General features: G+C 41.1%; 1 protein-coding gene across 2 annotated transcripts; it reads right to left on the bottom strand.

Annotated features, from left to right (window-relative positions):
* Window positions 1-19871: 19871 nt before the first annotated feature.
* Window positions 19872-59633, bottom strand: Slc17a6 (solute carrier family 17 member 6). Of its 2 annotated transcripts, XM_038313853.1 has the most exons (13): window positions 59548-59633; window positions 57857-57859; window positions 56732-56984; window positions 55250-55368; window positions 37785-37899; window positions 36667-36754; window positions 35498-35584; window positions 32041-32183; window positions 27472-27621; window positions 22960-23092; window positions 21559-21669; window positions 21065-21192; window positions 19872-20207 (listed from the first exon to the last, which is right to left on the bottom strand). In XM_038313853.1, exons 1-13 carry the CDS (start codon window positions 59631-59633, stop codon window positions 19872-19874), a joined length of 1752 nt encoding a protein of 583 aa, XP_038169781.1. The 2 variants fall into 2 exon arrangements, with proteins under 2 accessions (XP_038169781.1, XP_038169782.1); XM_038313854.1 differs by lacking the exon at window positions 57857-57859.
* Between the last annotated feature and the right edge of the window lie 12456 nt (window positions 59634-72089).

Below are 72089 nucleotides of genomic sequence, written 5' to 3' on the forward strand. Positions count from 1 at the left end.
ATTTCTCCCTAATGAGCAGTTAGGGAGAACACTAAGAAACAAAATCTTCTCTTTCTGAGGCATCTGGATGTTTTTCATTTTAGCTTTGTTTGTTTAGAAAAGACAAGATAACCCATGAGATAAAGGTCTAATCACGAGATTTCTCTTGAGTATGACTTTACGAGAAATATCATTCACAGCAAGTGGACTTGAAAAGTGGATGAACTTTAAATCATCCATCTTAATCAAACCTTTAAGAAGAGGATCTTCAGCATTTAAACGGAACATATCACTGAGGTTGTACACTTATTAAAAGGTCACGCTGAGATGAATTCTATGAGAGAGGAAGCAATGACATAAGAAAGGAGTAAGCATTTATTCCTCAGGGAAGCAGCAGGCTGAAGGCGTTTCTCGGTGAGAGCCAAAGCTGATGAATATAAGGAAAGTAATCCAGTTCTTATAAATGTCCATGTTAGCAGAAGTGCAAAGGGAAGATTCTAGCAGATTCTATGCCCAACCCCTCCAACTGAAGACCTTCTGAGAGACCCATCTGTAGCAGCCTGAATCTTCCTGTTTGGTCTGGCAATACCTCCTCTACAGGCAACTGCTTCTCACTGGGCAGGAGGTCTGGAGCAGGAAGCAGAGGCTTGGGAGCCATGGTCCTGGTGTGGGAAATCTCTAACACCATGAGTGGAAATCGGGGTTCCCTCCATCACTGTGTCTCTTTCAGACATTTGTCACAGAGGTTGAAAGCTGACAGACATCACTAATGAAAAAAAAGTTTGTTAAGAGAATCCATGAAGTGGGAAATTAGGAAAAGTGCTCAAGAAAGTGTTAAAATAGTGAGTCAAACACTAAAATAGGGCCAGGATAGACAGGACAAAACCCCAAAGCGGGGTTAGTTCTCCATTCCAAGACTATTGAGCATCTGCCGTGGCATCCTTTAGGCACAGCTGGGCAACTTACACAATGGAAAGAGCAAACCCTAAGCTGTCAGACAAACAACCCATGCTGCATCCATTTCTGTGAGAGCTAGGTTTATCTGGGGGAGGGCCAACACCAAAAGAAAATGTACAGAGTGATCTAGCTCAACTAGAGTAATGATTGGATATAAAGCTGGCAAGAACAGCAGAGATTCTGAGGGACAGGTTGGGAAATGCTACCACAAAAGGGCTCAGAGAAGTGAAAGGGATACAAGATAGGATAATGGTGGGTGGAAACATGTACAGGCTATTGTATGCATGCAACAAATTATTAAAAATAAATTTTAAAAAGCATTTAACAGAAAGAAAATTTAAAAATTGAATAAGTTTATAGATGTTGAGTCATCTTGATCATGAAGAATTGACAAAAATATGAGCTCTATGAATATTTATTTAACATTATTTTCATACAGGGCCCTCATTAAAGAGGTATAGCAATCCTCTGAAGTAACTTGCTTTTTAATTCATTGGAGTATTTCCTACAGAAGATGCATAAGTATACCAAAGTCAAATTATAGATTTCCTTTTATTTCTTTTATTTTTTAATTTTTCTTTCTTCCTTCCTTCCTTCCTTCCTTTCTTTCTTTCTTTCTTTCTTTCTTCCTTTTTTGTTTGTTTGTTTTTTCCCCTAGTAAAAGTTTCTCTATGTATCCTTGGCTATCTTGGAACTTGTTCTGTAGACCATGCTGTATTCAAACTTATAGAGATCTACCTACCTCTGTCTTCTGAGTGCTGAAATTAAAGGTATGAGCTGCCACTGCCTGGATTAAGTTTTTTTTTTTTTACATTTATGCATTAATTGCATACATGTGCATGCAAACTATGCACAAGTGGGAGCCAGAGGACAACTAGTGGGAGTCAGTCCTCTTCTTCCACCATGTGGGCTATGGGCATCCACCCGAGGTAGACAGGCTTGGCAGGCAGTGCCTTAACTAGCTGAGCCATTGCTGGGTCTCCTTTGCTTTCCTAAGTAAAAAACCCAACAACAACAACAAAAACCTCCACCCACCCAACCCCCACCTTATCAAAACAAAAAGGATTCAGTAAAGCAAGATATTTTAAAAACCTTGCTATTTCAGTGCCCATTAAGTTTAAAAATTTTATATGCATGTTTTGCTTATGTGGATGTATGTGTAACACATGTGTGCCTGGTACCCTCAGAAGTCAAAAGAGGACATCAGATCACCTGGAACTAGAGTTACAGATAAATGAGAGCTGCCATATGGGTCTGGAAACTAAATCCCAGTCTTCTAAAAGAGCATCCAGCATCATTAACTGCTGAATCATGTTACCTGCCCAAAATTTTCTTCCTGTACAGATTCTGGATGATCCCAAAGTAACTCATAATCTCTTATGACGTACACATTGATAGGACTGGTAGAAGTTTATGAAATTTTCAGGACAATTCATCTTTTTCTCTTTTATTGTCATCAATGAATGCTTATCTGAAGTTTCAGTATAATATAAAATGAATTTATGGTGTGGGACAATTGTATTCTGTCAATTATATTTTAAATAAATGCTGATTGTTCAGTAGCCAAGCAGGAAGCACAGGTGGGACAACAAGACAGGAAGTAGAGGCAGGTCAAGGAGAACAGGAGTATTCTGGGAAGAAGGAAGCTTTTAATGTAGTTGTGAGCCTGCCACAGAAGAAGCAAGATATGACTACCCTGCTGAAAAAGGCCATATGTGAGCCATGTGGCTAGCATATACGAGAGTAATGGGCTAATGTAAGTTATAAGAGTTAATAAGAAGCCTGAGATACTGGGCCAATCAGTTTATAACTAATGTAGACCTCTGTGTGATTTTGGGGGGACTTAATGATTGCGGGGACTGGGCAGGACAGAAAACCCCAGCAACAAATGTAAATATTTAATGACTTAAAGATTTAGTGACATGAAAATTTTTAGGAAAGTTAAATATATATGCCTGTGAGCAATGATCTCAAAACAACTAATTCCCCAAACTTTACAGTGTTTTGATGTTGCTGTTGTTGTTTAATGATCCTGATGAGGTGCATAATTACTTCTACAGTTTAAATAGTTCTCTTGCAGGTATTAGGAGTGAATTCAAAATACATTGTGTAACTACTCGTTTTTGATTCCTGGCCACCACCAACACATAAGAAAATTGCTGCTTATGATAAACAATGGTGTATTCCGATTCACAGTACGATTCCCCAGGTTGGATAATAGTTTGAAAAATCAACACAAAAATTAGCCAGTTTTACAAACAGAAAGAGATCTGGCCACTTCTTGGGTTCTATGCCTTTTATTCTATTGATTGGCATAGGCTTTGTCTAGTGGGTACTTACTTATCTCCTGTCCAGTCCATAAAAACTCAAAAGGGGGAGGGTGGTGAAGGGTTCAAGGCCTGCATTGTTTGACATGAGAAACTGAGTATGTGCACGTATTTTCAGCTTTCTTCAATAACGTAACTTTGTTTCCTGTTTTAGATAGACTCAACCTTTACTGATGCAAAGGTAGAATGCAATGCTTGTCGTCTGTCCCCATCAGGCCTGGGTTCTGATCTGGGACTCATGGATCTGAGAAGACAGGTGGGCAGGAATATGAACAGACTCCTGTTCTTTTATTTTAAATACAGGGATGATGGTGGAGAGAAAGGGCTGGCTGTGGGAAAGGGTGTGTCCTGTATGAGCAGCAACACCCCAAGAGAAGGGGCTCCATAGAGTGTCTTTGTCAAGCATATAACTCTGGTGGATCAACACTGATTTATTTTGTAATTCCCCAACTGAGTCTCTGAAGAGCAGCTTTCAGGGACTGTGGATACAGTGTATGGTAGAATGCCTGCCTAGCAAGTATAAATAAGCAGGTTGGGGGTGTTTGTCTTCTGGAACATGGCATTTTCAAAAGAAAACATTACCATCTAACATTGTGATTTCCATGCCTTAGAGGGTTTCATCTGAAATCTTACCAGGCTGCTACTTTCCATCCTTAGGACACCCAGACACACCCTTGGATCTGGCTAAGAAGGCCTTGCCTGCAGTCTTTAGGGTCTCTCTGATTTAGGTTCATTTAGTTTTCTAAGGTTTAGGATTTATAAGCATGTTAATTGTTTCCAAGTCCATGTTTATGTTGGATGAGTACAGAAGTACCTTATCTCCTCTCTCTCTCTCTCTCTCTCTCTCTCTCTCTCTCTCTCTCTCTCTCTCTCTCTCTCTCTCCTCTTTTATTGAAAATAGATTCTTTCCTCATACAATATATCTTGATTTCACTTTCTCCTCCCTCTATTGCCATCTCCTCTCCAGATCCACTCACTCTCTGTCTCTCATTAGAAGAGAATAGGCTTTTGCACGATGACTTCTATTACACAGTACCCAGTCATTTTGTGACCCTTTTGTGGTAAGCCATTTCTCATTTAGAGGGTCTATTTTACTTTTATGTATGTGTATCTGTTTATGTATGGGAATGACTGTGCCAGTGCCCGCAGGGCTGGATTGCAGGCGGTTGTGGGTCACCCAGTGTGAGCGTTGGAAACTGAAATCCAGTCCTTGCCAAGAGCAGAGGCATAGTTAACTGCCGAGCCATCTCACCAGCCCTGCACCTTTGCCAGATTCTTGGAAAACCACATAGTGGGTCATTTCCTGCTGCAGGTTCAGACACGAAAACCAGAAATGGAAGTGTCACAAAAGCTGTGGAGCTTAAGTGGTAAAAACTCTCTGATGTGCTAACGCAAATCTGCAAGGATGCTGGGTAGAAGTGCATATTTGAATAGTGTTTCTTATACAAGAGTTTCATTTTCAAGTTTGGATTTAGATGCATGTTAGTTTCTTTCCTGTTGCTGTGAGAAAATACTCTGACAGAGAAACAGCTTTTATTTGGGAGGAAAGCTTTTATTTGCGCTTACAGTTCCAGAAGGAAAGAGTCCAGTATAGCTGGGAATAGAAGGCACGGTGGTGAGTATGAAAAGCTGGCGTTGACCCGGCAAGGGAAGACGGCTATTGGAGTTCAAAGCCCAGCTCTGTCTCCTAAAGTGAAGGAACAGCTTAAGACCAAGAGTTCAGACAGGAGCTGATGGGGAGTGTTTCACATTCAAGCCAAAAATGGTACACCTCTGAAACACTTACAGTCTTGTGTGACACTAGAAGCTTCTTCAGGACTACTTTTTCATGAGAGAAACAGTGATTTAGGTCATTGACATAAACACACTGTAAAATCCAAGCATTGATTTCTGCCTTCCTCCAAACAACCTCCAACAGCATCAGAAAAAGTCTTTTTCCAGAAATAACTCCTGTTTCTGAATAAACTAGGAAGCCGTGGACTTACAGTTATGGAACACTATGCAGTGTGGCTTAAATAAGTATGGCATGTTGCACTTAGCAAATGAGGAAAGTTGAGGAGGCACATAAACTGGACAGGGATGGCGTTAGATCTTAATACTAGTCCCATTGATGGGCTCCAACATCTACAAATGAGCTTCTTTCAAAAGTGTGCTGATAATAGCTACAAGGTAGCTTATAATAACTTCTAGGGAAAACTGTCTCCTCTCTGGATTGGCCGCTTTTGTGTGTCAACTTGACAGAAACTAGAGTCATCAGAGGAAGGAGGCTCAGTTGAGGAAATGCCTACCTGAGATCCAGTTGTAAAGCATTTCCTCAGTTAGTGATCATGAGGGAGGGGGGTGCAGCCCATGGTGGGTGGTGCCATCCCTGGGATGCTAGTTCTGGGTTCTATAAGAAGGTGAACTGAGCAAGCCATGGGAACCAAGCCAGTAAGCTGCTCTCCTTCATGGCCTCTGCATTATCTCCTGCCTCTGGGGGTCCTGCACTGTTTGAGTTCCTGTTCTGAGTTCCTTCTGTGATGAACAGCAATCCTGAAGTGCCTAATAAACCCTTTCCTTCCCAAATTGCTTTTTGGTCAAGGTGTTTCACGGCAGCAATAGAAACTTAACCAAGACACTCTCTGACAATCAGCAAGAAGAACAACTTTTGTTTGACAAAGGAAAGTTAGTTGCTAGTTTTACATTGATTGGTGCAGACTAGAATGGTATCCTATTCTTAAGAGAATCAAAGCATGTCAACCAAGGCTACAAAGTGAAGTATTCATAATTAAGAACAACAGTTTCATACTAATTGGGAACCTTCCTGGAGTTGGAAGGACCACATTCACTTTTTCAGCTCCCATACAAGGAAGAGGGACAAAGAGCAAGATACACAGTCAGGTGTCAGGTCTGCCTACTACCATCCCATCTACCTTCTTCTTGTCTCCATGACTGGTTCCTTTCTTATGTCTCAGCTGTGCTGAGTCCTAGACTTTCATCCTTTTTCTATAAATACCCTGGCATGTCTCTCTATCTCCCATGACCCTAAGTGTTATCAACTGGAATATGATTCTCAAAATAATTTCCATGTCCTTAATCTCATCACCAAGATTCAGGCTCATTTAGCCAGTTTGTTAAGCAACATATTCACTTCTATGTCTGATAAGCAAATATCCCTTAGTAAGTACAACTTATCCCCACATTTGTATCCCACCCCTGTATTCTTTATTAACAGTAGTGTCACCCCCACAGATTCCAAAATCAAAGAGTTTACTCCTGATTCCTTTTCCTCCATTGCCTCACAATAAAATGTATCATGAAACTTGGTCAGCATTTTCTTCAAAGAATTTCATAACTTGCAGGTATTTCATGGATTTTTGTTGTTGTTGTTGCTGGCTTGTTTGTTTTTGTTTGTTTGGTTTTTTTTTTTTTGGAGAGGAGTACGATTTCCTTGGACCAAAAACTAAAGAAGATCGTCTTTTGTGTCTATTCCTGCTTCACTTGTATTCTCTTCCCCGGGAGAACCTTAAGTGAGTTTTTACCCTGAAATTTAAGCCATTTATCAATTTGGTCTGTTCAAAAGTTGCCAATGGTCTCCCCCAAACCTTGAAAATTCAAACAGTTTTTGACTTTCTCCACACTCTTCTAGGCGTGATTCATCCCGCATTCACTTCCTACCCGGTTTCACTAATTCAACTGAGTTTTATTCTTGAAAGGCTCTTCCTACTGCTACTGGCTCAGCTGGCTCTTTCTTCCTTGAAATGTCACCCATGCTATTAGTCAGGTTCTCTAGAGGAAGGGCATAAATGATTGGATTACATGGTCAGAGCCTGCAGGGTCTCACAGTAACCATCTACACCTTAGAAAGCCAAGAAAAACAAACAGTGCTTGGAGAATTCAAGCCTCAGAACAAGAGGGACCAATGCTACAGCCTCAGAATGGAGGTGTGGGCTCCTCAACAGTCACTGGTGATAGGTCTCAAATGGGGCAGGAGGAGGTAGGGAGGGGTGCAGCAACTGGCTAACTGAGGTGCTTATGTACCATATCAAATAGAATTGGCCTCAAGTTCTTCAAGCATCCCTCAGTCCCTACCTGTTACAGGTATGATTGACATACCCCACCCCCTACTCTGAAATTTCCAGCCCAGGAGCTGGGCTGCCCTCCCCTCTCGGCTCTTCTTTACATATCCCAGCCATTTTGGCTCCCCTTCCTGTTCTCCCCATCTTTTTTTTCTGCCTTTTTGCCTTTTTTACCCTTTACTATCCTGGCCTCCTCTTGGATCCTGGCTCTCCTCCCTCCCTTCCTCCGTACATGGCCTGATTCAGGGTCATGTTCTCTGTCGGCTCACCCGGATGTCTCTGCCTCTGGCTTTGCTGTCTCTCATATCTACAATAAGCTTTCTCCTCCACCATACCTAGGAACAGTCATGTATTCCCGTTTTATCTCTTTTTTTTCATTCATCTGATATGGACCATGTTGAAAGGCTGAAAACTTGGAGTGTGCTGTCCATCATTCTATCCATGATGGAGGCATGTATCCCCTAAATTACTGTCCCACATGCCAAGTCTCTCTGGGAGCCCTCACAAACTCAGACAGTGTTTCACTAATCCCAGCCCTGGGCTCAGGACTAGCTAACACTCCCTCTTATGGGAGTGTCTGTTTCCCAACCAGATCCTCTTAACTCTGTGTGTTTGCCTGTCACACTGGCTCATCCCTCACAGCCTCTGCCTTTCCTGGGGACGTGGCCTCCACCTCTTTCTCGAGAGGTGGTGCATTTTCGTGCAATGATGGACTGAAAGGAAGAGACTAAACACCAGCCTTCTTGCTTCAAGCTGGGACTACATGGTGAAACTCATTTTTTTAGAGCTACTGGCGATGATACCAGCCTAAAAAGACCTGCATCAGGGACCAAATGCCTCCATTTGCCTTCATTTTTCCTTGTTAACTTTCCCTGAGAGCATCCCTCAACTCATTCAAAACTCACCTTGGGTTCTACTTACCCCAATTAAGAATCCTGTCAGGGGTTAGAGAGATGGCTCAGAGAGTAAGAGCACCACTTGTTGCTCTTGCAGAGGACCCAGATTTGATTCCTAGCCCATGACAGCTCACAACCTTCTATAATTCCCATTCCAAAGGATCTGGGATAAGAACTGAGAACGAGGGTCATGCTCACGCTCTCTGGGACCTGGAGGGAACCGACAGAGCTATCAGGGCTTGGAGCTCCCCTGGACCCTTGAGGAAGAAGTTTAAGTGTAGCCGTGGAGAGCTGGTTCCTCCGCAGGATAGTCAGGGTGTCAGGAGGTGTGACACTAGACTTCAGCTTTGAAATCACTGTGCATAGATTTGATTTAATAAGAGGTAAAACAGTCTTCAGGATGCCCACTTTAAATATGACCATGCTCCACAGGGTGTGTGGGCAACACAAAAACGGACTTGGTATTTTTTTCTTTCTTCTTTTTTTCTAGGAGGAGGTCTCAAGGGTGATGGTGGGGTACACCTGGGAGGACTGGGAAGCAAGAGTGATTAGGGTATATTACATGAAATTTAATCAATTTAATGCTATGTTGGATTAAAAAAACATGAAAAGGTTCTGTTTGTGCTGTACATGTTAAGGTTTCTGTTCGTAGTTAAAGAATAAGTTCCTGTTTGTCCTGTGTTAAGTAAGTCCTTGTAAATTAAGGTGTTTATTTGCAATTAAGAATAAGTTCCTTAGCTAGGCAGTTATGGCCCATGCACACCTCTAATCCCAGCACTCAGGAGGCAAAGACAGGAGGATCTCTGTGAGTTCTAGGCCAGCCTGGTCTACAAAGTGAATTCCAGGACAGCCAGGGCTGTTACACAGAGAAACCATGTCTCAAAAAACCAAAAGGACTGTCTCGAAAAACAAACAAACAAACAAACAAAAAAAAAACCAAAAGGAAAAGAAAGGATTAAGTTCTTGTTTCTTAGATCTGTTATACACTGTGAAACATGTTTCTCAATTGACACTAAACTTGTGACCCCATTCACATGGTGCATAGCCTTACCCTTGTTCCTTTCCTGTAGCTGTATCTTTCTAACAGTGTAAGCAACCTCGCCCATGTGAACACCTTATCCCTCCTATAAAAGGGACTTCAAAAGGCCGGCAGGGACTGCTTTCTCAGATCTAGACTTAGGACAAGATAGTCCCAGGTGCACCCCAAAATACAGCTTGCTTTTATTGGACAGTAGTGCATTTGGTCTTTTCTTCTTGCAATTCTCGGGTTTAACAGTGCGAGGCATGCAGATGATATACTTACACACATGCAGGCAACACAGTCATACACATAAAATAGTAAATAAAAACATCTTAAGATTGTTCTCCGAAGGCTCCATCACAAACCTGCTCTAACCGGGTCCTTAGTCCTCTGTCCAGTTTTATGCTATAATTTCTTGCATTTTGGTTCTAATAGGCCATTACGGAATTATCTTCTTTAATTCCCTTTTTAAAAATTTTGTCTTCTAGACTTCAGACAAACTCCCCAGAGTGCACACCCACTTACGTTTGTCCACAGACAGAATAGAGTAGACTGGGGAGCAGTTTTAGACTGACAGGAAGTTTCCAAGCCTTCTCTCTGTATGTGGTTTTCTCAGAATTGCTTCCTCAGTGGGGAGGTTTTATTCTTAATAAGGCAACCAATAAGAGGAGCAGGTGACCCACACCCCAGGGAGTTAGCCCTGAATCTCACCATTAAAATCTGAATGACATTTGTAAGAGATGCCTGAAGGAAGCCTAACAATGGAGCCCTTAAAATAATCAACCAAGAGATTTCCAAGTGCTGACCAGAGGAAGGAATTGTCCTTGAGGCACTGGTTCAGCTTGTGCTAAGTTTTTTTTTTTTTTTCCATTAGGTGCCAATAAAAAAAAGATGGCAAATGTCATACAAGTAACTCACTTTGGGGTCTCTGGGGGGAAATAATTAAAAGTCAGTACATAGCACACATGGCCATGATCTACTAGGACCAAGGAGCTGGATGCTACTTCATCTGAGTATGGGTTTTCCTCATGGCTACACCCTCCACCAAGGCTTCTTTTGTGCAGTACACTTGGCTTCTGTAAACCTTTGAGTCTGCAATCCCCATAGAAAAAGGTGGGAGTTGCTTATACAACTGGATGCTTTTGCTTAAAACTGTTTTCCTTAGTTACAGTTGCTATGATAAAACACCATGGCTAAGAGCAACTTGGGGAGGAAAGGGTTTATTTTACTCACAGTTCCATATAACAGTTCATTTTTAAAAATAGTAAGGGCATGAACTCGTGCAAGGTAGGAACTGGAGGCAGGAGCTGATGTAGAGGCCATGGAGGGATGCTGCTTACTGACGTGCTCATGGCTTACTCAACCTGCTTTCTGACAGAACCCAGGACCACCAGCCCAAGGATAGCACCACTCTCAGTGGCCTGGGCCCTCTGCCATCAATCACTAATTTTAAAAGTTTCCCTCTAGGCTTGGCTATAGTTGATACTAGAACTGAAGTTTGCTCCTTTCAGATAACTCTAGCTTGTGCCAAGTTGACATGAAACTTGCCAGTCCACCTTTGTAAGAACTTTAGCTTGTCTCAAGCTCTGCTGTAACTGAAGATTATCTCAAATATCCCCCATACGTGTGTGCAAAGTGAGCCCTATGCAAAAGCCAAGAAGGCAGAACCCCATGTAGAACTCTGTGAGCTGAACGGTGTGGCCTGGAATAAAGTGGCTTTAGTCAGAAGGCCGGTTATCCTCATTCAACTTCATCTGCCTCTTTGTACCACCCTGGCCACTGGTCCTATGTAGAAACTGTGCTGGTGGGTGAAGACAACAAAGCCCAGAGCATCATGGGAGACTAGCTGAGTACCTGTTGCGACTTTAAACAGTGGAGCAGGCAGTGGCGCATGAATAGATCAGCTCTCTGGCAACTATCAGGGCAGAGGCACAGAGAATGATGAATTGTGGTTTGACTTGATTTCCAATTTTCTACACTTTGCTGATCTCATATAGGGGTGTGTATGTATGATTGTTTATTTCTTAAATAAAGCAACACTCCAAATAACAACCGCAACATCGGTAATATCCAAAGTTGCTAATCACACTAAATGGCTTCCTTGAATTCTTTAAGTACATTAAGTATAGTAACAATCACTGAATCTTGGAAAGCAGGCTCTTGAGTAATTTGGGATTCGGGTCATAGTTCCAAGATTTGTTTCATGCTTTGTCTGCCACGCTCATCTTATTGCTTGCCCTTTGATACAGAATTTCTGCCAACTGATCCTTGAGGGAATCCACAGCATGCTTTTCAGGCTAGGCATCTCTGTGATGTCCTCCTTTCTATGTGGCATCTGCGTTCACTTGCCATTGCTGACTGGCACTCCACATGCCCTGTTCTGGCATTTGAATGGTGGGGTCAGATGGTCACATTCCTTCACATCTTGAATGCAGTCCTGGAAGACCAATGTCTATATTTAGCCAAGTCTGACTGTTTTGGCCAACAATCTCTTTGTCCTTAATAAAGGGAAGTGAAAGAACGACATTATGAGCAGATGCTTTGTGATTGGCGAGATGTCTCAGTAGGTAATAATGCATTGTTCTTTCAGAGGACTGGAGTACACATGTGGGGGGCTTAAAACTGCTTATACCTCCAGCTCCATGGGGTCCAGTGCCCTCTTTTGGTCACTTGGACTTGTATTCATGTACCCACACAAATACACATATTTTGAAATGAAAATTTTAAAAATATATTTTTTTAAAAAGTAGCTATAATTTGACTAATGTATGATGATGATGATGATGATGATGATAATGATCTTAAAACTGAGAACCTGGTTATCTCTGAGACCAGAGGGAAGTTGTTATAAGTTAAATGTGTTAAACTATGTCTTCCAGAAATTCTTATGTTGAAGAATTACTGCTTCAGAATGGAGATGATGGTCAATTGCAGAAAATAATTGCTGATATGAGGTCATAGTAGTTGTTAGAGATCATAATCAAATATAATTTGCATCTCTATGAAAGGAAAGCCATGTGTAGAGACAGAAACACTCACAGGGAGAATTCTGCATCAAGACTAGAGTTATTGGGGCTGAGGAGATGGCTCAGTAGTTAAAAGATTTGCCATGAACATGAAAGAATCAGAGTTCAGGCCACCAGAAACCTCATAAATGCTGGGTGGGCTTTGCAGCCTACCTCTAATTCCAGCCACAGATGGCAGAATCAGGGAATTCCCCAGAGCAACTGACTAACATAACTAGCTTTATGTTGATTGGGAAATCCTACCTCAATGAATAAAGTGGAAGAGTGACCCAGAATGACTCTTGAGATCAAACTTAGGCCTTTGCATGCATATGTACAGAGGTGCACACACAGAGAAAGCATGAACACACACACACACACACACACACACACACACACAGGTGAAAAAAGGGTTGGAGGTCCACTACTTCAAGCAAAGAAACTGCTAGAAGGTAGGATCCAGGCCTAGAACAGAGCCTTCCCTTGAACTTGCTAATACCTCCATTCCAAAGCGTGCTGTCCACAACTACAAGCCAGCTGTCTGCTGTTCTGAGAGATCTAATTTGTGGTGCATTGGGAGTTGTAGGAAACCCACATAATGACCATCAGGGTTATGGATTTTGAATCATACATTACTTCATTCTTGTCAATTGTGAATTATTTTTTGGTTGGAAAGTAGGAAGAGACATAGATGTAATTTCTGCCTTCACAACTTTGCTGATCAACATAGCTACTTGAAATTTGTCTTGGGGTTCATGTAATGATGGTAAAACTCAAATGCAAACCTCGTATTTGCAATTGTGCTATATTTGGTTCTAGTTACAGCCAGGGCAGATTTCTAAAAAGTATAGCAAGAAGAGGGAGAGGGGGTGTTGAGCTTGTGAGCTTTCTGTGGTGTGTGGAGTTTTCATATATGCATCTATCCTGATCATAAGGAGCCACACCCTCTCCAGAGGAAAGAAAGCAATCAGCTGAGAAAGCGTGACACACCTGGGAGGAACCACACTAGACACCATATGCTCTCTTCTTTTCTTGGTTGTTTTTTAAAAATAAACAAAAACAACTACAAAACTTGCTCATAGCCTGTGTATAGCACTCTCCCAGATCTGACCATCTCAGCCCTATTTAATACTATTTTAACATATTTTAATTATAAATCCTACACTTAAGGGAATGCCTGACAGGCTCATCCTGTCCAGCTTACCTGCTCCCAAGAGCATTTGTACTGAGATTGTTCTTCAAACATACTGGAGTTCCCACACTTACACCATGGGTTCCTTGCTCTCTCCCTGTACTCCGTCTATGAGGTTTTCAAGGACTTGCCCCACCATCAAATTCAGCTCTGCACTGTCTCTGTATCTTCCTAAGGCCTGTTCAGGGACACAAATTCACTGTGCAGGTAGCCATGCTGGCCCTGCGCGTTCTGAATAGGTTAATCTGGCTGCACATCCTTCCTTTCATGAGTGTTTGTTGAACCCCTGGTCTATATCTGGCCTCAGATGTGGTACCACTGACAAACTGTATCTTTTGCATGCTAGTGGGAGATAAAGCTCATTGGTTGCTGTTGTAAAGAGAATAGAAAAGGTAGAAAGTGCATAACCACATGGCTGTTTCAGAAATGTTAATAGCTGTCCAAGGTGTGAAGAGTTTGCTGTCCAAGTATAAGATTGCTAGTTTGCAAAGCTCCTTCTGCTTGCTCTGGCAGATCCTATTAACTTAACTGTGTGTAGTTTCTTCTATATTAGACTTCTTAATAGCTGAGAACACATCTCATTCATTCTCCCTTTCATATTTCCAATGCAAATCTAGACAGCAATGCTCCAAGGGAAGGACGGTAAGAATAAATGAAAAGCACAAATATGTGCAAGTTTTCTACATTAAAGCTTAGTAGGTCTGACTTTTCTCCCAATTAAATAATCCCCACCACCACCACACACCCATACTTTGTGTAGTTTTAACATTGGGAAGGTTAAAATGCACACCAATCCTTTCTACCCTGTGTCTTTTGCATCTGACTAACACTCTCTTGCTGTTACTCCCCACCAGGCTAATTTGCTCACGTGGAGGGGAATGGTGCCTATCACATCTGCAAGTTACTTTCTCGAGCATTCTCTTCCCTCTTCTCCCTTCAAGTCCCCATGTCCTTCCTGTTCCCTTTACGTTTAATAGAACACAAGAAGTTCTACCTCTCACAGTTATCTGTGACTTGTCATTAAAATGCACCTCTGTGGCGTGAGCGATCCCATCCCACTGTAAGACCTCAGTTAGCTACCGGCTTCGTGAGTTCTACAATGCAATGCTGTGGAACAATAAACGATTTCCTCAGCAGAACTGGAAATAAGAACCCCACAAAAGAGCCAGGCAGGACAAAAAGGACCTTCTCTGTGTTAACTACCTTTCCAGAGATGAAACAAAGGTGGCTAATGTTTTTAAGGTAAAGGTATGCAGGCAGAAAACAAGCATCAACCTCTCAGGGAATTCTGAGAATAATTTTAACAGTCAACTCGAGGACCTCAGTAATTTACCAGAAAGGCCAAAATAAAATCAGAAAACATTGGAGATGAGAATAATTTATAAACCATCTTGAAACGTTTTTAGGTGCCATTAAGACCGTCCAGCTCTTTTATAGTGCAAGCTGGGCCACTCAAGACCAAGCAACCGGGCCTGGCTTATACTGGAGTCTGTAAAACAAGAAGCGTACTTAGGCTCAAACCCAAACTGTTTTCATTTCCTCTGTTAATCCATTGCAATTAGAACTGAGCCGTTGTGTTTTTACATTGGTGATGATGGGCTAATTTGATTTGTTGTTTTATTACGAGACAAGTCTCACTATGTAGCCCCTGTTGGCCTGGAACTCAAATATCTGCCTGCCTTTGTCTCTTGGGTGCCGGGATTAAATTTGTACCAATTTGTACACTGTGGTCTGGGGGCTTCATAATATCATCATAACTGTATCTTTATTTTCAAGTATTTGCAAGTAAACCTCAGACATGATGAGGTCTCATGCATGCCTTGGTTGCCTTTGGGCCGAAGAGTTTTAGAAATGTGTTCAGTCTCTCTTTTGCCTTGACTTTATAAACCAGAAGCATTTCCCAGAACGGATTGCACTAAATTTTGTAGATTTATAAAAGTGTCAAATGTCCTTGTAGAACACTGTGTCTCCATTGGCAACTCAGAGTAAAAAATAAATAAGGAAAAAGACGGGAGAGGAGTAAGACTTGTTTTCGAGGGGAAATGATATATCTAGATTGATAATTCTTGCTAATAAAAATATTAGTCAAGAAAAATGGAATTAAAATTTTTTATGTGAATTTCCAGACCAAATACTGACACTGTCATATTTACCAGAGTTCTAATAAAAATGCCAAATGTGAAATTTGATTTATGCCCTGTCTTCCTTCTCTGCAGATGCCACTCTGAATATCTACAAGTCACATCTTTGTCTTCTTCCTGTACCTTGTGAAGATGGTTTAATGAATATTTGTTATTGGGCATCAGTCATATTTTTTGTTTTATATATTGGCTCATTCGGGGAGATGAGAGAACAACTTGAGGGAATGAGTTTTCTCCTGTTGGGAGGCTCCTTGTGTGGGATGGAGATTGTGGACTCAGTTCAGAGAGCTAGGGCTTCAGGTTTGAAGCAGTCCTCTTGTCTCATGTTTCCAAGAGCTGGGATTTACAGGCTCGAGAAATTGCTCTGAATAATAACTGTTATAATAAAAATGGTAATAAAGGGCCTTTAAAGTTAAAAAGAAATTCTTGCAGTGGCCACCATCTAAACTCTTTTGTGCAGAATCTTCAGGAAGTTAAGTACCATCATAAGCAAGATTTCTTTCTTTTTTTATATTTATTTATTTTATTATGTATACAATATTCTGTCTGTGTGTATGCCTGCAGGCCAGAAGAGGGCACCAGACCTCATTACAGATGGTTGTGAGCCACCATGTGGTTGCTGGGAATTGAACTCAGGATCTTTGGAAGAGCAGTCAGCTCTCTTAACCTCTGAGCCATCTCTCCAGCCCCCAAGATTTCTTTCTTAAAAATATAGAAACACTAACAACAGAAAGATCCTTTCCAGTTTCAGAAAGTACACATGAGAATGAAATGAGGGAAACTGTGGGAAAGGAGGCCAGATATGCAGAATCCTGGCTGCGTATCATGATGAGTCAAATACAGAAAGGCATGGGTGACGAGGAGAAAGGAAGTGACGGGCTTCCTGACCAAGAGGAGAGAAATAAAGGCATCTTGGGTGGCACTTGCTTGGAGACAGCACTGGGACCATATTATTATAGATACTATAAAGCTTGTGCCGTGAACTTGGGCTAGTGTAGATGCTAGAGTTTTGTTGTCGTCGAGGTATAAAGAGATGGTGTGTGAGCCTCCATAAGCATCAGGCTAGGTCTGGTGTCTGTTTCCTCATGCAGATGATGCCAGGAGGGAAATCTATATCCCTTCGCTACTAACATCCACACACTCAGTGTTGGTGGGCTTGTAGTTAGCATCTGAACTGACAAATACCAATTTAACTAATCTGTGTAATAAAAAAATTGGCTAAAAACATAGCATATTCAATTATAATTTATTTTAAAACATAAAACTTCTAGCAATATCTATGCTGACCTGACCAAGTCTGATCTTCCTTGCAGACTCCAGTGTCCTCATCTATTAAACAAGGAATGTTAGCTAACAAGTCACACAAGTCCTTCAAGAAATACAGTATCTGGGGGCTGGAGTGATGGCTCAGAGGTTAAGAGCATTGCCTGCTCTTCCAAAGGTCCTGAGTTCAATTCCCAGCAACCACATGGTGGCTCACAACCATCTGTAATGGGGTCTGGTGCCCTCTTCTGGCCTGCAAGCATACACACAGAGAGACAGAATATTGTATACATAGTAACTAAATAAATATTTTTTAGAAAAAGAAGTACAGTATCAGAAGTCTGATTCTATTTTTCCTTTTACACACATCCTAAAAATTTAATTGAAATTTGGGGTCTGTGTGTGTGTGTGTGTGTGTGTGTGTGTGTGTGCACATGCCCACGCACACATGCACACCCATTCTGACATATGAGTGCAGTGCCTATAGATTCCAGAAGAGGATACCACAGCCCCTAGATGGAGCTCAAGTTCCAGGCGATTGTGAGACACCCAACATGGGTGCCTGGAACAACACTCTGACCTTCTGGAAGAGCAGGATGTACTCTTAGGCACTGAACCATCTCTCCAGCTCCCCCAGCTCCAACCCACCTCCACCAGGTTCCCTACAGGTTACAACTCATAGCACAGGTTTCTGCTTTCACAGCTGGGAAACACAGACTCTGAGCTCTGACTGCATTTCCAGCGATAGACACATTCCATCACTGTCGTGCTTACCGCTAAATTGTTTGACTGACACATTTAATGTCATTGCTTTGTTTTATTTTGGCAAAGTTGGGCTTTCCAAGCTTTTTTTTTTTAAAAAAATTTCCAGACCTAGAATAAGTGGAGACCTGCTTTAGAGAGCGACTGTGGGTTTACATAACACCACTGACAGGCGCTATAAATGACTGACAGTGTCTAGCCCAGGCCATGTTAGCAACGGAAAGGAGGTGGCAGTGTGGAACTGACAAGCGGAAGTTTATTTCCAAACTTTGCTTTAAATTTTGCAGCAGTTGCAATGACACAGTCTTGGAAAAAGTCTGACTCAGAGACTTATTTCTCAGCTTTCACTCTTTCTATAGAATCAGGTCGCCCCATCTTAGGAAGAATATTGAATGAATCCCAAGGCACTAACCAGCAAGGGTTTTACTGTGGAGCCTATATTTGGATTCACTGTAGCAGCCATAAACTACATATGCCTTAAAGCTGAACCCCGAATCAAACCGAAATCAATGTACTCATTTTACAAAGGGGTAAATAGAACATTTTATTAACACTTGTTTTGCAGCAATGAAATGACAGTTCACATCTTTTTATTCAGCACAGCAAAGGTTATGGTCACATGGTCGTACTTTGAGACACAAAGCAGGGGGAGTTTTAGACTCCCAAGGTCAGGAGCGGTTTGCATTTAGGAACAAACTTCATGTTTTATGTTTGCAGTAGCAGGACCTCCAGTCAAGAGCACAGGACACGGAACAGATCAATGCCCAGAATAGACACAAAAGCACACCAGGTGACATTTTGCATTAGATTGGGATATGCATTCTTATCACCGCGGAACATTGTAAAGGATTCTGATGTTGACTTTTTTTAAAAGGAAGAAACCATTGCTACCACAAGCAACACGGGGATAATTTACAAACGGGAGGTTTTATGCTTTGCACTTATTGCTTGGTACACAAATGTTGCAGTTCTTGTTGAAATATATTAAGAAATGACGAGCAAAATGCCTTTTTTCCATCTAAAATTCTATGACTCTATGAAAGTAGAAATTGCAATCCCCTAACCCAACATTAGGTGTATGCTGTTTTTGGTTCTGTGTGAAAAGTATTTGTTATGTTTGTGTGAGTGGATATGTATAAGATATACAGGGATATAGATATAATTTCAATATATTTTGTTCTATATACTCAAGACAAATATCTCGTAAATGGGACATGTAATAAAATTGTCTACATATAGAATCTCTATTTTTATCTTTTCATATATTATATAGCTTTGTGATATGAGTTTCATATAATCTCTAGTTTCAAGGAAGATTATCTAAATCATTTTCTATATATTTTGTCGTTAATATTGCATTTTAAGGGCTACAGCTTCATAGCAAATTTTATTAGATTCTTTATGATTATATATATATATCAATCATTTTTCCTAATGCAAATTACAACCAGTACAAAGTTGTAATAAAAAATACATTGAAGTCTATTTCTTCTTATTTTTTTGCAAAAAAAGTTATGTGATATGTTACATGAAAGTTGAATGTTATTGAAATGTGAAGGGTTTGATACTGTCAGGTAATGAATGGGAGGGTATGGAGCATACTCCTCCCGTTACAAGCTCTCTTTCATAAAAAATAAGTGTTTGTGCCCAAGCATTTCACAAAACACTGCAAGATAAGCGCTTTGAAGATCACAAAATATCACACACTGTGAACTCCTAACAATAATTCAGTACAAGCTGCTAGCTGCTAGTATACAATGTATTTCTTCAATGAAAAGATAAAGCCAATCCATGATAAACACAGAATGATCACAGTTCATACCTGATCTAGCCAGCTTTCCAATTTCACCATGTCCGTAGACAGGATTTCCCTGGGATATTTTGCAGTCCAGTGTAACCAATAAATCAGTGCAGTTTGCATGATCAAGTAGCTTTGGCTTTCTAACTTCTGTCGGATGACACATGCCAACTATGTCAGTTGTGCCCACTCACAAGGCGGTGAGGCCAACGAATACCTACTTATTTCTACAGTAAACCTTTAAATCACAAACAAAAGGATGAACGACCCGTATGGAAATGACATAACGCGACAACTTCCACAGATTGCGCTTGATGGGAATCTCATGGTCTGTTTTGAATTCATACTTTTTAAACAGCAAGACTTGCTTGGTTGATGTGTTTACATGTTTACACCACATTTTTAAAATTATTCTGTGCAATCACAATTAATTTAATCACAACACTAAAAATGTATCCGGTGAATAGCTTCGTTATGAATAATCATCTTGGTCCTTAAAGGTGTATGCGTCTTGTGCTCCTTCCTGAACAAATTCTTCCTTTTTCTCCCAGCCATTAGGCCAGCCTCCGTTCTCCTGTGTGGTGGCCCCATAAGACTTGGTGGTACCGTAATTTATATAATTCTGTGTGATGTCCCCCGTTTCTTCATCCAGTTCATCTTCATGAATGAAGCCACATTTTTCTTCACTTGTTTCCTCAGGATCTGCCCAAGGTTGCTTCTCTCCGGAGGCAAATATTGCATAAAATATGACTCCGCCATAGTGGACGAGCGCAGCGATGAGAAAGACATACTGCCACTCTTCGCGGGACTGTGGTGAGAAAAGCAGGGATGTGAGAGCGAACTGCACGACGGGAAAGCTGCCCTGGGAGCATGCTCTGCCGCCATGTTTCTCACGATGTTATCTTCGGGGTTACCCATGCCATGCAAACACTTTCCAATAAAACAATTTGCTTTGTTATTTAAATTTTTAGGATAAACGTTTGGAAATAAACTCTTGAATACATCTCTAGTCTGCTGAGTTCAAGAATATTCTCTTTTATATTTATTAAACATTCTTTAGCTTTTTATCTTTTTCTGGTTGGGGGCATCTGCTATGTAACTGAGGCTGACCTTAAACTTGGTTCTTTCTCCTCGACACTAGTGTGACAAATATGTGCCATCCCAGCCAGCTCTCCATTGCTTTGTCTTTCTCATTCATTTCCTTCATTTCCATCTATAAAACCTCAAATTTGAAGCTCTATATGTATGTTTAAGAACTGCTAAATAATAATATTCCTCATAAAGTCCTCAATTCTGAATTGAGATTTATGAATAAAGTTTGGAAAGGCTGTTTGTCTATTCTATAATCTAGGGGCAAAGGGTTGAAGGGCTTGGGAACGACATTCTTGCCACAAAGGGGAGATCAATAATAGGCATTTCTTTTGTATGTAGCTTGTCTACTTAACATTTCTAAATAAAGAAATAATCTGTGGGCTATTGGAAGGGCTTTAGAAACACCTTGCTTGATGATTAGGGAGGCTGGACCTTCCAGAAGTTACTATAAAGATCTGTCCCTCTGTACTTCATTTGTGCTTCTTCCTTAGAAGTGAATGGAACACCCTGAGAACAACAAAGCCCCTTCCCAAACATAAGAGAGAATGTTCTACAGTGGAATTGCTCTCCTACCTTGTTCTTGGTCATGGCACCGACAATGATAGGGCAGACCATCCCTGACAGTGTGCCAACGCCATTGGAAATTCCCATTAAGATACTGGCATATCTTGGAGCAATGTCCAAGTGGTTCACATTGAATCCTGAAACAAACACAGAAACATTGGCTCAAGGTGACATCACCTTGAAGAGGCAAGTACCTGGCAGAGAACACCAGAACACATCTTCCCAAAAGATACTGGGTGCACACCATGTGCTTTTCATAACTCCATTCAAGGGCATCAAGAGAAAGAAATGATGTGCTTTTTCCAATACTTATTATGGCTCACTGCAAACATTCTCTTAACAAATTGATCAAGTACAAGGAAAAAAAAACAGTCAGTCGAAGGAAAGGTGAGCAATAATAATTCTAAGTGATGTTTCTAAATGTTATAACCGTTGTCCAACACATAGATAATTGCTAGCAAAATCAAGATGTAATATAGAGAGACAAAGAGGATAACTCTTACCAGAGATAGCAAATCCACTAAATCCTACTGCAAGCACCAAGAAGGAGATGGCCACTCCTCTAGTGTGAGAGTAGCCAACAACCAGAAGCAGGGTGGCTTCCATGCCAAAACCTTTGGAGGCAAGCACAGGAGAGTATTAGTTTTGTGAGAATTGTTTACAATGTATTTTGATCATATTCATCTCCTCCCCAAATCCTCTAGAACCACCCTCACTTTCTTACTCATCCAATTGTGTGTCCTTGTTTAAAAAAAAAGAAACAAAAAAGCAATCAAGTCAAATTTGTGGTGTCCATATACTCTGGGGTATGTGGCCTTCTACTGGTTTATGGACAACTTATTAGGGGCTACACTCTTAAAGAATTTGTTCTCCTTCTCTCATGAACTACCAATTGCCAATGGCTCCTTACCTAGGGGAGCCTCTCCTCCAAGTGCAACAGTGGCACAAATATAATTGGCTTAACAACCATTGATATGACTTAAATCCTATTCCACAAGACCAATCCATATGTGGCAGGCACCAGGCCAAGAACCTGAGGTTAGACAAGTCCTACGTGAGAACTTTCTAATATTCCTCTGCTAAATCAATATACTATTAATGACTTACCTTTAAACACATTTATGAATTTATCTCTGAACCCTCATCAGAGAAGTTTCTGCTTACAGTGGGTAATGATCAACACAGAGACCCACAATTGGCCAGGGTTTAGAGAATAAGAGACTACAGAAATCTAGACACCAAACAGAATGTAGGTACTGCGTGCATGTGCATGCGTACATACACACACACACCTTCAAATGCTCAAGGATCATTGTGGAAGAGGGCACAGAAAGAGTGTAAGAAATAGAGGCAGCAGGTGACTACACGGAAACAGTGTCTTCTTGACACAGCAGGGCAGCTTCACATATGAACTCACAGCCATTGCGACAGTATGCATCAAACCTGTACAAGCCTAAGTCAGGCTAAACCCAACAAAATTGCTGTAACTTTTAAAATTATAGTGCAAAATTATAGCAAAACTTTTTATATTATAAAATTATAGTATAATTTTTACAAAGAAACCAAGACTACTAGTATTTCTCATTCATTCCAATATGGACAATATACCTCAGAAAGACATAAGGCTAATAATTTATGCCAGAGATTATTGGGGCATTCATTGTGTGCTTCTTCAGTCCAAATTAACCTGAAGTTTTAGTTATTAGAAGTTTAGTGACAATATATACAAATGACTTTGTTAAGTGGGGTCTTATAATGAGTGTTGAAAACCTTGACCATGGGAAAATGATTTGAAATGAGCTATGAAGGTGCATATCTAACCACATGTAGAAAATCATATTCATGCCTGTAGATCTCAGAGCCCTCAAACAGGAACATATGCTTGCCACTCCACAGGTACTTACCACCACAATTCATGATCTTTCTCACTGTAGTTGTTGAAAGAATTTGTTTGCTTCTCAGAAAATCTGCAATTTGCCCCCCAATAGGCACAATGATTGTCATAACAAGGTGTGGGACCGCAGACAGCATGCCAACCTGACCAAAGCCAGAAGGAGAGAAAAGCAGGAGAGAATAAAGAGAGTGGGCAATTGAGTGACCCTGGCATTCTGAATCTGTCTTCATCTGCTCCTTGATTCAAGGAAGGCAACAAACTGTTTCCAAATGCAAACTCTCTCTCCTAGAGTAAGCAGTAATGTCCACAGAGTAAATCGTGAAAGCTAAGTAAATTTACTTTGATCCTTTCTCTGTATTCTTAAGGAAGGAAAACTTTTATTGCTATGTTATGATTCAGTGTGTTCTAAATTCATGAATCAAAACGTCTGAATCTTGTCCGTGAGTCACACTTGTTTATCATTTCGTGTCCTTAGGTGTCTTCGCACAAATGCACCGTTGATGAGAGGAAGGGATCTCCGGAGGAAAGAGATGCCTTTGGCCCTCAGCAAGGCTGGATTCAAATTTTCCACTTTATTCAAAAGGTGAAAGACTACACATTCACATTTTGAGACACCTCTTCTAAATTTCATAGCATAGATTTCATTTATGCAAACCTCACGTGAGTTTTTCAGTTTTACTCATTTGCAGTCAAATGCAGTCACATGGTTATACTGTGGTATGCATCCTTTAAGCTAATTTCATAGAAATTAGGACAACCCCAAATCTAGCATGCCTTCAAGACACATTTTTTTTTGTTTGTATTTTGAGACAGGGTTTCCTTGTGTAACAGTCCTAGCTGACCTGGAACTAGCTCTTGTACACCAGGCTGGCCTTGAACTCCTGCCTCTGCCTCCCAAGTGCTGGGATGAAAGTCATGCGCTACCACTGCCTGGCTCAATACACATTTTTAACAATTAACTGTGAGCAAGAGGCAGTTCCCTAGGTATTGAGGGAGAAGGTATATGAAAAGAAAATAACACACTTAAATGGGCTATTACCACATGAATAGATGTCCTCACTTTGGACAAGGTTGGGCAAGGGAAGACTGGAATGTATTGTTTGTGTTTAAGCACATCTTCCATGTAGATTATTAGAGATATAAAATGCAGATTCTGTTCTTTGTTTGGAAGTGGCACACAGAATGTTGTTCACGCTCACAAATGAGGGCTATGGCCATGCCTAGTTAGGAGAGAGAAGTTCTCCAAGACAGATTAAACTGTTGGGTTCTCTCTTCTGCTTATGGTGGGAATTTTTATAATTTTATTATTGAATGAGGAAGCTGATATTGAAAGGGGAAATTTTTAAATAGTTCTACCCAGTTCTAAAGACTGAGTTCTTATTGTACTATGCTCAGCAACTGGGCCACCTTGGTGGGGGGAGGAAATTTAAGTAGGGCATTGCCGTATAAACTGCTTATTTGCTTGCAAGTGGGTGTTCATCAAACGTGGCATAAATAAAAATAAAAGGTAATTGAGTGAGTGGAAAATATCACTGATTTTGAGAATAGCCTGTTGGAAAACTACAGCGGTCCTTCATTCTTAGTCACCAGAGATATATGTCAAAATACAATGTAAACCAGGAAGCTGCTGCAGAGAACACATCCCAAAGCACACAAGTAAAGGTTTTCTCAGAAACCCAGGGCATGCTTTTATTTTACAGATGCAGGGTACCTGCTTGAGAGTGACGCTTCCTGTCTGTATGAAAGGTGTTGCATCTGAAAAAAGCCTTACACAGCTACCTACTGTCCATTCGGATCAACATTTTTTCCACTTTGCACTAGCAAGGAGCAAAGATTAAAAACCTTCATGTATTACTCTTTCAGCAGAGTCAGGATCACAGATGCAAGGAAATAACAGGTAGAGACCTCTGAGAGGTAAATTTTAGTCTCTGCTTTACTGCCTGGAAATACGGGATCCTCTAGTTTCCTAGGCAAAATTTCCTGAGACTTATCCATGTTTAGGTCTACTCAGCTCTGGTGACTTATTATGAATAATTTGTTCTTCGCACAATACCCGACTCATCTGTCCCCTCTTGGGTTGCCTTTAGTTTGCTCATCGTCCGAAGGTTTTAGGAGTATGATTTATCACTTACAACCTATTCTTCTTACTAGGTCCTCGAACACTCCTCCTCCCTCTGCTGTGCCAACTGTATCTGAACCATTTTCTGAAGCTGTCGAGGCAGAGCATGAAGCACAGCCTCTCCAACTGAGGAAATCAAAGGAAACAAATGTCTTCTCTCATTTGATTGACCCCTGTATTTTGAGGTTTAAAGGTGCTCATTAAAATCCTGGAATTGACTGCGCTCTGATTTGCCATTCTCAGAGGAGCTGTAAATACTTACGTATATACTATAGGGAAATACACACACACACACACACACACACACACACACACACACACAAAGAGTTAACTAATATAGTTCACTTACATGTATGTACAGTGCATCCATACATTAGGTCCTATGTATAACTATGCAATACTGTATACAGTGTTGCGTGTGTGTGAGAGAGAATGCATGTGAACTCACTTTGTCCTAACTAAGGAAGCATTTTAGAATGAAGATTAAGGTGTTCCCTGTGTGGTTATATCTATAGGATACCCACTTTAGTGAGGTTTGGGGAAGCCACCTTCTATGCAAGCATATCATTTTTTATAAAATTTGTTTCACTTCTGAAAGATAGTATTAAAGCTCTCACTTATAGATAAGAAAATTAAGGATGCTAATTATTCAAAATTCAACCCCAAGTTGTAGGCCAACCCTTCATTGTAAAGCTTTGGTTCAAAGCCACATCACCTGGACACGCCTAGATTTCCTGTGTCTACCATGATCTCAAAATTTTTTTTCAAGTAAGTTGGAGAATTTAAAACATTATTTTTATCAGCTTAATAAAAAAATCCTCAGTCCACACAGCATGGAGAATGTAGTTGCAGCTTTAGCTTAAAAATAACAAGCTAATTAATCTATCGATATGTAAGTTCATTTAGTTTGTGCACACTACCCCTGATTTGATTCAGGTGTTTTCAGCTAATTGGAGACAGGAAGATCATGTCATTACCCTCAGTTGGCATCTCTCCCCACCCCCACGAGCCCTGGCTTTATTAATAGTCTCCGAGTGTCACATTTGCCCTAGATTGTGAAAATGGACTCACACCTCCAGCAGTCTTTGTTGGGAGGTGTGACACTCTCCGAGGTCCCGAGGCTGCCCTGCGATGTTTGATCAGCTCCAGGGAGAAGAGGCTGGTCTATAGCAGCCATTCTTCTCGGGGAGAAGGGAGCTGTTTCCTTAGAAACGGCCGCTTCAGAAGAGCTCTTAGGCCAGCCAGTGCCCGGGTTAGGCTTTCTCTAGCCCAGCTCTCAGATAGCCTTTCAAGTAGAGACACAATATGAACAGCCCGAGCCCAGCTGGACTTATGTAACAACACAAGGGGAAACGGCACTATCATTGCCAGCAAAGATAAATGGATTCAGAACTCAGCAGAGAGCTGCACACAGACCTCAGAGCTGGTTCTCAACACTGACCTGCTAAGTGTGTGGCTGCATGTACAGGTCCCCTGATGTATGACACTGTACAGGGGCTTGAAACAGAAATGAGTATCAATGCAGTAAGTGTGTAACTAGTTAGTATAGCTTTAGGCGATTTTAATAATTACCCTCAGCTCTCTTTTGCCAAGTCAAACAGGAATGATGATAGCTATTGGCCTGGTCTACCAGATGAGGTGATTCATGAGTAGGAAAGAAACTTATAGAATTTCCTATCCCTACACAAAAGGAGTATTTAAAGTTGAGTTCTCCCTTATAAAAAAATCTGGAAATAATTTTATTTCTGTACCTATAAACAAATGTTTTACATACCCTGTGTGTGTGAACTGGTAACACAAGATTTTTTTTGTCTATACTTACAAAACTGCGAATATTCGGGGGAGAAAAGGCAGTGCTGCATTTCTGAATGAACAACGTAGCCTATAAGAGACTCAACAAATGCTTGCTAGACTAAACCGGATGAACAAAGCATAAGGACGTTTTCAGCTTTTTGGTTTGCTAAGTGTTCCTTTCAACTGGACAGGTCTCTGAGAACACAGAAGAAGAGGTTGATAGCAACCGAAGCACAGTTCCATTAGAATGGGTTGTCTTTTTTTTTTTTTTTTGTAGCAGTTTGCTTGCCTTGGACTGAAAGTTGTATTATTTATGTATAGGAAAAAGGCTGCATTGTTGCTCAGAATCACTGAGATGTAATCTACAGGAAGGCAGAGATGAGACTCCTTTTGCCTGGAACCCCAGAAATAAAGAGATATTTCTAGCAGGGAACAGAATAGAGTAAGGGACACACACACACACACACACACACACACACACACACACACACACACACTTTCCAGGAAGTAAATCATGAAGATTTGAAGACAAAATTTTGGCTAAAGAAAGGAATATTCACTTAAATACAGATATTATCCAGTATGTTAATAAAGTGAACTTGTACATACTTTGCTGATTTCAAATCCAAAGACTTCTTCAAAATAAGCTGGTTGACTGATGAGCAGTAAGTAAAAGGTCCAACTCCTACAGAAGTTTGCAACGATTATCGCATAGACGGGCATGGACGTGAAAAACTTCCTCCACGGGGTCTTGAATTTCTGAAAGCCCAAAGAGAGTGTTACTCTGGCTTAGCATTTTTGGACTTTCTGTTTTCAGAAGCATGGGCTGGGACATGAGTATGGGATGAGATGCCAATGGCAGCTTTCCAGTTGACTTAGGCGTGTGAATAATCATTAAAAGAGAAAACACAACTCCAGTCTGTTCCTTGGGTTGAGCAGTCTGGTTTTTAAACTATGCAAAATTCATATATATATATATATATATATATATATATATATATATATTTCAAAAACTGTGGGTTCTAGTTGGTTAAATAAGATTTTTAAAGCAGTTTTTTCCTCAGCAAAATATTGCCAAATCAGTGGCTTCACAAAATCTAAAATCTTGAAAGTTGAATGTACTTGGACAAGAAAGAAAATAAAGGAACATGTTATTGCCCACCCTCTCTGTCGCTTCAACCATCATCTATCTGTAAATGCCCTTGACAGTTAGTGGGAAACGATACATTTTATGACACTGGGGTATAGTTCCAGAAATAGTTCCTTGGTGTTGAAGTTCGCCAGGTACAGCCCAGGACGTCATGGCAGCTAATTATGACATTTGAGTCTCTTCAAAATAAAAACAAAATACCCAGAGATGATTTGTTGTGGTTATAATACCTTTAAAAACTAAACCTCATACACTTAATATTTTAGGCTTCAAACTCTTTATCATAACCACAAAAACTTTCTCTTGAAGACCAAAGCTATAGCTGCCACAGAAATGATCTACCAAAATAACCTCATTCACTGTTAATCGTGTCCTTGTCATGATAATATGATCAACACAGGAAGCGAATTTTCTCAGCAAATTTAGTAATTACTTCTGAGTGCCGAACCCCATAATTGTTAGTATTAAACTGCCTGTGCTCAGATATTCAAAAATCACTTAAAACATAAAATAGCAAGAACTCATGTTACGGTGATCAGAGAGAGAGAGAGACAGAGAGAGAGAGAGACACAGAGAGAGAGACAGAGAGAGAGAGAGAGACAGAGAGAGAGACCTGTACTAATAACACAGAGTAAACACTGCAGCTTTTGGTAATGCTTGCTTTGTGAGAGCATGATAGGTAAGCGCCAAGGGATAGGTATTTTTGTTTTAATCCTGTATGTCACAAATGATGAAAATACTTTACAGATAAATAAAAATGGCCAAAGAAAGGAATATGTGCATTAGGATTCCTCTGTGTGCGGAATGGATAAGATCTGCAATGTTTATTCCTACTGGCGGAGTATGTCTTTGCTCATAACAGAATTATCTTCCCTGAAACTGTATTCCTCAAACGGTCAGGCATTTCCCCAACATGAAGAGAAAAGTATTAATCTTGTAAAGATGTATTTATTTTATCTTGTATATATACATATTTTGCCTCAATGTCTGTCTATGGATCATATGTGTGCCCAGTGCCCACAGAAACCAGAGAAGGGCATCAGATTCCTTGGAACTGGAATTACAGATGACTGTGAGCTGCCCTGTGGGTGCTGGGAATTGAATTCTAGTCCTCTGGAAGAACAAACAGCCACTGTTCTTTCTTAACCACTGAGTCATCTCTCCAGCCCCCAACTCTTACTTTTTGCCTAAAATACACCAGGAAATATAGGCAGATGTACGGCATTCTGACAATGTGCTGTTTATTCAGCTGCTTTGTGAATGTGGTTATGACAGCAACTTGCCCAAATATGATGCTCATGTTGTTCTGTATTTATATCACCTTTAAAATTATTCCTTAGAGAACAACATTTTTAAAAAGATTTAATGCAGACAGTTGACTGTAACCTGTGATCTTTCATTGGATCCACGCCCAGAGTGAGTGACTATAAAAGACTCCACAGGCAGGGTGATTCTTACAGGGGTTAAGTGGTAATCTAAATGAGACCCTGAGCTGGGCAGTGTCAGTGAGTCATTGCTGGTTGTGTTAAATCTGATAGATCTCTATGGAATAAATATGGCACATTCGTGGGACAAAAGTTTGAAACTGTCCAGAGAAAAACAAACAAACAAACAAACAAACAAACAGGACAAGATGTCAACTGTGGTTGGACCTGTCTGAAGCCTTCTGGGTCCTGAGGAACATAGCCCTCATGTGTGGCCCATACTGCATGCCTTTTCATCAGGCTATAATTCATACGCAGGCTGTGAACATTCTTGGGCCAGTCTATTGCTTTCAAACTCTGAAAGAAATGGGCCACATCCCTGAGACACGTTTTTTAAACTTTCCTACACTCCCTGGCTGCTGATCCCCTTGCTGCTGGTCAAAAATACATAGCATTTTTCTGTCCACCTGAGCATACATTGTTCTGGGCTCCTTTAAGAAGCACCCTGAGCTGCTATCCCTGGTGCTCTCGGTATTGGTATTCTCTCTTCCCTTTTTAGTTATCTCTCTGGGGCATTTTGAGCGCTCTCTGTGGGAACTCTCTGGTCAGATTTCTGGGGCAATACAGCTGCTGATGTCAGAGAGCCATTGTTGGTTGTGTTAGCAATATTCAAACAGAACAACTGTGACCGTGAAACCTGCTCTCATATGAAGACTTTGGTTCAATAACATTTAAAAAAACTTGAAATACGAGTTCTAACTCCACTAGAAAAAAATCCTGAGTGAGGTAACCCAGACCCAGAAAGATGAATATGGTAAGTATTCACTCATAAGTGGATAGTAGCTATAAAGCAAAGGATATTGAGCCTATAGTTCACGATCCTAGAGAAGCAAAGTAACAAGGTGAACCCTAAGAAAAGCATACATAATCCACCTTGAAAGGGGAACTAGATAAGATCTCCTGACAAAATTGGGAGCATGAGGGTTGGGGGAGTAGGGAAGACAGAAGGGAAAGATGAGGGAAGAAGGGAAGGGGTGAGGAGAACTTGAAGGAACTGGATAGTTGAGATGGGGAAAGGACAGAGATGAGAGTAAGGAAAGATATTTTTATTGAGGGAGCCATTATGTGACTAGCAAGAAACCTGGCACTAGAGAAATTCCCAGGAATCAACAAGGATGACCCCAGCTAAGAGGAGCAGGGGCCCGAACTGGATTTGCCCTGTAGTCAGACTGATGAGTATCTTAAATATCACCATAGAACCTTTGTCCAACAACAGATGGAAACAGAGGCAGAGACCCGCATCGGAGCACTGGACTGAGCTCCCAAAGTCCAGTTGAAGAGTGGGAGGAGTGAGAACATGAACAAAGAGGTCAAGACCACAATGGGTTCACCCACTGAAACAGTTTACCTGAGCTAATGGGAGCTCACCAACTCCAGGTGGATAGGGAAGTAAAAAACATAGGTCCAAACTAGTCCCTCTGCATGTATGTGACAGTTGTATGACTGGGGCAGACTGAGGGGCCACTAGCAGTGACTGCAGGATTTATCCCTACTGCTTGTACTGGCTTTTTTGGAACCTATTTTCTTTGGAGGTATATCTTGCTCAGACTAGATATAGTAGGGAGGGCCTTGGACCTTGCCTAAAGCAATGTGCCTTAACCTCTCTGACTAGTGGATGGGGGAAGGTGTGGGTGGTAGGTGGAAAAGATGAGAGGAGGAGCAGGAGTGGGAACTGGAATTGGTATGTAAAATGAAAAAAACATAATAAAAAATAATAAAAAAGTGAAAAATGTATTTTGAAAAGAAAAAATCTCTAGTTCCATTTGATCTTATTTTAAATTTTTTGGAGGTGACAGGAACACGTGAAAGCTAGTAAAAATAAAGACAACATAAAGCAAAGAAAACCAGCCTACAAACCACAATCCCAGAGAACTTAGACAACAATGAGGACCTAAGAGAGACATACATAAATCTGATCTGCATGGGAAGTATAAAAAGACAAGATCTCCTGAGTAAATTGGGAGCATGGGGACCTTGGAGAAGGGTTGGAGGGGAGAGGGGAGAGGCAGGGAGTGGAGTAGACAAAAATGTAGAGCTCAATAAAAATCAACAAAAAAAAAAAAGGAAAGAAAGGCAATGGGGTAGAGGAAGCAGAAATTCAGACTGTGCTGTTCCTCTAACCCACTGGTTTTCAACCTTCATAATGCTGTGACCCTTATTACAGTTCTTATGTTTTGGTGACACACTACCATAAAACTATTTTCATTGCTACATCATAATAGTAATTTTGCTGTCATTACGAACTGTAATGTGAATATTTTTTAGAGATAGAGGTTTGTCAGAGGGCTAAAAGTCCACAGGTAGAGAACCATCTTTCTAACCCATCTGCTTTTTTTTTTGAAAAAAAAATATAGAAGATAGCAATCATTCTGGAAGAAGATTAGGGAGAAGGGATGGGAGGAGAGAGAGAGAGAGAGAGAGAGAGAGAGAGAGAGAGAGAGATTGGTGCCAGGCTTTTACTTAAAAAGGAAGTGTAGCGCAGTTAAGCCAGAAAGGTGAGATGAACAGCAAAAATAGGTATAGACGCCATAATGAAATGCTTACTTCCATTGCGCCTAACAGATTCGCGCTCTCTCCAATGCTTTCTTCTATGTACCTACGTTCTTCGTCCGTAATGGTAGGATGCTTTGCAGGACTCTCATAAGACACCAGAAGCCAGAACATGTACCAGACCATGCCAAAGCTTCCTACAAACAAGCAAACATACAAACAAAGGATTAACAAGGAGGGGACCAAAGACAGTCTCTGAAATAGATTTAACAGTTACTGAAGAGACACAGTAATCTCCGTGAGAATCATTTGGTTTGGTGTGGGCACTGACTTTAGCTACTGCTTCCTGTCCTCTGTCTCTAGACATCAGGTTTCTCAGAGGCTTGTACCACGGTTCATTTCTTGGTCTCTAGTTAGGTAGTACTGATATCAAAACACTCACAAGTAGCTACGACATGATATAAGTTAGGAGCTTAGTCACACAGCTCATACTCCGTTCCTGAGCTGTCCCAGGCTAGACACAATGCCAGACAGTGGAAGAGTAACAAACAAGACCAAGTTATTTGTTTTGGAGGATCCCATAGAGTGAGATATGAATCCTTTTCTTATTTACTCACAGTTTTGAAGTAAAATATAGAAGAGTTTGCCAGCCTAAATGACCACATTAGATGATTATAGACCTCCACGACTAATAGAGAAGCCCTTCACATGATGTGCCCATACATTGGATATCCTAGTTCAGATATAGTTCTTGGACTGGTAGGTTACATTCCTAGGTCATAAATTGTTTTCTCTCCCTTCCAATTCTCTTCTTTATTTATCACTCTCTCCATGAATGTGTATTCTTGTTGTACATTATAAATCTGTAAGCATTAACAGGAGGAGGAATTCCAAGTGATTTATCCTGCTTTCCCCACTACTGGCCACACATTTTTCTTTCAGCCTCTTCCCCTTGTCCCTTGGGTACCAATCTGAAGGCTCCTGAGCTCACTAATACTTCTTGCTTCTCTGCTTAGTCTCTAAGACATCTTCCTTAATGCTGTCCATAGCTTCTGGTGTGCTCTCTTCCCTTTAATTACTGAACATGGAAACAAATGTGATTTGAGGCCAGATGTTGTGTGAATCTCTAATAAATGCAGTTGCTATGGCAGGATTTTCCTAGTCTAAAATCTTAACTGTGTCATTCGTTGATTGCATAAATCCTTGAAGAACAGACCACTCCAGACATCCACTACAAAATGTAAAAGGTTTTAATTTTGTGAATCAGGGTCATCCTGCTTTTTGCTGTAGCCTGACCTCTAAGTCAGAATCCTCTTGCCCCAGTGTCCTAAGTGCTGGGATTTCAGGGTGTACTACAAGGCCCAGTTATGGCATACACAAAAAAGGAAATGCTGTTTACACCTCAAAGGGCAGTGGGTGTCATACACTGAGCACCTACTAACTGAGAATTCCATACCCTGACGCTCATGCATTGAGTTCCTCTGATGTGTCTGTCTAGCATGCCAGGAACTGCGCATCATGCTCACAAACTCATCAAACACATCATGGGTGTCACTCTCTTCATCATTACAATGAACCAGAACCAGATTCATGTCCTGTGTCCTGAGCCACTTGGGGTTGTGTAGCTATTAACTTCTTCCATTTACTCTACTGTCCAAGTTTTACCACATTAATTTTTAAAACAAAAACAGAATGTTTTATTCAAGATCCAGTTTCTGTCACAGACAGCAAGCTAGCATGCTTTGTATGATTTTTCAAATATCTAATGCTTATCCTTTGATTCCTAATCAATGGTAAATATTAAATGAGATTTAAGGAGACATAATGGCACACTTGAATTCGCCTTCTTTTTTGCAATATATTTTTGTTGAAAATAATATTTCCTTCCATTTTCTGATCATAGTTTCCACTCACCTGACTCCTCCCATATCTTCCCCACCTTCCCACTCACTCAACCCCATGCCCTTTCTTTCTCTCTTTAGAAAACTTCCTTTCAACATCAAGAAACAACTAACATTTGAGATGTGTCTATGACTTTAGAGTCCCAAAATATCTTCAAGTAAGTCATAAACAAAGCCAAATCAGGGTAGCAAGTAGCCACACAAAGTACAAACTGTGTTGAGTCAGAGACCCTTGTGAAAACCTAATGGAAAAGTTCTCTCTTGGGGCCCAGTGAGATGGCCCAGCAGATGACGACAACTTTTCTAACACAGCTGAGTTCCAGTCCGAGAATCCACGTGGTGGAAAGAGAAAACTGACTCCACCAAATAGTTTTCTGTTCTTCATACACACGCCTTGGCATACATATGATACACACACACACACACACACACACACACACATACATGTGCACACACACACACACACAAAGAGAGAGAGGCAAACACATAAATGGTTTACACTACAGAGCATTCACAGATCCAAAAATCTATCTATTACCCATATCTTCATCACCCAAAGGCCGACTCCTCATTCTAAAGCACTGTTTGTCAACATGCTCTAAGAAGATGCATTTGCCAATTTAAGACTATTTCAACATAAGAACAAGTGGCTGTGGCCAAACTCAGAGGCAGCCAGGCACCGCTCTACAGCACCATGTGTTTAATGTCTCTGATCCTTGTGCCCACACCCAAAGACGGTATTAGACACCTTGAAACCAGAACCTCCAGGGCAATCTGGAAAGCGTCCAGCTTCTTACTAGTACATCTTCATAGGGTTTCATGTTAATTTAAGTGTGAGAACCCAATGGACTTTAATTTCTCATTTCTTGAATGGTTATTATTGACACTGTATCAAAACTGATTGATGAATTAGCAGGACCTCCATCTTCCTGCCACACATACCCATTCACCCGGAGGAGGCAGAATCAGGAAAGTGGCCAAGAAACAATAGTAGCACGGTTAATAAAAACTCAGAGACAGAAGTTGGGGTTCAACCCACAGGTAAGAAAAGCAAAGCAGCCATTGGTTCTTACCTCAACCTCAGTCCAAAATTGGCGATTCTGCCTCCAGCAATCTCAGAATGAGACTGAGAGTGTGAGCTGTCTCCTCCTGTCTTATATTCCCCTTTAGGGCTGGGATTAAAGGCATGCACCACCCGGTTTCTATGGCAACTAGTGTGGCTATTGGGATTAAAGGTGTGTGTCACCACTGCCTGGTCTGTAAAGCTGACCAGTGTGGTTGTTTTACTCCCTGATCTTCAGGCAAGCTTTATTTATGAAAATACAAATGAAATGCACCACACCTTAACCCCCAGCAGTTTCTGAGCAGAAGCCTCTTTATCCCCTCACAATCAGAAACACATCACTTAATATCATATCAGACTCTTGATTTACAACATGATTGCTCTTTAACACAAGAGACAGCAATGGCGGGAAAGTAATAGGTAAAAGCTTTCTTTTCTCTCTTCAGAACATAAAGAGTATTTAAGATGAGAAAATAAATTGTGCATTGTAAGCCATCACGTTCATCTTAGCCGACACATAACTCTATTGTAAGCACATGTAACATACCATACACATAAAATACCGAAGACCATCCGGTGTACTGCACGAGGATGCCAGCTAAGGGCATCGCAATGACTGCTCCAGCATAAGAACCTAGAGGGGAAGAGAAGGAAAGTAAGGAAGAGCAATACAAGTTTTCTCTTTGCGTGTGCAAGGATTGACTCACACAAACACATACAACAGCTTCATCCATGCACGCGCACACACATGCACTCTGGCCCACCAAATACGTATTCACCATATGCATCCTTACACAAAACCACAGGACCACACCTCGGATCACACCTAGGTAGCTAGGACATAGCAAATTTAAAGAACTGTAGCTGGGTATGGAATGGAGAGGTGACTAAAAGCACTCATTGCTCTTGCAGAGGACCTGTGTTCTGTTTTCAGAACCCACAAAGTGACTGACCACCATCCATAACTCCAGTATCAGGAGATGTGGTATTTTTTTCTGGCCTCTGAGGGCACTAGACACCAGGTGCACTTACATACATGCAGACAAATATTCTGACATCAGAAAAATTAATAAATCTTTTTAGAAAGGCATGTATTATCCTGTACATAGCCATGCAGTTTTATCTTTGCATAGTGTTTTCTACTTTTATTTTAAAACTTATCAAAAATGATTGTAAAAATAGTATCTTAGAAAGAGACAAAAGCTATAATATTTTAAAGTCCATACCTTAATGTGTACAAATTCAGGTAATAACATTGCTGATAGTTTATTATGGGTGGGTTATTTACAGTAGCTCTGAATTTTAAAGTTAGCTTTTATTGTCTCTTGGTTTAGAAATGAAAATTTTCTTGCCTAACTATCTGATACTAAAAAAATCTTTTAAAATGGCCAGGCCTTCCATCTCAGCACCCAGGAGGCAGAGGCAGGCACATCTCTGTGAGTTCAAAGCCAGCCCTGTCTACACAGGGAGTTTCAGGCCAGTCAATTCTACATAGCTATCTCAACAGTAAAAAGTAAACAAATAGGAATGAAACTACCAATTAATGTATTTGAAAATGGTCCAACTTCTAAAATAATACAAAGCACAATGAAAAGCTGATTTAAAGATGCCAGTGAGAGTTACAGAATTAAAATAGTGGTCAAAACCCGGATACTTTATCAAACTTTGACTCATTATCCATTCCCTGTTAACCCACCGCAAGCATGCGATGCTCACCACAGAAGGAGGTGGTAGCCAACCTACTCCTTTCCAAAGGAGGGGCCCACTTGCTCCATATCCCGTGACAGGCTGGATAGGTGACACCCTGTGGTGGGAAACAAATATGGCCACTTAGGAGGCAGGGGCACTTGGAAATTACATCCCCTCCCCAGAGCCCAATTCTAATCAGATGGTACCAACAGGCTCTTACTGAACCCATGAAATTCCATCAGAGACATTTTTAGCCAGACCATGACTGCACACAACCTCTTCAGATGCCCTCCTCTGTCAGGTTTTTCTCTCATCCTAATTTTCTTATTATTAAAGCGGAAGATAAGACTCTCTCTCTCTCCCAATCGGTTTGCCTGCAATTCTAAACACTGTGAAATCTGGACACCTTTTGTGAGGCACTACATTGAGTGGTCCCCAAATACAAGGACGCTAAATCAGAGTTCAACTATCTAGAAATTGACATTAACAATAACTGGCCCTTTCTGTAATTTTTATTCTATCATATTTTATTTTTCCATTTTGAAAGAAAGAATAGTCCTCTTGATGGTTTGATAATTATCTACTTCTATCACATTCCATGTAGAGAAGGGGCAGTTTATAGGTCAAACTTGGGTTTTTTAAAGACATTTTTTCAAAGTCTTCAGGATACTTCATCAAGAACCGATGGTATAGTTACATGAGTAAGAATATGCTAAACAAACACATCAGTGTATTAAAGGAAAATGGACACAGGATAAAATTCTCAAGGAGACTGGAGGGATGACTTGGCAGTTAAGTTGAACCCAAGCCTCTATCCACAAGTCTCTGACTCCAGCTCCAGAGGATCCAATGCCTCTGGCCTCCTCTGGTACTTACATGCAGACATGCACACCTACACATAATCAAAACATAATTTAAAAATTTATTTTTCAAAAACTGCTTTCAAGTCCTTGGGATATAGTTTATTGGTAGAGGAGCACTTGACTGTTTTAGCATGCATGCATGGAGTCTTGGACACGAACCCCAAATAGATGGATCCCCTTACATTCCCATGCTTCACTTATTATTTTCACATTGTGCACTTCAGTGAGTATCTCTTTATCCATGGAGACAAAAGCGAAGTGATGCCACCCTGTAGCTCCTACCTCCACAAGCCCTTGCAGTATCCTAACAAAGATGACACATCCATAATGCACTCTGGCTGCTGACGGGATCAACATATTGAGGGTCGAGGTGAGCAGTATTGCAGCCCCAAAGACCCTGGAAGACAGAGATGGGAAGACATGGGACTCAGCGAGACTTGGACAGCTCAAGACTCCTTGGGTCAACTTAAGTGGTTAAGAAAAACTACAACCAGTTTTAAAGTAGATGTTCTCCGAAAAGAAGAAAATAATTCTTACGTAGATTGCTTAGCTGTCATAGATGGATCCTTGAATTACCTTAAAGTTACACATTATGTGATGTGCATAAAAACCCCACAAACCACACAAGAATGGGCCAAAAGCAATCCTAGTTTAATGCTCCAGACATCACAAGGTTGGATGTCACAGCAGGTGGTGCTTATCGAACTTAATGTACCAATGTCAATTTTATTTCTTTTCTTCTTCTTTTTCTTCATTGTGGGATACAGAAAGGAACAGATTTTGTCTGAAGTACACCCACAGAATCATATACCCACAATAACTAAAGAAAAGGGAGCAGCAAAAAATATAGAGCTAAATAAAAATCTATTTAAAAAAGAAAAGATTAGAAATAAAATTGTTAAAGTTTTTTTCTTTTTGCAACTAAAATTCTCATTTAACTTAATCACTTATAAAGATTCTGTACTTTTCTCACTAAGAGGTAAAATATATCAGTGAGAATGCCAGAACTGACCCCTTGAAGAGAAGTTTGAGAAGCACACTCTTCCCAAGGCTCTAACCCAGTGTCACCAAGTCACACTTGAATCTTTTGGTTCAGTCTGGCTTGGTTTCCTTATTGATGCTACAATTTTTCCAGAGATGTATTCAATATTCAGAGATGTATTCAGTTAAAGTCAAAGATCAAGGCAGATAATTTTACTTTTTTCTTTTCTAATTTCCTTTTTTAAAAGAAAACAAACTATCTTTTTTCATTATACATACCAATCCAAGTTTCCACTCCCTCCCCTCTTCCCATTCCTTTCACTTACCCCCCCCCCCATCACACCCCCATCCGCTCCTCAAAGACAATTAGGCACATTGCTTTGTGGAAGGTCCAAGGCCCTCCCTACTATATCTAGGCTGAGCAAGGTATCCATTTAAAGAGAACAGGTTCCTCAAAAGCCAGTACAAGCCATAGGGATAAATCCTGGTGCCACTGCCAGTGGCCCCTCAGTCTGCCCCAGCCTTGCCACTGTCACCTCCATTCAGAGGGACAAGTTTGAACCTATGCTTGATAATTTTCTTAAAAATCTGTAACCACATCTGCCTTCCTTTCCTCCTCACTGGAGATAGGTTAACCCACCTCATGCAAACACTCTGCCCCCTCTTGGCTCAGTCATGGCATGTTCCATTTGGAGTCAAAGATGATACAGTATGCTAAACTTTGGGGTGGGTTGCAGTAAACAGTTTTATCTAGTTTGTTCAGCACATTTGTCTTCTTGTAGCTATTTTGGGATAATCTGGATTAAATTTGCTTTCTACGAGCATAACTTCCTGCCATGACCTTCTCTCTGCTGGGAAGAGTTTTAAAATGGTACTGTCAATACATTAGTTGGAAAGTGGTGAAGTCTTAGACCTCTCATTAGTTTGGAATCTCAAGTTCAGGACTACTGACATTCTGAAGGGATAATCCTCAGTTGTAGCATGTTGGTTTATGCATGAAGTGATGTTTAATTCCATCCTTGAACTTTACCCAGTAGATACCAATGGCATTCTCCCTCCCAATCCCAACAGAAAAATGTCTTCAGCAACTATCAGATATCACATAGGGGACAAGATCAGTCCCAAAGTGGAATCAGTTATAAACTATTTGTTGAATGCCAACCACAATCAGAGCTAAATTTAAATCATGCTAAGACCTCACAGGCTGTAACTCCACAACCACTAAAGGTCACATCGACACAGGTATTAATTCACCCATATCATGCCTAAAGACACAGTCCTTGTAGGTGTCCTTTACTACAGAGTCTGTCTATATCCTAGAGTGTTTCTACTTCTATAACCACACAACAATCTCTGAATTAAGTTAGGAATTCCCCCCAACCGTCATTCTAAACATTATCATTGTTTCTGGAATGACACTAACTTTATTCTAACTTATTAGGAGTAAAGTGCATCAAACTTTTTGAAGGCAAATGAGATTAGGATCTTATTTAATTTTAGACAATTGCTATGCAACTGAGTATCAAAGTAATTGCATTTTGAAGCATCAGGAGTCTTACCTAGTGTGGAAAGCCTTTGTGCTTCCTCTTGTCACTCTGCCAGGACTGATGAAGCTTTTCCACTCCCAGTGCACCTGTGTACACTGCTTCAAACCCTTGCTTGGCGGGATATAGAGACGTGTATTGTACTCAGATAGGGAAGGAAGATTCTTCCTTGCTATACTGCCTCCAACTCTGATTTCAGCTAATCTTCTGCCTGAGTTAGACTTTCTTTTCTTCCCCTCATTTCTCAAATAAGGAAAATGCCTCGGCAAAGAAAACAGAAAGGGTCTGCGATGTAAACCTAGGCCCTGGCTATTTTGATAAGGTTATTACTGACAGTCAGGAAGCCTGAGGAAAGCTCAGACTGCACCAGGAGAAAGAAAAAGAAAAACAAGGAACCTGGAAGCAGTAATTGCCAAAGTCTAACAGAAATACAAGGGAAAGCATACTCTACTGAGAGTGACCAGAAGCTAAGCTTTCAAAGGAAAGCCTTCTGTCCATGTCGTGGACATGGATACAACAAAGGCAGAAATGGCAATAGGAAGGAATGAACCACAAGTGCTTAGAACTAGAAGTGGTTGTATTATGAACAATCCTACATAATTTACTATGTATCGTGTATGTGCAATGCCTTAGCAGACGCTGTCTGAGAACTGCATGATTTGCCATTATCATCCTACAAACAGACACACCTACACAAATAAAAAAATGGCTTCAGCACTAGGCAACATAATCAAATAGTAGATAGTCTATCTTTGACTAAAATACCACTATAGGACACATGGCTAGACCAGAAAACAGGGCATTGTTGAAGACGGCCGAACATGTGGTACAGTGTATTAGGGACCCAAGAAAAAACAGATCAGATGATGACTGAAGAGGATTGAGAAACATGGATAGGACAGGAGGCTGGTGGTGTAGTCAAGGCTGTCACATAATCAAAGTGACAGAGTTTGGGATGATCTAACCAGATGAGACTATTAAGCCTCTACGGTGAAATGAGTGCACAGCTCACTAAAATTAAAGGGTTGGACATCTATGACCCAGAAGGACAAAAATGTCAGGTTTTCATATCACAGGAGCAAATAACCAAACCCACTGGCAGTGGGGTTAGAGGATTAAGGCTGGCATATACATAACAAATAAATGTTTGTAATATGCTGTCTTTCCCACTTAATAACTGTGTGACTGGTAAGCTGATAATCTCTCCAGCTTCTGATTCCTTGTCTATCACAAGAATTGGATGCTAAGCCACTCCTGGCCATAGACCTAAAGGAAATGATGACAACGCTCAAAAGTGACACCGGCAAACATGCTTTTATGTGTCTATCATAACTACTTAAGACAGCCAAGATTCAAAATTTGTCCACATGCCCACTAACAAAAGCAACGTGAAAGAAAATATGGTATAAACACAATGGAATATTACTCAGCCATAAAGAAAAGCAAAATCACATCTCTTGCAGGAAACTAGATGAAAATAGAAGACACTAAGAGAAATAAAGCAGATGAAGAAGCAAGCAACTACTACGGTCTTTCAACTATGTGGAAACAAAACTTTCAAAAGATTTACTAAAGTGGATGACTGCAAGGAAACCAGGTTTTTCCAAAAAACACCAGAATAGTTATACATAGCAACTGTGACAACATGCACAAGGCCTTTGTTTGCAAGGTCAAGACAGACAACATTCTAGCATGGGGGTAGGGTTGGGCATGAAGTCCCACCCTCAACTGTTGTCACTTTGTAGCTGCTGGAGAAGGAGAGTCAGTTTTCTTTAAAGATGTAGCCCTTGCTAGATTGACTACACTCTAGGGAGTTGTAGGAGGTCCTTCTGTCTTTGTGTTGCTTTCATTGGTTAATAAAGAAACTGCTTTGGGCCTGTTGATAGGGCAGAACATAGGTAGGCAGGGGGAAGACAGAACTGAATGCTGGGAGAAAGAAGGGTGGAGTTGGAGAGATGCCATGGATCCGCTGGAGACAGATGCTGAGAATTTTCCCCAGTAAGCCACATGGTGATATACAGATGAATAGAAATGGGTTAACCTAAGATGTAAGAGTTAGCCAATAAGAACTTAGAGCTAATGGGCCAAGAAGTGATTTAATTTGTACAGTTTATGTGTGGTTATTTCTGGGCTAAGCTAGCTGGGTGGCAGGAATGAACAAGCAGAACTCTCCATATACCTGCAGGTATATGGGAAGCACAAGTTGGGCTCGGTGGGTTGGGGAGAGAAGAGAACACAAAGCTGGCTCTCTTTTGGTGCATCTTTAGGTGTGGAAGAGGAGATGCATCTGGTAAGACGTTAAGGGAAGGGTAAAATATGATTGAAGTGCATTGTACAAAATTCTCAAAGAACTAAGACAAAATGAAAATAAATGTATGGAAGAGTTGATAGCATAGCAAGGAAGGAATTGTGATGAGGAAGAACCATGGAGCAACAGAAGGCAGAGGGTAGAAGGAAGCTGGATAGCATCAAAGCACATTGGATGCACGCATGGAGATTCACAGCAATAATCATGTATTTACAAAATTAATGCGTACTCAACAATCACTGTTTAATAAACAAAAAGGAGCTATGCTGTAATTAAAATAAGAATATTAGCACCGTGCCATGGTTAAGATGGTTGGCTTCAACCCAGACCTACAGGGCCTGGGTTCAAAGGTCACCTTTGCCATTGTCACCAAGAGATGGACCTAAAGCAGCTTGTGCATGGTTCTGTGCTTCATTCAGTGTCTTTAAAACAGGGGTGTCAACCAGGCTCAGTGGTACATATTTTTGATTATTCACAATGAACACAGTTGAGTGTATCCTAAGCATTTAAGGAGAATCAGCTTAGAGAAGGCGAGTGTGGAGCCAGTGGGTGGACATAGATCCTAAGGTTTCTCAGGATGAAAGTCAGGTGTCTGGCACACAACAATGTATCCACCAGTATAAGCCAGTCAACTATTGAAAAGAATGTGTGAATCAGCTCTAGATTCTCATTTTAACCCATTGACAATGACATTAAAAAAGCTACTCCTGGGGCCAGAGAGGTAAAGGCCCTTGCTGCTAAGACTGATGACCTGTCTCTGACTCCTGAGACTCACGTGGTGAGAAGAGAGAACTAACTTTCCCAATCATGCTCTGATTTTCACATGTTGTGCACCATGGCACACTCCCCCACAAATAAACAAACAGATTTTTTTTTAAAAAAAGGAAAGAGAGAGAGAGAGAGAGAGAGAGAGAGAGAGAGAGAGAGAGAGAGAACTACTACCACTAGCTTTCCTGCACAAATAGTATAACCAGCACATGGAAAGCCTCAACAGCTCCTCAGGTCATAGACACAGAAATCTGAGAATGCTGGCTTGCACTTGCTGGGTCGATTTGTAGAATTCAGGCATTCTATCACTAAACTCAACCGTAGCGTGAGAGCAGCAGTGGCATGCTAAAAAGTGCCAGAAGCAGAGAAGTTAATAAAACCTTTGAAAAACAACAGCCTTATTGAGAGATAGGTGGTATCAGCAGTGGGGAATGAGGATTGGAGTCTAGCGTACCTCCCCATTGTACCACACACACACACACACACACACACACACACACACACACACACACACACAGAACTGTCCCTGACTGGGTTCTAAGAGCGTCTTGAGATCACCATCAGTCAGAACAGATCATTATAAATACAGTTGACATTTTGTAAAGAAAGTCTAGATTTCAATAAAGAAATTGCAGGTGTAGAGCTGACTTGGAAAAGAAGCTACAAATCAAGAACAGTTTAGCGCTATGGAGTCTCCACTCAGGCAAACGTAATGATGGGTGAAGGACTTGCCAAAATAAATTCTGAGGCTCAGTTTCAGACTCAGTGGGAATGTGTGGACCTGAGAACTGCATGTCTCAGAATCCCAGTGATCTTGCTGGTTCTGCTCTGAGCTTCACTGGTTTAAGAATATTAGGTAACCCCAGTCATCACAAAAGGAGGGGCCCATACAGAGGAAGGCCTATAGTATGGGCTTTCTTTCTTCACAGAGGGCAGAAACAAGGAAAACCAGAAGCACATGCTGGAATGAAAGATGTCATGTTTGTGTGTGTTTGTGTGCCTGTGAGGGCCTGTGCATACAGGCCAGAGAATAATCTTGGGTGTCTTTCTGCAGGAGTCATCCATGTTTTGTGAGACAGAAATAGCCTAGAATTCACCATGTATGCTAGGCCAGTTGGCCAATGAGCAGGCTCCAGGAATCCACCGTCTCTAGCTTCCCAGTGCTGGGATTGCAAGAGCCTACTGTTACACCTAGCATTTTTACCTGTGCTCTGGGGATCAAACATGCATGCAGCAAGCACTTTAGCAGCCAAACTGTGAAAATTAAGACAAAGTTAAAGACGATCAAAAGCCAAATTCTTCAGCCTGATTTTGCCAACGCTGCTAGTCAGAAGGGCTAAACAGCAAGCATGTTTTGCTTGAGGCGCTTATATAGGCAGACACTGTGCCGGCTAAACGTGGAGATGGAGATGCCACTCAGTAGTGAAGAGCGCTGGCTGTTCTTGCAGAGAACCCGAGGTCAGTGCCCAGCGCCCATGTTGGTGCTTGCAAGCACTGTGACTCAGCTTTCGGGGCAGCTTACACCATCTCTAGCCTATGTAGGTATGTATGGACACCAATAAAAGTAAGTAAATCTTTTCATAAAAGAACATAAATCCAGTAGTTACAGTGAGAGAATTGAAATACCAACTGGTTTCCTACAGAGAATGCCCTTGGGTGAGGTCATCGCTGACATGTGGAGGTCTTGCTTTTTGCACCTATAAATGTACACTCTGAAGCCTAGTGTAAAGATTAAATGAACGTGCTATGGAAGAGAACAGCGCTGTTCCGAGAGCCATCACTCCTCACCCTGTTCCTCCCATAACAACTCTACCCCAATTAGATGGTAATGCTATTTCAATGACTGCAGAATGCCCTGTGGTTTCATATTGAAGTTCTAGAAGCATAAAGTGTGCGAAACAAATGCACTAGGAATACTATCTCCCATTTAGCAACACTGGATTGATTGAGATCCATTAGTCTTTTAATGGATGCTCCATCATCCCTCAAACATATAGGTAAACAAATAATGATATTAGGATGTGGATAACACTGTAACCCTCTATCTACCTTAATTCCTTTATTCTTCAATCCTCTCTCTCTCTCTCAAACACACACACACACACACACACACACAGAGAGAGAGAGAGAGAGAGAGAGAGAGAGGGAAGGAGAGAGAGAGAGAGAGAGAGAGAGAGAGAGAGAGAGAGAACTACTTTGATTTCCAATTGGTCTTCTTTGACAGATGTCCCTAAAGTGCTTAGCAATACATTTTTATAAGGCCTAATCCAGAAATTCTTTTTATCTCCACCACTTTCCACATTTGTGTCTTGGAGAACGGAGCCAGGGTATATTCTTGTTCAAGCTATGTGGCACTAGTAAAATGTTCTGGGTAGAGGCATGTTCTTATGAAATGATCACTTAATACATTTGTGCAAAGACGCTGACAAACATGTACCAAAGGCCTGGTGTGCAAGCAGAACAAACCTTTGCTGTTTGCATCTTCTCTGCCTCAATGCCTTTAAACTAGTTGTTCATTTTTCTGTTTTGTTTTTTTTTTTTTTTTTTGACTTAAAATTCTTGGCTGCAGTTCTAATGTCTTGTCAATTCTAGGGGACTGAACTACTTTCCCTAGGTGACTGCGGGTTGCCAGCCCTGGATTGGAATCTAGGGTACTCCTGGTGACAAAACCTTACTTGATACAGTTGCTGAGTTAAAGTACAAGCATAAAAGCTTGAGTTCAGTCTCCAGAAGCCAGAATCTCCAGGGAGTGGGTCTCAGAAATGTCATCATACCTATGGAGAGACAACGAGTGGAAACAGGAAAGTGCCTCCCTCATAGCTTGTGGCCTGAACCTTTATTTGAAGAGATAACAACAAAGAGATCGTGTCGCAAATGCTATAGAGGGTGAAGACTGACACCCAAGGCTTTCCTCTGACCGGACCCACACTGTGATACACATGCACCTTCACTCATGCACATGAGTACACACACACACACACACACACACACACACACACACACACACACACTTCAAGGAAGTCCATATAAAACTGGGCATGGTGACACAAGTCTTAATCCCACACTCAGGCAGCAGAGGCAGAAGGACCTCTTTGAGTTCAAGGCCAGCCTGATCTACACAAGGAGACTCTGTTTCAAAACATTAACGACAACAAAAACAAACCAACCACATGATTAAGTTGAGAGAAACAGTGTGCTTAGCAAAGAACATCACTCGAAATCAGACCTCCTGGGGTCACACCTGGCTCCATCGCTTAATTTTTGGTTGTATTACAAAAAGTAACTCAGCTAATTCTGGGCTTGTTTCTCTCATGAGCAAATGAAGTGTCAAGACACTCATCATACAGGGCCATATGAGAAAGGAAGACAAGAACACACAAGTGATGTGTGCAATTGTGTTTGCCTCTAATTCAATGTGTTCCTCTAGGGAAAAGCATAACAACTAGGAAGAAGCTTTGTAAACTGCATTCCTTTTGCTTTCTACCCTCCTATAGCCCTGGGGAGTAAATCCCCCTGCCAAGTAACCAGTCACAAACCTGGAAAGTTTCCTGAACACACTTGCTCCCTCCCACTTCCCAGAGCTCCTGTGCGCCAACTCAGAGGGGCTGACTCCACCCTTCCTTGCTTTTGACTAAAAGCTAGATTTTTTATAAAAAGGAGTGTATGGGCTATTTTTAAGTGTGTATGCCTACCGGAGTTTATGTGCATGGCTTGTGTGCAGGAGCCCTTAGAGGCAGGTAGATCACTTGTGACTGGAATCCCAGGCCACCTTGAGGTGCTTAGGGTGGGTGCTGGGAGCCAAACCCAGGTCCTCTGCAGGAACAGCAAGTACTCACAACTTCTGAGCCATCTACCTCTCCTACTCCCTAAAAGCTAGATTCTTGTTTATATTTTATTCAACTGTGAAGTCTCTTTCCTTCTTCAGTATTTACATTAAGTGACATTACTGCCAGGCATCCTCAGGCCAGGAACAGATTTTTCACACTTAGAAACTGACTTTCACAATCCTGGTGTTTTTAAATTCTTCTAAAGTGTGCTTTCAATGTTTTTTCATCAATCAAATGCATTTAACAACATGAAACAAGATAGTTTATCTGAGAACATTCTAATGAATTTGTATTGCAGAAGAATATCAAGGTAATATGACTAACCAATTATATATTTATAAATTAATCTTTGAATCTGAATTTATATTCAAGGTCTTAGCTCTTTTTTCTGTTTGCTTGGTAATCCTTCTAAATAAAGAAACTAATTTAATGTTGACTGTCTTTTTCTCTATGTGAGGGTGAAGAATGAGCAAGGAAATATTCAACTTTATATTAAAAGTATTTGTAAAAGAAAGAAAATTTACCTGAAATGAATGTTTGCCAATTTGGTTCATCTTTAGTTTTTGAATTGTAAGTCATTTCTCCACAACATGTAAAAATGTATTTGTGTTACTATCATTTATTTAAATATATACTGGAATCCTAAACTGTAAATAAAAGCTTTCAGTAAATACACATTTCGACAATGAACTAAAGAACTTTCTTTCCTAAATAAAATTTATAAAATATAAGAGAAATATATATTTAGAAAAATATATAATACATATATAGAAATATATATGTATATATATGTATATATATATATATATAGAGAGAGAGAGAGAGAGGTAGATCTAAATTAGACATTTTGTGTTGTTTAGCCTTCTTTTGATAGCTCATAGCTAACTTCTAACACAGGAACCCAGATATGGTATGGTTATCAGTCAGATAAGACTGTGGGAAATTGAAGCGGAAAAAATGGAATAAAATTTATCAACTAATGCATAATTATTTTCGTTGCTCTACAAAAACATTAGAAACTTATGGGTGCTCTTAATTTCTTCAAAGCTCAATATGAGAATCTATGACAGAAAATGAAGGACATTTGCTTATTTAAGTTGTTTTTCAATATGATAAATTATACCAAAACAGATTAAATTTGGTTTTCTCACTATTTAGCTCAAATAACACGGACAAAATGAATTCTCTAAGTCCTTTCAGGTGAAGAACTAATTTCTATTGTGTTCCCTTCCATGTTACACTTGTGAACATACACTCATACAGGCACTCACACACACACAAACACGTGCAGGCGTGCCTGCACGCACATAAACTACTGCTATTTCTCTTTTTTTAAAGCATGTTAATTTTTTGAGAATTTCATACAAACCATTTTGATCGTATTCCTTCCCTTCCCCCACCTCTCCCAGCCCCTCCCCCACATTCCAGTTTCCCTTATGCGTGGAATGATCACCCTCTCTACGGTCTTGCGCAGGACTGGTTGTGAATAACGAGAGGAGGAGACTCTACGCCTCTTCGGGGACCGGAACCTTTGCAAATGCCAACAATAAGCGACCCATGTGTGATTAACATGCACTTCGGCTGCCAGGAGGGAGACATCAATTTCTCGGTTTTATACATGTCTGTGATCTTCTGCCCCCAATACCCTGGAGAATCACCTGTACCCCAGAAAGATTTGCCCTGCAGACAGAAAAAACTGGTGGCTTGTCACCCATGCAGTGGACATCTGTCTTCCCTAAGTCAATCAACTTGCTGCCATTAGGCTTGTTACTTAAGAAGAGACTCGTGTTCTCACCCCAGGTGTGGGACTAATCCCCTCCTGCAGAGTTTGCAAGAATAGACTGATTCAGGCAGTTTTAATCTATTTAATCTAATCAAATTGGGGCTTGGGCCCCTCCCTTTGTCACATCTGATGCCCGTTCTCATATTTAAAAGAAAAAAAAAGAGAATTGCACAGGCTGGAGGCAGCCCTCTGTGTCCCTTGGTACATCATTAAGTTGTAAAAATGACTTCATCACTCACGACAGAGAAATTAGACTGCCCCAATGGTGGCATAAAGCAGCAGGAAAATTATCCTACCAGCTGCCTACCTGACTTTCTTGCAAAACGCTCCGCGTTTCCCCCACCCAGAAGCTGCAGTGCCTCCGCAGACTGGTGCAGTGAGGAAACCAGAGCTGGGAGGGGGTGAGGGGTTTGTAGAACAGAGAGAGAGAGAGAAAGGCCTCTGTCAGCAAAGCACGTGGAAGTCCTTGGAGACTCCTCCCCGCTCCACCCTATCTTTCCATCATTCAGCTTGTGGTAAAGGGTATTTTCTTTTGTTAGAAAAAATAATAAAAGGCTCCATTACCCCAGATACCTAACGTATCGGGCCCACAATGGCAAAGCAGCTAGATGTGTGATCGGCTACTAGGTGAGTGAGATAGAAAAGCTAACATTTGGACCCAAAAGACTGGGTACCTAGAAACCACTTCTGCCACCAAGGATGGTGGTCCCCTGCAGCAAGCTCTTTGCTTGAAGTCTAAATGATTTTCTCATGTAGAAGAGACTGAAAATATTTCTCACTGAGGGCTAAAACACTGCTTCTGGAGGTTGACATTTTAGTGAAAGGGTAGAGACAGAGGAAGAGAGAGTCAGACAAATAATAGATTATGGTAATTTGATACTGATAGGTGGGAGGTAATAGATGGGTGGAAGATAAAAATAGATGATAGAAAAGAAAAAGACACCAGTAGATGCATACATAGGTACATACATAGGTTACAGTGACTTTGTATGATTGGTGTCAGATCTTAGGAACTCATTCTGATATGTTATTAGTTGAATATATCATTGATGCTTAATTTCTCAGAAGGAGAAAGACTTAGAAAAACTTGTCCAGACCTAGATCTGAGATAATGTGAAGTTGTTAACATTAAAAATGTCATTCATCTCTTTATAAAAATGAAACTGACAAAACATTCTTGAGAATCAGGAAAGAGAGAAAAAAATCTACTAAAAGTATTTTATTTTTATTAAGGAAAATGCACATTGGTAAAAAGTTCTAACGCAAGCATTTGGATGTTTCATCTCCATGCTTTCTATTATTGCCTCTTTTACATTAAGAAAATGAATGGAGTTCTAGAGGAATCTTTTCTTTTTTGCACATAAAACGTCTAAATTTCTTAAATTTTGTCATGGGGCAATCTTTCAGGGGCCCAGCTGGGCAAAGGGATGAGTGAGTGGGGAGGAGAAATAAATGCCTCTTTTCATCTGCAGAAATTCAACCTATCCTTTGAGCCTATTGTCAAGCGTGAAATCCATCTCTTCAGAGAAAAGAACAGAATCACACTGTGGCAAAGGAGTTTAGATGCCAAGACACCCAGACACACATACACATACACACACACAACACACACACACACACACACATACACAGAGAGAGAGAGAGACAGAGACAGAGACAGACAGAGAGAGACGGAGAGACAGAGACAGAGAGAGAGAGAAGACAAAAGACACAGAGAGATACATACACAGAGATACACACTTACAGAGAGGAACACACATACACACACATGCACACACACATGCACACTCTAGAGGCATAGATAGACATGTATACACAGATATACACACACAAAGAAACACATTCATGCACACACACAGAGTGAAAGAAAAGCACACAATAGAGACACATAGAAAGACACAGACAGACACATATACACAGACATAAACAGAGAGAAACACCCCCAAACATATACACACAATGTTGTATGCTTCTGCTCAAAAAGAAAAAAATATATAACAAGGATCCCTTGGGCTTGTGATCTCTAATTCATGGATTTATCTCCCGGATTTGAGGCATGACAGATTGGAGTCTCCATTCAAGGAGCAGATGGCTCAGTCTGCTTCTGTAAGTGAACCTCACAATGGAGCCCACAGTGGTATGTAGAGCTGTCACACTCCGGGTAGAATTAGCTTGTGCTCCTGCAGTACAGGAGCCTGATGGGGTCTCTTTGCAAGATGGACATCACCCCCTCCTTGGCATTGTATTTTATGTTTATTTCTGTAAAACGGGGGCCTGGGCCTGATGAACTCTGTCCAGCTTTAGCAGGACCCCTTGTCAGAAGAGAAGACCAGGCTGCAAGAAGTATGGCTCGCTTTCTCTTAGCCAAACAAATGTTTTAAAAATTAAAACCTTTTTCCTTTTCTCCCACAGAAGTCATTATAAAGACAAAACAATGCACTGTGGATTATCTTTCTTAGAGGACAGGAGAAGAGAGAAATGACTGCAGCTTTCAAAGCAGAAGTCTAACCCCTAATGTCAATGAATTCCCCTAAATGTACTTCCCCAGACTAGAACTCTAAGATAAAATGAACAGAATTCCCAGCACTCTCTGCATGTTTGACTGAAACTTCTATTTTAAAAAATAGCCATTTTCAAGTTTCAGATGAGGTTTGTATAATTTTAGTGAACAATAATATAATTCCAAATAATCAGTTTGAGAGAATTGACTCTTAAAGTCAATATAACACACGGACATGGATGTTACTGTCATAGTGGAAATAATTCATTTACCCTACAATTTTGAGACAAATAAGATTAATGATTACAGAGTATGTCTTTCATTTTAAAAAATTTAAGTTTGTATCAGCAACAAGCAGTCAGAAATTGCATAGTTCTGAATACCTCCCATATCCATATGTACCCTCTCTTTTAGCTGTCAGGACAGCAAAATGAAGTAGGCACTTTGGTTTTGACAAGAAGATGAAAGAAGGAAGACTCTTGAGCCTGGAAATTATTAAGTAACATATTCAGGATCTTGAAGCTATAACGTTTGGCTTTGGAGACTAAATTTCATTTGGTTTCTTTAACAAATATGCATCATGGTCAGATAATCTTCAAAATGGAAGAGATGTCACCATGAAAATACAAACAAAAAAAGGACAGATAAGACTCGAATAATGTAGCTAACCCTATTGGAAGAAAGAAGGCATTGGACCAAGGGAAGAACAAAATGGCCTTGTGATCCTGCTGGTGGGCATAGTGCAGTGAGAGTGGCCAGGATAGGAGCAGGTGGGGGAATGTCTCCAAAGGGTTTGAGTAATACTGGCAAGGACAGTTACATTGTTGTACATTGAAAATGTATCCACCAAATGTCCTTGGTCTTCTTTAGCTATGTCTTGCAAAAAGAAAATCTAGTTATGGTCCTGTAATTAAACACTTGCCACAGCCCCCTACAATACCCTAGATGCAGGACAAATACAGGCCTGGGTGGCTAGAGCCACCATGTAGACATTTGTAAGCATCTAACCCACCATCTCAGGTGCCCTGCACTGATTTGCCCCAACATTTTTATCACTGTTTTAAATATGTCCTCATCTCAAAGCATCAGGGATTTTAAAAGGAATCTCCCTTTGAGAGCTCGCCTTAGGCCCTCTCTGGAGGTGACTGAAGTCTTCTCCCACTGTGTTGTGATTCAAGGAGAAACAAAGGGAGGGGATGTAGGAAGTGTCCACTGAACTGAATGTCTTCCCTCCTGACTCCCTCAGCAACTCCTCTTAATGAACAGGAAAGAAAAAGACTTAGAATTTGATCAATAAAATGACCCAGAGTCGGAATCCTGACCAAGAGCAAAGCTGTCTTCACTTATCAAGAAAATGGAGAAGTCCAATGTGCTGTTTATTCTCCATTGAGAAATGAGCAGAGAGCATAGTTAGGAGCCCCCCCCCCCCCCCATCCTGCTTCTCCAACTGTCTCCACACGGCTTCTCCCTCACTAACAGCTAGGGCAAACACTTTCCAAAGAGCCTCTTTAAGGCAAGAGGGAAAAGAAGCTATCCTCTGTGCCCCGGGGAATTTCAGCCTACGAGGACGAGGAGGTGGAGGAGGAGGCGGAGAAGGGGGAGGAGCTGCAGCATGAATGAACAGGCTGGCAGGTCTCTAGATGCAAAGACCTGCCCCAAGGTGTTTTGCTATTTCTGGGAAAAGAAAAATAGCAGGAGATATTCATTTTTTTCCCCCAATCAATTCTACAAGAGTGTCATGTATCCGTGTGTAGAGAGCTTTCTGGGACAAAATCTTACGTACAGTTTCTAACGCCAGATGAACATTCAAAACATATTTAAAGACAGACGCATCTGGTTAGCTGCATTATTAATGATTTTGATCATCTTCCCTTAAGATAGGTTTTGCTCTTTCTTATTGATCAAGTAAAGCTTTTATCAGTAGAAAAGAAAATGTCCACGCCATTTGACCTATTTTCACAGGAAGCTTACGTCTGCTCAGGTTTGCTGAATTACAAAACGGAAGCGTATATGTCAAAGCTCTGAGAAGTGTCTCTCTAAATCTGTATCTTCATGACACTTTGCTACATTGTCAACTTCCTCAGGCTGGTAGAGGTTAAAATATCATGTTTGGAGGTATGGAGTCTGTCTTTTGAATATCCGTTTAAAGGTAAAAACAATCGGATCCAAATTAGAATTCTAAAACTTCTGAGTTTTTCCTTTGAAGACCCCCACCCCCACCCCAGCTACCTGGTACTTAGTCAGCCGCTCATCCTTGGTAAACAGGACTCCAAAGTTTGCAATAAGCTTGCTTAAAAAATAATAAATCGGAAAAACCTGTTTTTCTGCTGTCCCCAAACAGGAAAGACTGGAATCCTAGGTGTTTGTTCCTGACAGGAACTCCTTAGCCATTTACCTTTTGCAAGCAGAGAACTGTCTGCCACAACTCTCAAAGCAAGGTTATCGTAATTATGACCTCGAGTTGAGATTTTTTTTATATCATTTGGAATGATTTATTTATTTATCCATTTGTCAATGAATTCTCTGTTGTTTTTTTCCTGAATTAAAAATATTATATATATAGTAACTTTCAGAAAAATATACATTTTAAGCAATAATTTTGGGGAAAATTAAGAAGCCTTTTATTACAGATTTGCAAAACGCAGAATGTTGCTATGTGTTCTTAATCACGAAGCGTCAACAAAGTGAATGTTTTCTATAAAAATTTCTTCCCACTAAATTTTTCCTTATCGAGTCCATAAAACTGGGATTTTTATGTAGCTAGTCTTTTAATCTTGTTTCGTTTTACGGGGCGGGAAGCCACCTTCTGGGTTCGAGTGCTGGGCGCCCTCACCCCTTGTAGATCATACTCAAAAGATATTCTAGCTAGTCTCTCTCCATTTGACATTTTGGTTAGCCACCATGACATCTCCACTGTACGATCTAAACGACTAAAATACAATTCCCAGAATTCTGCTGGAGGCCTGGGAACCACACAGCCTCTACCGTCTGGATTGGAGGATACGCCTGAGGATGGGGCCAGAAGATACAGGTGAGCACTCCGCAGAAGAAAGATTGAACCAAAGCCTAGGAGCTGACTTGCAGGGGCTGACCACTCGGCTGGTGTGGTAGAGGATGGGAGGCGTTACGTGCCAGAGGTCTCAAGAAAACCCGGGAATTTTTACGTGGCATCTGTAAGCCACAGAACCCGGGGGGGGGGGGGGGGGACACAACAGTGTTCGACCTGGGTTCAGACGCAGAGAGACATTGTTGGTTTGATTTCTCATTAAAATACACTCAGTGAAGCAAACTACACTATTTACCATAGCAAATTACTATGCTAAGAAATATCTGTAGTCCTCCGGTAGTCATGCCCTGCTCCTTGGCGTCTCCACTCAAAAGTCTTTATACTGCCGGTGTCTCTGTGGGTGAATCTTGGTGGAGGAGTGCCCCTGAAAGAAGGCGCTAGGACCTCGACTCCCGCCACCACTATAAGACTGGAAGTCTGAGGCCCTGGGACTCTGCTGAGCTGCTCAGCTCACTCCCGCCCCTAGGCACCGAGCTCATTAACAGGTGTAATCGCACCCCGAGAGCCCTAGAGCCCGCCTGGCTCCATAGAAACAAATCCTCCAGGCTCACCACACCACATGGGCTCTGTTAGGGGCTATCCTTTGCCGCGCCCTGGTGGAGGTCCGCACCACCCCGGCACCTGTCTGAGCACTCCCCTCTTCTCCTACTTGTGCACCTTACAGCACTGCCCCATTTTTTTGCAGCATCCAACACAGATACCCACCCCCACGCGCGCCCGCGCGCGGGCTTGCCCACACACACGTAGTCGCACACTATGGGGACACTTCTCTAACAAGCCTTGGCCTACTCCTGTAGAAAGAAGGTCTTGAAAAACCTAAGCCCTTTCAGCCAACAAGGAGTTCTGCAGCGTGGGAGGCGTGTCCAGAGGGAAGGAGACGCGCTCAGGGAGTTTCCAAGCTCCTCAGGCGGTCTAGAACCTGCGCGAAAACGAGCGGGGAGACCCAACCACAGACTCCCGCAGCTTTACCGGTTGGCAGCCAGCCGCGAGGCGATATATCCACCCGGAATCTGGGTGATGATGTAGCCCCAGAAGAAGGAGCCGTGAATCATCCCCACGGTTTCAGGGTCCCAGTTGAATTTGGCTTTCTATAAGAACAGAGGAAAACCACAAAGAAACAACAGGTTAGGGGTGGCAAAGCAGAGTCAGCGCTCCTAATTACCTTTTCGAGGTTTGTGTGCCTTGAACCCTTAAACACGCAGGACATTTTCTGCAATACCGAGGTCAGGGGCTTAATTTTCGTTTCGTAACAAAAAAACTGCTGACAAGAGGAACTCCTTTTAAATGGTGTTGTGATTCCCAATGAAATACGGGCTTCTAGACTTCCTTGCAGACTGGACTGTGGTCAGTGAACCTGGGACCTCCTTAACAGGATTAAGACATTTGGATTCTCGGAAAAGAATATTGGTTAAAGAACTTTTGGCTGTTGCCAGCCAGTAAGAATGCAGTAGTGTGGGGGAGACTCCAGAATGAAATGCAACCCTCAAGAAGAACGTAGGGAGAAAAAAAGGCTAGATGAAATTGGAAAGGGTGTCTCCTCTAAATCTGGGTGGGCAGGACAAAAGGGTCTGGGGACAGTCTAGCAGAGAGTTTGGAGACGGTTGTGTGGTGGCAGGGAGAGGGCAGCCTCTAAGGTTCTGTTTCAGAGCTGTGTGAATGTCAAGCCTTGACTGCGCCCAGACCACGCTGGTCCACAGCACAAGATGCGCCTCTCATGAAACTGGAGCTAAATATCTGCAAGTTACTAATATTGGGAATGCCGTTATTTCTCTTGCAATGACAATGTCCTGAGTATCCTGGGCTCGGGGCGTAGGGGTGGGGACAGGGACTCTAGTTTGGCTCCTCAGAGTGTTCCCAAGTTTTGCAACCAAATGGATAGATCTCTGTGACCTTCAGCTCGACCTCCCCCAACCCGTGTCACTGCTGAATACTGCAACGAGCACTCTCTTAAACACCGACTCCCCCACCCAGCATCTTCTCTCCCAGCCAGAGTCCTATACCATCCCTAAACCTGCTAGGCAAACCTGATATACATATGGTGATTTGACTGCTGGACTTGTTTGTTTGAGGTAGATAACAAAACAAGTTTTTTTTTCCCCTGGGAGGGGGTGATCTGAAGGGAGCCAGGGGAAATTTTCGATGCTACACTTTCCAATTGAAGAAAAAATATTTCTTTTTAGATTTAACAGACATTGTAAGCTCTTGGCTGGTCATTTTCCCCACAAATCTAGTGAGCTGGACACTATTTTATGCCTTGCAAGTGAGCGAGGAAAGGCCAGGAACCTAGCGAAAAAGGGAGATAATAGCATTCTAGTGGTCCTTTCCAGAATAGCTGGACCGAGGGAAGGTTTAGACAATATGAAAACCTTCCAGATCCAGTGGGGGAAAACAAGCTTAGACAGGTGGGTAACTAGCGGAGGGAGTCCCCTCTAGGGCTTTGCCAATGCCCACCTCCTTGATAACTTTGCCTCCGCGGTGGATGGTGCTGTTGTTGACCATGTCCACAATGGCCACACCCAGGTTGCAGCGGATGCCAAAGGAGATGCAGAAGCCGAGGCCGCTCATGATGGCTATGATGTAGCGGCGCGGCAGGCCAAAGCAGGTGCAATCACACAGTGGAGCCTTCTTTTCAGGCACCTCTAGTGGCTTGCCATCCTCTGTCAGCTCAATGGTCTCACCGGTGTCTTGCTTCTTCTCCAGGACCCTGGGCGTCAGATTAAGAAGCAAGGACGCCTGTGGTTAGGCACCTCCCCCAGACAGTTTAGAGAGGACAAAGATGCCCTAAGCTCAGCTGTCATTCAGTTCCTCAACCCTCAGGAGCTGGGGAGTTGGTCTCTGACCTTTTAATTGCTGACTAGTTGCTGGGAATACAGAGCTTAGGCACTCTTAAATTGTGTGAAATTCTACACTCCTTCCAGGGCAGAAGAACCTACAACTTAATACCCTCAGGCCTAACTCAGGGAACCCCAATTCTATCATCTCTCTGGTCTCCATTCACATTCCCTTGGCCCTAACTTTTGAGGTCACCAAGGTGAAAGGAAGAGGGTTGGGAAAAGAGTGTCCCCTGCTGGATGCCCTCCCTGGCTATAGGTGCTTTAATCCAGGATACTGCGGTTCCTTTCCTCAACTTTAGGGCGTGAGAAGGACCTGACAGGTTAGGGACAACTCTATCCAGGTGCGTCTGCTTGAGGACCATCTTTTTGATCCTACCCTTCACCGGACCAAGGGTAGCTTTTCCGTGCCAGTGGCCTCCCTGTCAAACACTTCCCAATCCTCTACCTTGGTGAACTGCTTCATCACTCCCTCCCCCTCTCTCTCTCCCTCCCTCCCTCTTTTGCTTTCTCCCTCTCCCCCTCTCTCTCTCCCTCTCTCTTTCTCCTCTTTACTCCTGTTTGAAACAAAGGCCTCCGCAGCATGTGTCTGACACTTCGGCTTCCTTCCTACAACATGAATAATTAATCAGTCACAATCTTGCGTCATTACTATCTCAGCTACAACACACAGAAAAATATCGCGGGCCCATTTCCAGACACAGAAAATTTGATTTCCAGATTTACCAAGGGGCACCCACACCACCTTCTGTACCACTAAGAGGAAATCTCATTTGATTTCATAAGATTTGACTTTTCTCAATCAATTCTGATCCTTGTAGGACTGGGGAAGGAAAAGAGAATTCGAGTGTTAGAATGGCCTTGAGAAAAGAGGATGTTGTTCTCATATCTACCACATCCATAAAAATTGCTATTTTTTTTATATGGGAACAGGTTAAAAATCAATAGCTTTCTCTCAATGAGACTGGTATTTTTGATATACCAATACTTACAATTGGCCAACTTTTTCTCAATCCCTCCTGTAGGTACTTTTAATCCTATACCCACCATTAAATGGCACAACACTGATTACACACACACACACACACACACACACACACACACGCACACGTGAAGCCTGTAGAATTTTAACATCAATTCCTGACATGTATAGCTTGGACTATGGCTACCAAGAAACTTGAAGCTCTCTTCAAATTCTAACAAATTCCACTACAGAATAGGTAATTAGTGTGTCTGTGGATAGACTATGTGGGCGTTTATCACAGATAGGCAACCCAAATACCAGAAACAAGGCATTTCTTTATACAAAGAAGAAATTTAATGGGTTTGATTATTTTCTCCTTGACTTTGTATACCGATATTTACAAAGTTGAACTCTGCACCCGAATTTCCGACCTCACAGAGGTCTCAAACAGCTGCAAGACTGCAGGGTGCGTGCAGCATCTACTGCCGCAGAGGTGCGTGATGGTGCCTGCTGAAGCCCACCGGAACCAGCCGCATGGAAAGTAGAGATGCACATCAGTCATCTGGGTTACAACTCTCACTGAAGCCACGGCTTCATTTTCCACATGTAAAAATGAATGCTCTTCAAAAAATCCATTTTACTACTCTCTCTGCTATCTCATTTATTTTGCTGATATCACTAACAAAAATAACTTATATCATAGAAGATATAACACATCTAGCAGGACTTGAATCATACCAACTATAGTATGCTTAGTGGAATGATTATGAAAAGCATAGGATTTAAACATTTTTCTATTACTTTCAAAATATTTTCACAGTTTACGGTTCTGTTTGTTCTTAAATTTTTGTGACATTTCCCACACAAGAGACAGATTCCTAAAAATGTGTAGAAAACAAATAAAAATGCATATGCATGTATATGTGGCATTTTAGGCTCAAGAGAGAAACATCAATGATCAACTATTGATATATTTTGATCCTGTTTCATTCACTGCAGAATTTCCCACGAGAGATTCCTCCCTATGTCATTTGCAGCTGAGATCTAGATTTTTTTTGTCATTACTCTCTGACATTTATTCTTTAAAGGGGTTCGGCTTTTGTTATTCACTTGTCTGGATCAAAGAAATTTAAATTTGGGGAATTTATAAGCAAAAGCAGCAGGCTTTCTAAATAGGTGCTGAATGGACATTTCAGGATTGTAAGGGAGGCTTAAGAGTTGGGTTGGAAGACATGAGAATCCCCAGGTAATCACACAAAATCACACACACACACACACACACACACAACACAGGTGCATTTAATGCCACATCCCTGCATTCATAACAGGTTTTCAATGTAGCCTTGATTCAGCAATGAGCAAGAAAAATACTTTCCCACCATGCTACAATCTCGCTAAATAACCAAGCTTTACAGAAATGGCCTCTGTCATAGTGAGTGAGCCCCAGGTGAGCATGGGCTTCTTTCTCTTACCTGTAGATCTGGCCGAGGGATTTTCCAGCAAAATTCTTTATCCCCTCTTTCCCCGGGGCCAAAATCCTTTGTTTTACCGACTCCATTCTTGTAAAGACTGGTGTCCAACCTTGCCAGATTTAAATTATGGTGGCTATGAAAGGCGAGTTCTGCGCATAGTCTTGGTCGGTTAAGGAAGGGCTTTTTCTTCTCAGCAAACAGAGGTGAGCTTTCCAGTCAGGCTGTGAGTTGGAGAGAGGAGAGAGAGCAAGAAAGAGAGGACAACAGAAGAGCTGCATGCAGCCCACGGGTTTCCTAATAGGAGAATTGGTACACAGAGTCACTAAGTCTCATTGGAAGGGGAGGATCCGGTGGCCGAGGGCGCGCGCAATGCCGTGGTATTTGGGCGGGTGCTGCTGAGGAGTGCTTGTTCTGGAAGTCAGCTCACAGAAAAACAATGCAAATTTCCGGTTTTGAAGGCTTATTGCAATAAATCCGCTGGCTTTTAATCAGAGGGAACAGAAACGCTACGGAATCCTGTGTTAGGGAAAAGGCAAAAGAACCCCTACTGTCTAAAACGGTGACTTTGCTGATCAGAGCTCATAGCTCTCAGAACCCTTGGGAGCTTCCCAGGCCTCAGGTGAGCTATGCTGCTGTTAGCTTCCTGCCTTAGCGTGGTCTCCTCCCATCGCGCCGGCGTACGTGTGCTCTGCGGCAGAGTGGCAGAGTCAAATTAAGACTGAGGTTAGCTGCTTTTTGCGAACGTGAGTGAGTAACAGACACACAGCTGTGATTTAGGCAGCCTCAAGGGAGCCTTTCCAAAAAAGCTGACCGCGCCCCGTCAGTGTGCGCGAGTCGCAGCTAAGCATTTCAGCACCACGGACAGAGGAAGTTCAGGAACCCAGAATGCTGCTTTTGGCTAGCCAGCTTGCCAACTTCCTAGGAGAGCTGGGAGCACAGCCCTGACCAAGGGCTTTTCTAGGGCTCTTCAGGAATAGATGCTATGGAAACCAAGTGGGGAGGTATCATTGTCTGCGGAGTTCTCAGGAGGAAGGCTGCATTTGGCTCTGCAAGGGAGGAGGGTTTGATTAAGCACTGACAAGTTACTCTGCTTGGCCAGCTTAGCCATGCCAGCTCTGACAGCATGGAGGGGAAGCAACACTGCAGAAGCTTCTCCTTAGGTGTGTGGTGTCCAGGGGAACGCCTGGTATCCCTCGGATATAAAGCATATGTTTATGGGATGCATAATAATATTTTTTGTGTTTGATTCAACCCCTAAGACGAACAAGAAAGGATGTAGAGAGAAAGAAATGGAGGGAGACAAAGAAGAGGTGGGAGACAGAAGGAGAATACACAGAAGGAAAATGACAGCTGTGGCCTTAGAGCACTCTGTTAAGTAAATGACAGGCAGTTTGATATGAACTCTTCAGAATCCTAAGCTGTTTTAAATGACCTAATATACAGCACACTGCTGAATTATCTCCGTACAGGTAAAATTTATGCCTATACTTACATTTGTCAGCAAATAATAATTGATAATGTTTTAACATTTTATTTCAATATACTTATATTCTATTGAAATTTTATTTTTCCCCTTTATGATACTTTCTCCCAAGTGGGAAGTTATTTTTGCTTTGTTGTTTGTTTTGAGAGACAATCACACAAGACTTCCATCTTGGTTGCATATGTATAACATGAGTGAGCTTATTTCATTAAGCAAAACAATTAAATAGTGCTGAATTAATATGAATTATTAATGCCATCCACATGGGTTATAGCCCTCTTAGATGCAGTTCAGGCAAGTGTTTATGAAACAGACTGGCCTTGAGCTACATCCCCAAGGTCAAACTTCGGATGCTATTTGAACCAACTGGGAGAGTGGGTTTCCTATAGGGACTATTGGATTGCATCTCAGAGGTATAACTGTACATGCAGAATCTCATAAGAACATTCTCTGACTATTTCAAATGATGTGTGGAAAATGGATTTTCCAAAGATAGAGATGACAAAAATCACAAAGAGCAAAAACACCTTTGTAATTGTTAAATCCAATGCTGGCAAAATTATATTTAACTAGGCAGTTTGGCTGGGAAAGGATTCCAGTAGCATATTTTTTTTATTACTTTAGTATATATGCACCATAGGAATATATTATATGTTATATTATATATTTTAAAAACTATGAAGTCATCTTCAAAAAAGTCTCCATACAGTGAACTATGTATTTCCATAGAAGATTGGGTAGAAAGAAGAAACCTCTTATCAAATTGTTTCTTCACAAACAAAATTCCGTGCCCTCGGGAGTTGTTTTACACAGTCATCTTTCAAAATACAGCTGTACAAATATTTAGCGACTGAACTCACTGAAATACATTTATTTGGGAATATCCATGATATGTTCATTGTGGAAGTGTATGTGAAGATGGAAGTGATATTAAATATCTGTGTAGCTGGGACGATGACGCAGAAGTGATTCCCCTATGCACCGTTTTCAAGTTCCATCCCAGGTGACTAGAGGTGAAAACCACCAGAACCCAAGATGGCTGCATCATTCATACATAGTCCAAGAAATAGTACTCTGGCATGAAGACATTGCTGCTAGAGTAAATAATTGCATTCACTGGCATTGAGAAACACTACCTAGTTCTTCCTCCTTTTCCCAACAATATTCTGAGTGTCTGAATTGAAATAAGAGCTAATATTGATTTACTCATTCTAAAAATGTTTGTTGAAAGCAGAGAATTGGACCAGACCTGGAAACATTCCTTGAAAGGTCTCACAAGTCACGTGGCAAATACTCATAAATGTCATTAGAAATAATTATGGATAAAATTAGACATGATAAAAAAAGTACCCTTTGAAAAGGTGTACAGGAAATACTTTAGGAGGCAAAGCATCCTTGTCTGTCTTAATATGTAAAAAGAAATTCAAACTTAGAAAATGAAGACAGCCCATGGCCAGGGAGGTTGTACAGAGAGAGCTGATGGTACTTGGAGAAGATTCCCATCAGGGGTGAGATAAAGCATAGCCATGAAAAAGAGAAGGTACTGAACTCAGAAAATTAGGAGAATTGCTGCTCAGTCCCCAGAGACTGAGTGATGTCTTCAGGTTCTGCTCACATGAGTAGCTGGCCCCACTATAGCGTACCTATTTAGCAACTCAACAGATTTTCTTCAGCCTTCATTATGTGGTCCAAAATTCCAAATGCTGATCATGAACTCCTTGGGTTCTAGTGAATTCATTAGATTCATCTTTAGGCAAATACGTGGTAATCCTTAGGAATACAATGTACAGATAGTTTTAAAAGCTTTCACATCTATGGGCACTCTCCTTTTCCCTGTAAATAAATGCCCTGTCTAATTTTAACCATCTCCTCTCTTCCACCATCTGCTTTCCCTCTGAGGAAGCTTTCCCTACAGGGTTTCATTCATATAACTCATGTGCATAACAGATTACAGTTTATGAATGGTTCATATTCAGGTGACCTCATTCATCCCTGGCAATTCTCTGAACAGAGATTTTTTTTTTTTAAATTTCCATTTTCTAGAGGAGAAAAATTGGGTCTTCAAATCCCAGTAAACTATGTTCCTGGTAATGAGGATGATGGGGCAGAATGAGTTGGGGTACTCTCCCATAGTCAGGGAACCAGTTAAAATAGAGAAATAATTCAGGAGGTTAGGTGGAGCCCTAGATAAGGCAAGCTTACCAAGTGTCCAGGACTCATCTCTCTCTGGATCACACTTTGAACACGAGCAGCCTGGAGGATACGGCTGAGAGCAGCTGCCTTGGGGTTGGTTCAGATCGTATTGCTGTCATAAGATGCTCAATGACTTTGCATGAATAAATTTCCCCTTCCTTGTGGGTACAAAGAAAGGCTTACAGTAAGTTATCTCTGTCATGTATTCTATTTGCAAAATCACACAGCTTCTGATTTTTTTGATAGGAATTATTTATTTGCTGCTCGTATTAAGGTGTTTCAACATTTAAGCTTAAGATTAATAATAATATAAGGAGAGGGTAGCAAAAACAATGCTTAAAGGCAGGTTTCTTTTTGAAAATTCTATCTCCTTATACAGACTTACTGCTTGTCTATGATTAGATAGGCATTTTATATATGCTTGTTCAAATAACTGTATGCATGGATACCTTGGTATTTGCAAAAGGGATTACCCACAACAATCAGGCAGGTTTACATTTGTTTATGTGAAGAAATACTTGGAAGGATTATTTAAATGTCTTGCAAATGTTGCCCTCTGGTGGAAGGATATGTTAACACATTAAAAACAATTGTAACCTTTAATTATATAATTTACACTACTGCTTCTTTTTTCTTCCTTCTTTTCTTACCCTTTTCTCTGTTTTTATCTGTTAAAATTAAATTTATAATTACAAGAGTAGAGTCTCTTTTGTGGCCAATGTGTTTGCAATCATCACTGATTACTAATTTTCTGCTATAGACTAATGGACTGCTTGAGAATCTCTCATTTGAATACAAAGGAAATTACACTGTGCTGAGTTTTAGAAATGTCAGCTGACCTTACATGGGGGAGAGAGGGCTAAATATTGACTGTACAGCAGATTAAATGGTGATGCCCTTGTAAATTGTGTTTCCCCCCAGATCACGGCACACACATTTATTCATGTATGCCTGCAGTGATATATATATGTATGTATAAATTATAGGTAACATACATGAATCATATTGAAAGTCATACATAAATTGTTCCTAGCGGTGTTGATATCACAGGTCAGCATCATCAGTTCTCCAAGTCTCTCAATGGAACACTTGTCTCTTGTCAACGTTCAGCTCTACTTTAGCTCCACCCTTGGCTTGGTTGTGGTGAACTCATGAGTTCAGTGAGAAAAGCATTAAGTATAAATTCTCAAAGAGAGAAATATGCTTCAGTTTCTGACAGCATGGCTTAATTTGCCTCTGGATGCTTAAGTAAATGTTCACTGTAATAACCCCAGAGGGCTTTCCAGTATAGGCCAAGTAAGCTCCAGGATTCAGGCTGACTCTGTTCTTATCAAGGGTTTTTAAGTGGACAGTCTTTAGTTCAGCTTTGTTTAATTTTACTTTGCTGCATTATCCTCGGAGTCTTTTTTAAAATAAATTATCATTATACAATTTCTTGAGTGATAGAAATAGAAGAAATAATTCATTTTGGGCTCCATGTACAGAGCACAACCATGCTGTTGTGTTTAGTGGCCTAATACAGAATCTCTTTCGATTTCTCAATCATCTACCTAAATAAAGATATGTAAGCAGGGAACGTTAAATAAATACATATTCCTGGGGTTGGGAAGAAGGCTCAGTGGACTTCTTGTTGTTCTTCCAGAAGACCACAGTTCAGTTCCCAGCACTTACGTTAAGTAACTCACAAGCAACCACCTATTATTCCAGTTCCAGCAGATCTGACACCATGTTCTGACTTCTTTAGGTATCTACATACACCTGAATATGTTACACTCAGGCACAAATACATACATTTAAATAAAAATGTCTTTAAAAATATGTGTTTGTGCCTTGGGTATATATATTTTCATGGTGAAAAATGTATACATATATTCAAATGTAAAATATACCCGTTGTGGGACTCTAATCTGTATTTATGATGAAAAAGAATTAGACATGTTATTCCTTCTATACTCAAAAGAAAAATTAATGTACTTTAATGTACTATGACCCTGGGCCTGGAATAGCCCATGATTTAAAACAAACAGAAACCACTAGCAGAAATAATAAGAATAGCAATTATGTTCCATGCAGGACAGAGCTTCCTGGGTAGAACTCCTCCATTACCATTCTCTGTGGGGTCTGGTGACAAATTCCGGAAGGAATTGAAAATTATCAGTCTCTTTGAATCCCTAAAAAGTATTTCCTTAGAGGAAAAGCTATGGTCACATAGGATTGACTTGTACAAAGTAAGAATTAAAAAGAGGTACAAACTGTATAAATATAAAAAAACCCACATTCCCATTATTAATGAAGCTATGTCAAAGGTCATTGTGGCTTATGATATATCTTTCTGATCTTCCTTCATTTCTTCCTTCCTTCCTTTCCTTCATTTCTTCCTTCCTTCTATATCTCTTTTTCTTTCTTCCTTTTTTTTGTGAGGTATGGACACACTATGTAGGCTTGACTGGCCACGCTGTATTTGAACTCACAGAAATCCACTTGCCTCTGTCTACTGAGTGCTGGGATTAAAGGTGTGTGCTTGGTGCTTATAGTGTTTCATAGGGAATAAAACCATCAAGCTACAAAGAAGACATGTTGGTATTTGGCTATGTCTTTCTCTCCCTCTGGATTCTGTAATAATCTTATTCTTTTTCTGTCCTGGGTTATTGAGTCTTTTGCTTTTGTCATCATATACTAGCATGTACTACCTTCCCTGAAAGAAGTTATCCAAGACCATTGAAAGCTCCCACTTGTCAGTCAACATCTAGAGAGCTTATAATTTCACTCTACTTTCTGCATTATTTGTACAACTGACTACAGAATGTCCAACCCCACTGATACATCTATAGTGCATCCCTTACACCCCATTGTAGAAGGAAGTGGCGGGGCTGCGTCCCACCACCCGGCCACCGGCTAGCTTTACACCCGAAATAATTACACGGAAACTGTATTCTTTTAAACCAAAGGCTGAAATGCATAGTTTTATTATAGAACAGACAGTGTAACCAGGATGTAAGCATTCTATAATCATAAATAGAGAAAGCAACGGCTCCAGAGTGGTGGTGATGTTTTTCAGCTGTTGCACTCTAGTGGTGATTAAAGAAAAAAAAGAGTACTTTGGTCCAGACAAATAACTCATTATAGTGAACATTTGTGGGTGGGGCTGACTGAACAAAAGGGTGTAGTGTGAGACACATTGCAGGTCCCAAGGTCACCAGGACAAATGAAGCAGTGTTGAAGAGGCAGGGGAGCGAGGTGGTTGTTTTCTTCGTATTGTTTTTAAATATGTTGTGGGGGGGTTTCTTTGGGGGATTGATGCTGCAGGGGTGAAGAGCAGATATGAAGGGACTGGAAGGTGAGCGGCATAGAGAGTGATTCCCAAAGAATCAATAACGATTTTGATTTTTGGTTCCATATTTCATTAAGGGCTCTCAATCCGGATACCTGCATGACTATTTGCTTTGAGGTTCATATCTGTCTGTAGATCCATCTTAGAGATAAATGTTCCATTGCCTACCACAACCGCAAGGCCCATTTTCCAGATTTTATAGGTTGGGGAAGAGCAAAGTGCTCCTTATGCAGACATGGAAGTGGAGTGTGCTGACCCATGGCTCCCATCACTCAAACTATAACAGGAGGATTTCTAGTAGCAAGAAGTTAAGTCAAAGACCACATAACAACAAATAAACAACAACAAAAGGCTGGGATGATATGTCCTATTGACAGCCTGGGCCAGTAGCCCCGACAACGCCGACTGAAACTCTTTGCAGTGTAGTGAGGAGCTGCAGGTTGCGTTCCTGCGGCCCAGTTCCAGGCCTCCTGACTAGCTTATGCCCCGAAATAATATCATACAAATTGTTTTCTTTTAAACACTGCCTGGCCCATTATTTTCAGCCTCTTACTCACATCTTGATTAACCCATATCTAATAATATGTGTAGCACCACGAAGTGGTGTCTTACCGGGAAGTTTCTAGCTTACGTCCATCTTGGGCTGGAGCTTCATCGCGTCTGGCTTCTCTCTGAGGAGAGGCACGGCGGTCTGCCTAACTTAGGAGAGGTGTGGCATCTTACTGATCCTTCTACCTCACTTCCTCTTCCTGTTCTGTCTACTCCACCCACCTAAGGGGCGGTCTATCAAATGGGCCAGGCAGTTTCTTTATTAGCCAATGAAATCAACTCAAACAGAAGACTCTCCCACATCATTTCCCCTTTTTCTGTTTAAACAAAAGAAAGGCTTTCACTTTAACATAGAAAATTACATATAACAAAACAGTTATCATGCAAAAATTACAGTTACAATATTTATATCTACTTTATCTTTTATCATAACAAAGGAAAACAACTATAACTATCTATCTATTCTTCAGCTCCATCAAAGACTCCAGAAGAACACAATATTACCTAAGTAAATAAGAAATATGCAATTTCCATATAACTCTAGAAATGATAGAGACATCTCGCTGCCTGGACAGTCACCCAAAGTTCTTTTGTATTGTTGGGGCATCTATCTTCAGCCTATAGGCCCACAGTATCCAGCAGAGTTTCCCATGAAGCAGGAAATTTCAAAGACAGTTCAGTCACTATCTGCTGTGTCCTGCAGAATGTCTCGCAGACTCTTTCATGAATCAGGAACCCAAAGAGATCATCTCACCTCTAGGCAAGTTTAGCAGTCCTCTCTCTGAGGGTTCTCTGTGTCCAGTTTATGCAATAGTCCAGGCAAGAGCAGTTTCTTGCCCAAATGGCTGTCAAACTCAATAAGGAGCCTCTTCGATGCCCATCTTCCTCTTGAAGTAGATTGGTGCTGCCAGGAGCAGACATGTCTCATTGTCATGAAAAACCCTAACTTATTAAGACATTTAAAATGCAATATTCTGTAGTCTTTGGAAGATATGAAGTATGCCTATCTAACTGAAATATATCTCTATATATCTAGAAAATCTAACTAACATGACTACAAGCTTAACTATTATCAATGATTTTTCATTAGCAACCTATATTTCCTAATTATACATTACATTTTTAAATGAACTACACAATCACAATACCTTAATCGTTATTAGAAATACATATACATATAACAAAATAGACCTTAAATTTCTATCAATAAGGCAAAATTTATACCAATGTAAATTATTCATATCTATATCATCTCCCCCTTTAAATGTAAAAGAACACTTATAAACAATATTTGGGAGTATGGGCGCAGTTATTTCTCTCCAAACTGCTTCATGCTGAATGGGGGCGCTGTTAATCAGATCTTTCATGGTGTAACCTGTGTGCCAGGTTCATCTCAGTCATCAGTTGGGTGAAGTAATTTTCTGAAGGTGTTCACAGCAACCTTTCAGGAGGGCGTGGTCTATCATACCATATTGGGATAGAAGCAATCCACAGAGTCTCATTTTCTGTAAAAACAAAAGAAGAATCTCTTTTCCAAAGTATCATATCCTTAGATCCAAATTCTGAAGTCAAGGTATTTTCAAGATATCTTTCTTGGATTAGTTCAGCAGCATTTACAAACAAATATCTTTTAGCAGCTGTTTCTCCTTCCTCAGCATTCAAACAATTCAAAGAGAGCATAATAGTATACAGTATCAAGATTCTCTGTATATTTTCCATCTTTGTGCAGCTTTGTTTTAACCTCTATTTCGTTTATTTTTACTTTTACTTTTTGAGACAGGTTTTCTGTATATCTTTGTCCTGGAATAACTCTATAGACCAGGCTGTCCTTGAACTCTCAGAGATCCACTTGCCTCTGCTTCCCAAGTGCTGGGATTAAAGGCGTATGCTACCACACCTTGAACTCACAGAGATCTGTCTGTCTCTGCCTCCCAGGCATTGGGATTAAAGGTGTGTGCTGCCACACCTTGAAGTCACAGAGGTCAATCTACCTCTGCCTCCCAAGTGTTGGGATTAAAGGTGTGTACCACAACAACAAACTACTCTTTCTATTTTTACTTTTAAGAACTTTAACTTTAGTCTACATATATTTTCAACACATTGTAAACCATTTTGACGTTTTCTTCAACTTTGAATCTTTCTTTTACTGTATATCTCTTTTTCTGACTACATGAGTCTTTAATTTACCAAACAATATCGGTAGGACTAAAGCCGTGACTTTGGCGGCTAGATCCAGCCCATTCCCTAGCTTTCCAGCCTCATGGCAGAGGTACTTACTAGAGCCATTTTTATTACCACAACTCTGTGGCGTTTCAAGGTCCTTGCTAGCAAGCAAGCTGCAACAGTATTAAACAACAATCAAAAGCTCCATAGTCAGGACCGCCTGCTTGAAAGAGTCAGAGTTTGCCCTGACAGGACGGCCCAGAAAGCCGGCATTTTAAAACAGCACAGCTTTTTTTTTTTTTTTTTTTTTTTTTTTTTTTTTTTTTTTTTTTTTTTTTTTTTGTACCAACTACACAAGACAGTTTCAAATGGTGTACAATTTTGACAACACTCTGGCCGGACCTCCTCAAAACACTCAGAGGCTAGTTACAATTTCCTCGACAAAATGTTATTCTGGGAATTTTACCATCATTTGCTTTCATGGAACCCCCTGAGAAGAACGTCGCCCCCATGTCAGCTAGAAGCAATCTTAGAGGACGACGCCCCCTCTCCCAACAGAGTTTGCCCTCTGGTTTAGGGACATCATTTAGTAGATGGTATAGGGTTGAGGGGATGGGGGAGGTATTATATGGACTCAGGGGTGTTTATGAAAAAAAAAGGGGGGGGGATTACCTGGTTTGATGGGATGATTAGTATTTGTGAATTATTGTTATTAGAAAATTGCATTGGTGTTGATTCTTGTATATTGAACATTGTATGTGAGTATGCTTCTACCTCTATTGTATGAGAGTATGCTTCTACCTCTGTTTAAAACAATTGTTATATTGAGATATTTATCATATTGCAATGTACATTTCTACCTCTGATATTATTTGTATAATGACATTGTTTACGTTTGGGGATATTGTCCTCATTTATTGCACAGTTGTTTTTCAGGTTTTTTAGATACATAGAAATTATATTTAGTATAGATAGTATAATCTTCGACCTCTTTGAAGAGCTGTAGAACATGGCCTTTAATCTAACCTAGAGTTTGGTACTTATGAGACACAATCACTCCTGGCAACACCACTCTACTCCCGAGAGAATGTTGAGCACCAAAGACACTCCACTGGGAGCTTGTCTTCTTCTTGGCAGAAGTGGCCTTTAGGCAAAGAAAAAGCCCATACCTCGACCACTGACAGAGTTTCAGAGTATCCGTAAATGGATAAAAACAGGATTGTCTTATCTTGCCAAGACAGGGTTGGACAGTTCTACAAAAAGTTCCTTGCCTTTGAAAAATGTTATGTCAGTTGTGTTAGGCCTTAGCCAAAGTTGGTTGCCTCAACATTGCAAAACGAAACTTTGGGTGACTGCCCAGGTAGTTAGTTGTCTCTGTCATTTGTTGCACATTTTGGAAGTTTCTTGTTTGTACTTCCTGGTTGCTTAAGTAATATTACTTCCCTTCTCAGATCTTTGATGGGGTTGAAGATTAGATAATTGTAGTTACCCTCTACATTATTTAGACTCCTTGAAATAGAATGCTTAGTAAAACTTTTGTTATATGTTTCTTCTTAATATTGTTTGTAATTTTATATTTATTATTTGTTCCTATTGAATATAGTTGTATTTGGTTTGGTTCTGTCTTATTTAGACAAAAGGGGGAGATGAAGGGGAAGCCTAGCCAAAAACCTTGTTTTGTAAGGCGTGTCCCCCTTGGTCTAAAGGCGTGTCCCCCTTGGTCTAAAGGCATGTCCCTCTTAGGCGTGTCCCTCTTAGGCGTGTCCCCCTTAGGCTAATATTGACTTATAAAATCTTGCGGGCCTGCGGCCCGCCTGCTCTTTGTTTTCCTGCCCTCCTCGCTGGAACCTTGGATTTGTAAGTTCCCTTTCCTTTCCTTTATTAAAACTGAATTATATATATTAAAGCTTGTCTGGTGAATCATAACTGCTGATCAACCACGCACCTTCATTGCAGTGTATGCATAAATCAGACCACTATTGCTAAAGGGCAGTAGATTTTGTCTTTTTCCACCACATAGGTCATTCCCCATTTGTCCATTTGTGTCCAACCTGTCAAAATCAAGTCAACAATTTCTAGAACCTGTGGCCTTGAAAGCTCTCTCTTTTTGTACCATTTAAAAACATGCTGTATTGGAAGGAGAGATGATGGTTCAGTGGTCAAGAGCACTGGCTGCTCTTCCAAAGGTCCTGCCATCAGCCCCACAAGGTGGCTCACAATCTTCTGCAACTGCAGTTACAGGGGATCCACCTCCCTTCTGCCCTCTGAGGACACCAGACATGCACAGAGACACACATACAGAAAAAGCACCTGATGCAGAACATAAAATAAAAATAATTTCAAAAATCTTCTGTCTTTTTATTTTAGTAAGGTCCAAGGAGAAATTGTTCACAACGTCATAGGCTCAGTCTTTCAGATTTAATATGAAACAAACTGTTCTGACTGGGTAAACCCTGAAGATAAACTATGCTTTACTTTTCCAGAGTTAGAAATGTCATAACAAAGATTGCCACAGCTTGTACATACAGGCATCCTTGTTGGTCAGCATTGAGGCTCGCACACAGCATTCCAAGCATCGTCTGCTTGTCACGGGCTGTGTGATCACAGCTCTAGGGATTTTGAAGAGATGTTCTAGGCACACCCTGCTCCACTCATCAGCATGTCTGCACATCCTCTCTGCTTTGCTTTGTGCTCTGCCTTGCTAAGTCAACTAGAGAAGACCCGGTGGCTGTTCCTGGGCCTCTCTATTTCTGCCACACTCCTGTTTCTGTGATGCTGATGTGGGACGGGATGTGGACATGTCGTGATCCTTCCGGATGGTCC

Source organism: Arvicola amphibius, chromosome 12 (assembly GCF_903992535.2).
Source record: "Arvicola amphibius chromosome 12, mArvAmp1.2, whole genome shotgun sequence".
Classification (NCBI taxonomy): Eukaryota; Metazoa; Chordata; class Mammalia; order Rodentia; family Cricetidae; genus Arvicola; species Arvicola amphibius.

Excerpts from the sequence above, each read along its gene's own strand:
- Slc17a6 (XM_038313853.1), bottom strand. The coding sequence starts at position 59,633 with ATGGAGTCGGTAAAACAAAGGATTTTGGCCCCGGGGAAAGAGGGGATA. Across the intron at positions 27,622-32,040 it reads ATCTGTTAGGCGCAATGGAA|AAATTCAAGACCCCGTGGAG; the intron begins GTAAGCATTTCA and ends TTGGGCTTTCAG. Across the intron at positions 21,193-21,558 it reads TAGTGGATTTGCTATCTCTG|GATTCAATGTGAACCACTTG; the intron begins GTAAGAGTTATC and ends TGTTTGTTTCAG.